General features: G+C 39.7%; 1 protein-coding gene across 2 annotated transcripts; it reads left to right on the top strand.

Annotated features, from left to right (window-relative positions):
• The first annotated feature begins 23,848 nt into the window (after positions 1–23,848).
• ZMAT3 (zinc finger matrin-type 3) lies at positions 23,849–51,607 on the top strand. 2 transcript variants are annotated; one of them, XM_080798594.1, is made up of 6 exons: positions 23,849–24,036; positions 27,513–27,841; positions 43,152–43,271; positions 44,478–44,644; positions 44,762–44,862; positions 48,376–51,607. In XM_080798594.1, exons 2-6 carry the CDS (start codon positions 27,572–27,574, stop codon positions 48,585–48,587), a joined length of 870 nt encoding a protein of 289 aa, XP_080654720.1. In that variant the 5' UTR covers positions 23,849–24,036; positions 27,513–27,571; the 3' UTR covers positions 48,588–51,607. The 2 variants fall into 2 exon arrangements, with proteins under 2 accessions (XP_080654720.1, XP_080654721.1); XM_080798595.1 differs by having other exon boundaries at positions 23,942–24,036; positions 48,379–51,607.
• Positions 51,608–72,089: the final 20,482 nt, after the last annotated feature.

Raw genomic sequence — 72,089 nt, 5'->3', positions numbered from 1 at the left:
AACTACAGAGGTATAAACTCTGGTGTTGTGATTGGAAACTAGCAAGTAACTGAATGTGAAATCTGAGAACCTACTATATATCAGTTAATTAGTAAACAGGGAGTATTCAAAGACCAAAACACTGTTCTTGCCTGTAAAAGAGCATCAGATTAAATCCTCATGTGCTGTTTGAGGATTATAAAATCAGCATGAAGTACTGCCATTGCCCTTTGTAATAATCAAAGTATGTGTTAGTGTTTGTTGAGTGAAGGAATAAATAAAGGGTAAATCTTAAAGCATGTTTAGGATCAGGTAGAAGCTATACTTGTCTTTTTCAAATATTATCATTATTTCTTTATTCATTCTAGTGCTTCAATATTTATGTGATACCCAAATGTTTTATTTGGTCCTTCTAATTATTTGCTGCCACCTAGTGTAATAAAATTGATGTTGTCATTTTTTCCATTTTTATTGCAAAATAATTGACATACATCATTGTCTTAGTCTAAGGCATACAGCAAGATAGTTTGATTTACATGTATTGGAAATGATTATCATTGGTTCAGCTAACATCTATCTTCCCATATAGATGCAATAAAAAGAAAAGAAAAAAAGGGAAAACACGTTCTCCTTTTGGTGAGAACTCTTAGGACTTGCTCTTCTAACGACTTTTCTATGTAACACGCATCGGTGTTAGCTGTGGTTATCATGTTGTATGTTACATCCCTGGTACTTATTTATCATCTAATCGTAAGTTTGTACCTTTTGACCACCTTCCTTCATTCCCTTGCCCCACTCTGCCTCTGGGAACCACAAGTCTGATTTTTTTCTATGAACTTTTTTTTTTTTAGATTCCACACATAAGTGAGATTATACAGTATTTGTCTTTCTCTGTATGATTTATTTCATTCAGAATGATTCCTTCAAGAAGTTCCACCTATGTTGTCCCCAATAGTAGGATTTCCTCATTATTTTTTATGGCTGCACAGTATTTCACTGTGCGTGTGTGTGTGCGTGTGTGTGTGTGTACAACTTCTTGATTAATCCATCAGTAGACACTTAGGTTATTTCCATGTCTTGGCTATTGTAAATAATATTGCTATGAACATGGGTGTCAGATATCTTTTTGCGTTAGTGTTTTTGTTTCCTTTGGGTATACTCTCAGAAGTGGAACTGCTGGCTTATATGGTAGTTCTATTTTTAATTTTTTGAGTATCCTCTATATTGTTTTCCATTGTGGCTGCACCAATTTACAATCCAACCAAGAGTGCACAAGGGCTCCCTTTTCTCTATATTCACGCCAACACTTGTTGTTTCTTGTCTTTTTGATGGTGGTCGTTCTAGCAGGTGTGTGGTGATATCTCATTGTGGTTTTAATTTGCATTTCTCTAGTAACCAGTGATGTTGCACATCTTTTCATGTACCTGTTGATCTTTTGTATATCTTGTTTGTAATGTTGTTTTTAATCAACATGATTCTCTGTTGGTTTTTGAGAAGTACTACCCTTCATAATTCATTTAAAAATTTAAGCCATAATTAAAATTTGAAAAAAAGCAGGAAAGTGTCATAAATGATGGTATTTAATACTGTGTAATGATTTTTCAGATTAGAGTCTATGTATTAAAGCAAAGTCAGTCGAAGAGCTCGATATAAAATTCAAGGGATGGTGGGTACAGAAAAACTAATATATTTAAAAATAAGAACACTCTAAAGTAGTATAATGGAATTTGATGCAATTTGGAGTAACCCTCTGTCCTGTGTTGCTGTCCCCTGTGTTCCCATACCTTGTCTGTTCGAAGTTTGTTAATATTTTCCTAATGATCATTTTTAATGTTTTTGTTTGTTTTTAGAGAGAGAGAGAGAGCATGAGCAAGGAGAGGCAGAGGGAGAAGGAGAGACAATCCCAAGCAGGCTTCACATTCAGTGCAGAGCCCAGGGCAGGGCTCAAACTCATGACTCTGAGATCATGACCTGAGCCGAAATCCAGAGTTGGATGCTGAACCAACTGAGCCCCCCAGGTGCCCGATCATTTTAATATTTAAAAATTAGGTAGATCGTGTAATTTTTTGATAATTGAAAAAAATCCTTAGTAAATTAAGGTCAGAAAATATAATTTAATTTATTCCCTGGCTGTAATTGTCATATACCTATTATACTGTCATTTTCTATTTCTCCCTCCATCCCCTCTCCTTTCTTTTTGCATTCTGTGCAAATGAAAATACGGTTTTGGTTTTTATCTCACTGTTAGAAAACTGTGGCTCTGAAGGAAATGTTGGCTGGATAAGTCTGCCATGACATCATTACTAGACTTTCAAGGCAAGTGTAAAATTAAGTTGTTTTTCAAGCCACCATTTGCTGTGATGGAAGAGACTCCGGAAGGAGGACTTCCTGCCTTCCAGGCTTAGGGCTCCTCAGAGTTTCCTGAGAGGTATTAAATTAGAAAGGGAATGCTTTATTTGAATATTTCATTTTCCTTCTTTTTCCCAATTCTCTCTTCAGTTGTATCATTAACATCATGGATTTCTACACAGGAGAAACTCTTAAGTCGATGCCAGGAGATCTGGAATTCTAATCCTGGCTCCTGTAGTGAGTGGTGGTAGCACATTAGTTAAGACACATAGGCCACTCTGGGCCCCACTTTCCTCTTGTAGAAATTCAAGCAATTAGTTTAGACTTTTTAGTATATGTGCTGCCGAAGCGAGCACTAGTTTAGACTTTTTTTGGGGGGGATCTTTTCCATCTTCAAGATGCAGTGATTTTTCTTTTTCTTTCTTTTTAAAAAGATTTTATTTACTTATTTATTTGACAGAGAGAAACCCAGCAAGAGAGGGAATGCAAGCCACCGGTGTGGGAGAGGGGGAAGCAGGCTTCCTGCTGAGCTCGTTGCGGGGCTCTATGGGCTTGAAGGGCTCAATCCCAGTACCCTGGGATCAGGACCTGAGCTGAAGGCAGACGCTTAATGACTGAGCCACCCAGGCACCCCAGGATGCAGTGATTTTTCTTACCATTTACTGAGCTTTATTTCTTTTCTGAATTTGAAAGGAACGCAAACCTCGATCAGAAAACAATTCCTGAAGAGGGAGGGATCAGCAGTGGAAGAGCTGTTGGAGAAAGTTAACTGGTTGCCGTTCTCTCTCAGGTCCATCTGCTAAAAGGGAGCAGAAGAGTATCAGAGATCATCTCACAATTTAAAAAGCCGGTTGGATGCCTGGGTGGCTCAGTGGGTTAATGCCTCTGCTTTTGGCTCAGGTCATGATCCCAGGGTCCTGGGATCGAGCCCCGCATCGGGCTCTCTGCTCAGCAAGAGGCCTGCTTCTCTTCCTCTCTCTCTCTGCCTGCCTCTCTGCCTACTTGTGATCTCTGTCAAATAAATAAATAAAATCTTAAAAAAAAAAAAAGCTGGTTGGATGAAGTCTGAACATGTGTTTCTGTTAGTAAAAGGTTACGATACGCAGTGTTGGGAAAGATGTGAGTTCACACTATGCAGTTTATCACAGAGAGCCCAACGCTCAGGTGAGATAAACTGGAACGGAAGGCACTGGACAGTCCTGGAGGCACGTTGAAACATTCAAAACACCACAGGAGACGCAGAATATCCGGACTCCTCACTGATAAGCTGCAGGCTGTAACCATGTACTTGCATTACTTGTGGAAACTGGAGCTCTTTTTTATGAAGTAATTACTGATTTTCTGGAGTAGTTTATGAAAATTGGACTTATTATCAACTCATAAGTAGGATATTAGACTTAATGAACACATTCTTCGGATTATCTGAGAACAGAAGGAATTTTACCTTTAAAAGTGAGACAATTTTACTTCATTTGGAGATTGCAGCGTGGAACCACTTGACCTTATTAAGAAAATAAAGAATTATGTGTCAGACTGAAAGTCTATCACCGTTAAGAACCTTTCTCAGGGGGCGCCTGGGTGGCTCAGTGGTTTAAGCCTCTGCCTTCAGCTCAGGTCATGATCTCAGGGTCCTGGGATCGAGCCCCGCATCGGGCTCTTTGCTCAGCGGGAGCCTGCTTCCCCCTCTCTCTGTCTGCCTCTCTGCCTAGCTCTGATTTCTCTCTGTCAAATAAATAAAAATCTATTTAAAAAAAAAAAAAAAAAAAAAAAAAAAAAAAAAAAAAGAACCTTTCTCAGGAGCTTATATTATGGAAAAGAAGATACAAGCTCTTCACTCTTTCTTTTCTGTTTTCTTCCTTCTGACTTCTATAATCTATCCAAAAACATTTATTTAGCACAAGTGGTTCCCCATTATTTCAAGGGTCCCTTTTAAAAAACATTAGAACAATTATAAGATGGGGGCACCTGGGTAGCTCATTTGGTTAAGTGTCTGCCTTTGGCTCAGGTCATGATCTCAGGGTCCTGGGACAGAGCCCGGAGTTGGGCTCTCTGCTCAGTGGGGAGTGTGTTTCTCCCTCTCCCTCTCAAATAAATAAATAAAATATTTTAAAAGACCTCTAAAACAAATATGGGATGTTCCTCTCATAGTAGTGATATTTTTGTGTCTAGTAATGAGAAGATGACACAATATGTAAAAACATGCCATGAATTAGACCACTTTAATGAAATTTGATTAATTGTGCCTTCCAATTAACCGGGTTAAGCTTCTGCCTTTCGCCCACTCTTCTCCCCGCTCATGCTCTCTCTCGATATCTCTGTCACTATCTCTGCTTCTCTCTCAAATAGATATAGTCTTTAAAAAAAAAGAAAGAACATAATCTCAACATAAACAAATTTATTTTTTCAAGGTTTTATTTAAATTTCTCCTAGTTAACCAACAGTGTAATATTAATTTCAGGTGTGGAACTTAATGATTTATCACTTATATACAACACACAGTGATCATCATGATTTTCCTTCTTAATCCCCATCACCTATTTAACCCATCCCCAACCCATGTACCCTCCAGTAACCATCGGTTTATTGTCTGTAGTTAAGAGTCTATTTTCTGGTTTGCTTTCTCTTTTTCCTTATGTTCATCTGTTTTGTTTCTTAAATTCCACATATAAGTGAAATAATATAGTATTTGTCTTTCTCTGGCTAATTTATTTGCTTAGCGTAGTGCTCTCTAGCTCAATCAACATCACTGTAAATGGCAAGATTTCATTCTTGCCATATACATATACATACACACCACCTCTTTTTTATCCATTCATCAGTCGATGGACATTTGGGCACTTTCCGTAATTTGGCTATTGTTGATAATGCTGTTATAAACATTGGGGTTATAAACATGTTAAAAACATGTGCCCCTTTGAATCAGTATTTTTGTATTTTTGAGGTAAATACCTAGTAGTGCAATTGCTGGATCGTAGTTCTATTTTTAACTTTTTGAGGAAACTCCATATTATTTTCCGAGTGACTGCACCAGTTTGCATTCCCACCAACAGTGTAAGAAGGTTCCCCTTTCCTCTGCATCCTTGCCAACACCTGTTGTTTCCTGTGTTGTTAATTTTAGCCCTTTTGACATGTGTAAGGTGATAGCTAGTTTTGAGTTGTATTTCCCTGATGATGAGTGATGTTGAGCATCTTTTCATGTATCTGTTGACCATCTGGATGTCTTCTTTGGAAAAATGTCTATTTATCAACAAATTTAAATTGAATAAACTCAATTTAATGAAAATGACTGCATTACCCTCATTTTTCTTGTTTTCTAGTGAACTGGTGAAAATATCTCTTATAGACTGGTTGTTTGGAATCATTATGCAAAGGATAAAAGTATAATCTTTGTTTAGGTAATTTATAATTTTGTGAATATTTTTATTTTTTTTCCCAGACCTTATGTTTAAATACTTTTAGAAAGACTCGGATAATAACTTTGTTGCTTCCATGTTGAAAAAAGCTTCAAGCTTGGGTCTAGCTGCAATGTTTATTTTTAGCCTTATTCTGTTAACTTACCCTGCTTATAGTTCTTCATTTTGTAAAAAAAAAAAAAAAAAAAAAAATACTTAGTCTAATTCCTAAATTTTAGAGGTGAGCCTCATATTTGAATTTAGGATTCCTAACAGCCAAAAGAAAAAGGGAAGCAGAGTGATAAACTATTATTGTATAACAGATTACCTCAAAACTTATCTGCTTAATTTTTTTTTTTTTTTAAATCTCTGGAATCCAGGAGTGGTATAGCTTGAGGGTTGGCTTGGGTTTTTCATGAGGCTGAAGTTAAGATGATAGATGGGGCTGCAATTGGTTGAAGGCTTGACTGGGGCTGCAGGATATTCTTCCAAGATAGCTCAACACATTGCTGTTGGCTGATATTGATGGTCTTAGTTGCTCAATGGCTGGTAGCAGAAGGCATTAATTCCTCACCGTGTCTCTCCACAGGGTTGCCTAGGTGCCATTACAGCATGGAACTGGATTTTCCAGAATGAGTGATTCAAGAAAGAAGTCAGGAGACATTACCTTTAATGACTTAATCTTGGAAATAACATACTATTACTTCTATGATACTCTCTTTGGTGACACAGACCAACTCTGTTACATTATGGATGCAGCTACATAAAAATGTATCAGGAGATGGGGAACATTGGGGTTAACTTGTTGGATGGTTCCACAATTATCAAATTAAAGGATTCAATGTTATTCATTTAAGAAACAAAGCAGTATTGTGAGAAAAAGGTGTCCCCCTCCCTGGACTGAGATATGAAAGAAATTTATTTCATGGAACGACATAAGGGGGATGTTGTGTGGAATTATAAAAGATGGTCTCAACAATCTAAAAGAATGCTAGTATGAGTTGCGTATGAATGTTTTTTATGTGTCCTCTTGTTGGGAACTGAATGATTGTGTCCTCTCAAAACGAATACGTTTGAAATTCTAACCCTCAATGTGATGATATTGAGATGGGGCTTTGAGGAACTAATTAGGTTTAGAGAAGATCATAGGGATGAGTTCCTCACAATGGGAATTGTGACCTCATAAGAAGAGACTAGAAAACTCTATCAGCCAAGTGAGGATACAGCAAGAAGATGGCTATCTGCCAGCTTGGAAAGGGGCTCGCACCACATACTGAGCCTGTTGGCATCTAAATAACTAGAAGAGTTAAACAAAACTAAAATTTAAAATCAGTTTCAGAATTCTTGTTGGCAGTGAAGCTGCCAAATAGAAGAAAATATGGTGAAGATTTGGTACTGTATATTTGTTCAAAATGTTTTGCTTCCAAAATTAGTACCCAAGCTGAAAAGATGGAACTTTTTGAACTATACCATCAAAAGACACACTCTGATATGGTTAAAACACGTAGTCAAACAAACATAACACTATCATGTTGAGGATAAGTCATTGATCTACTTTTCATTGATTTTTCTTTACTATTGTTTGTCATGAGAATACTTATGAAATCATCTTTGTTTGCCAAGGGCAAACAAAAATATTTTCAATAAGATTTGTGAATTTTAAGTGAACAGAGGAAAAACTGAAAAAAATGAATAAATGGGTATCACATATAAAGCTATAGGAGTGCTTATCTACTGAATTTATTAACTAATCCTGTATCTTTTACTGAGAACATGTCATCTGAAAAAATTTGCCTCTCTACTTAGCATGTTTAACAAGATGGCAGAAATGACAGGCTCTGAACATTTTTTATCGAAAACAATAGCATTGCTCCAATGAAAAATGATTTTTGAGGGTGTGTGAAGAAAGTTGATCTTAAGGATCATGACCCATTTGAGACTTCTAATTTACATATGATAAAAGCTATAGATTTACTTCTTCATTGAAAATGTCCTTTGACAATTAATCCCAAAGTTGTAAAAGGTGCTGACTCTGGATTGTCTTTCTTAAGTCCCTAGGGACACATTCTCATAGGAGGCCAGACGTTAGCCTGAATTTCTGCTTGCACCCTATTTTCTTTGTAGCTGCATTCTGAGTTTCTTCTTTTGATGATTTCCCTTCATAGCTTGGGATGTAGTAAAAACAAACAAACATACAAATAAACATCTTGTCAGGCTCTATCCACAGATTTACGGGATTCTAGGGTCTCCAAAATATCGTTACCTCAAGAAAGAAGAGAAAATCAACAAGAAATAAAAAACATGTTTGGTAGGAGCTGGCTTCAATCCAATTTTATAAAATCGATGTCTTCAGTGTCATAACATTTTGTCTATTTACCACAGGACATGCTGTTACTCATTTTTGCCCCTGGCAGTAATTAATATAAAACATTGTTTCTATATTCAGACAGACATATTATAACATAGGATACAAGAGTTCTGACAGCATTTTTCATCCTGCCACTCCCCACTGGGCTGATTTAGATGGTCAGCTCTTCATTGTTTCTTGAAGGCTTTCCTGTCCAGTCTGCTTCATTCCCTTTAATTTTTGTAGACATCAACCTCCAGTAAACCTCTTACCCTCCTAATATTACCTTGTGCCTACCTACTCAAGTACCCGAAGTAATGCAGTAAGAAACCAGCTGTGAAGCCTGGGGATTGGCTCATTCACCAACTGGCTGGCAATGACAGTCCCATTGTAGGTGGAATATGAGGCAAAGAGAATGTATATTCAAGTTGGCAGCCAAATTGCTAACATTTCCACCAGTGTGATTTGGGAAAATGTTCTTGTGGAGGTGAGAACCTTCAATGGTGCAATAATTCAGGCTTTTGAAAAGTGCCTGGTGTTGGGTGGACATGTGTACTAAAACTAGCCAGCTGTTATTAAGTTGCACTGATGTCCCAACAACAGAGGGATAACGGAATGTTGAGGGCATTTAACAAACAATTGAAAACTAGGTGTGAAGGTCATAGGGCCTCTTTGATAACCCCTAAAGGCCTTTATTTCCTGAACTGAGAGAGCAGAGATTTCTGAAAACCATACTGGGGATTTAACATTTTGAGTCACCAAGCTACAAAGACAATTGCGTACTCAGCTAAGACAGGCCTGCTATGCTAAGGTTGGGGCTGTGGTTGGGAAGCTTAGGACTCTGACACATGGGATTGGGACATTTGTGTAGATAACCCCAAAGATTTTGAATCCCAGATTCCTCTGAACCCTCAGAGCCTGCGTCACCCTCCCTTTTAAAAGCTAGCACTTCCATCTCCTATTCTCATGGCCTCTCCTCTGCAAAGCAGCAGAGGCTCTCTCGAGATGTGCCCTTGCTTACTCTCCTGGCTTTCAGGCCAATAACTAAGATTAAATCACAGTATAGCCAATCCAGTGACATACTAGACTTGACCAAAAAGGGGAAGAAAAACCATACCACAAAAGAGCTATGAGAATTGGTCAACATGTACTGGCAGGACCCAGGGAAAGTTCTTGAACAAAATGGCTAAAATTTAAGACTGGATGTGGAAGAGGTTATTGACTTGGGACCACTGTCTTGGAACATGAGATTTAACATCATGACAAGGACCCCAGAGCATGATGTAAAGTCATTGCTAGAGTGACTGTAAGAAGCTTGAAGAAGACAAGGGCCCATGCTGAATGAAATAGAAATGCCTGAAATACCGTGGCTAATGGTGGAGGAAGAGATTAAAAGACTTGGAGATGGAGCTTGCCAAAATGCTCATATTATATGCTGTCAGAAAACCCACCATGGAATTAAGGTCCAAGATCCAGAGTACATACTATTTACGAAGGCCATCCTGAATGCACAAGTGAGAGGGACATCACTAATTAGGTCAGTGGTGGTTCTACTTTACAGTCTATGATTAACATAGGAGAGGCTCTCCTAATGGTAGGAGAGGCTGGTAGCAATGGGGATAATTGGATCTTAAAGCTATAGAGCTCAGGGAGTAATGCTTATATGCCAAAAGCCGGGGAGTTCCAATTATTGTACTGTCCAGAGAGGTTGAATGGCAGCCGTCTTGCTCAGTTTGGGTTATTATACCAAATACCATATATTGACTGGCTTAAACAACAGAAATTTGTTTCTCACAGTTCTGGAGGCTAGAAATCAGCAATCAGTTCAGTATGGGTGGTGGTTTCTGGTGAGGCCCTCTTTTTGGTTTGTAGGCAGTCTTTACTTTTTCCTTTTTTTAAAATATTTTATTTATTTATTTGACAGACAGAGATCACAAGTAGGCAGAGAGGCAGGCAGAGAGAGAGAGGAGGAAGCAGGCTCCCTGCTGAGCAGAGACCCCCCCCGATGTGGGGCTCGATCCCAGGACCCTGGGATCACGACCGGAGCCGAAGGCAGAGGCTTTAACCCACTGAGCCACCCAGGCGCCCCGGTAGACAGTCTTTTTCTTGCTGTAGCCTTACATGGTAGAGAGAGGAATCTCTGGTGTTTTCTTCTTATAAGAACATTAATCCCATTATGGGGGCTTTCTCTCATGACTTCATCTAAACCTAATTACCTCTCAAAAGCTCTACCAAATACCATCTTATTGGGTTTTAAGGCTTTCAACACATAGCTTTTGGGGGGACACAAACATTCAATTCATGGCAGCAGGCTTGAGCTACAGAAAATTGAGGAGATGGTTAATAGAAGGGTATCTCTAGGGACAAATGTAGTATTTTGTGAGATTGAAACATCATCTTGCTTGATGCTGAATCTTGCTTGATGCATATGATTTAGAGACCTCCATAGGACACTGTGTTCTCAATTGGAAATACACATGGGCCCAGGATCCAAGGGATTGAGATAGGACTAAGCCTCACCTATCATTATTCATAATGATCCACTGGAGGACATAGTGCTTCCTATCCCTGAAATACCCCTGCAACTGTGGGATAGAGGTCCTGGTCCCTAAAGGAGATGCACTATCCAGGGGACACAGCTATAAGCTCATTGAACTACAAGATATGGCTAATTCCTGGGCACTTTAGATGTTGCTTAATTAGGAATCTGCAGATGAGAAGAGGAGTCACCATCTTGACATGGGTAATGATCTCAAACCAGTAGGACACTGTTATATAATGGGGAACAATATGGGAAGAACAATGTGGAACTCAAGTGATCAATTTGGGTACTTCTTGGTTATCCCTTGCCCAATTGGAGCTGTGGCTGGGGAAGTACAGCAACCATAGCCTGAAAAGTGAGTGGTTACCTGGGGCTCAGACCCCTCTGGAGTGAAGGTGTAGTTCACACCTAAAGGTAAGCCATCAAGACCTGCAGGGATGACAGTTGAGAGTGAGGGAGAATAGCAGAGATTAGAGGATGAGGACAAGTTGCAGTCTGGAGATCACCTACAAGAATGGGGCTGTCATTTCCTCCTTCTGATTTTCTCCATTAGCAAGAGAGGAGACGTTACTTCCTATATGAGTGAAATAGTGGATCTATTTGGTGCAAGAGAGGGATTGTGGCAGCCTTGGAGTTGGGCTACTCAGATCTCCCTTTAAGAAAGAACTTGCCATTGGACTGTGAGGTGTGCCGTTAGCTGACAGCCTCCACTATAGCAACTATGGAATCTACTCCAGCATTTGAGACAATGCCACACTCTTTAGCCTATGACTAAGTGTATGGGGGTACTGGTTAGATTTTTGTCCTGCCTAATTCTGTTGAGCAATCTCTGCCTTCAACTTTCTCATTGGGTTGGATGATGAGACTTATTAGATCTGCATTGTTATACGAGAATGTAACATCTTTTGCTGTTGTTCCATAGTTCTAGGACATTCTGTTCAGATTTTTGTTTTTCTCCCCGCAGTCTTTTTTCTCTTTGCTTTTTAGTTTTGGAGGTTTCAGCTGAGATAGCCTCAAGCTCAGACATTCTTTTCTTTGGTATGTCCAGTTTCCCAATAAACACATAATGGCATTCTTCATTTCTGTTACAGTGTTTTGACCCATTATATCCCTTAGCACATTACTCATAGTTGTTTTAAATTCCCAGTCTGATAATTCGAATATCCTGTCATATCTGAGTCTGGTTCTGATGCTTGCTCTTTCTCTCCAAATTATGTTTTTTTGCCTTTTAGTATGCCTTGTAATTTTTTTGTCTTAATATCCAATCATGATATCCTGGGTGGAGTGAACTGCTATAAGTAGGCCTTTAATGATGTGGTGGTAGGTTCAGGTTGCAGGGGAAGTATTTTATAGCCCTCTGAGTAGGTCTTAGTCTTTTAGTGAGCCTGTGCCTCTGGACTGTGAACTTCACACATGCTTCTTAGTCACCCCCACTTCCTTACAAGGACCAAGTTGGCTCGAGTGGGCTGGAGTTGGGTTCTTCTCTTCTCCCAGGTCAGTGAGGCTTTGTTAAGACCCTCACAGCTTAGTCTCTGGTTAAATAGTATCTCCTGAGTGCAGATCTTATTAAGAAGAGAATGCTCTTGCATATTTCTTTTCTTTCTTTTTTTTTTTCAAGATTTGATTTATTTATTTGACAGACAGAGGTCACAAGTAGGCAGAGAGGCAGGCAGAGAGAGGGAGAAGCAGGCTCCCACTGAGCAGAGAGCCCGGTGCGGGGCTTGATCCCAGGACCCTGGGACCACGACCTGAGCTGGAGGCAGAGGCTTAACCCACTGAGCCATCCAGCGCCCTAGCTCTTGCATATTTCAAAAATAGTTCCTTCTACCTCCTGGCTGCTAGAAGTGCGAGAAGATTTTTCTCTGATACTCACTTTGAGAACCTGGCAGAACTCCAGGAACTAAAACTAACAAAAGTGTGACCCTCCCCCCACCCATTAACTATGTACTGAAGTTTTTAACTCTCAGAATGGTCTGTAGTGAACTTCCAGTAATTTGTCAATTACAATTCAGTTTTTCCTCCAGCCACTAGCTCCCAAGGAGGTTTCTGATTATGGGTTTTTTCTTCACTAAGTTGTGATTCTCTATATTCTCTTGTTGGCCTCTCTAATTATAGGGACAGCGATTTACCTTCGACCTCATTTATCTTCAACTCTGAGGAGAGTTGTTGATTTTTCAGTTTATCAGTTTTTAACTTCTTGTTAGGGTGAAGTGATGACTTCCCAGCTTCTTACATGCCAGACAGAACGTGTTAATTTTTAAAATCATTAACAGATCTTGCATTTTTAATCAATTGCTTTTCCTGCGTCTATTGAAAGGATCACAGATTTCCTCCTTTAGTCTGCTAACATGCTTAATTACATAATTGGTTTTCTAAAGTTAAGGTAATATATATTTGGAATCAGTCCAATGTGGCAGACCATTTTTTTTTTAATTTTTAATTTTTAAAGTGATCTCTACACCCAACGTGGGGCTCGAACTCACGATATTAAGGTCAAGAGTCACTTGCTCTGCCAACTGAGCCAGCCAGGCACCCCCAAGCCATTTTTCACACAGTTCATAACATGATCATAAAAGTAAGAATCATATCGTGTTACTCTCTGTTCAAAAGAATTCAACCTTCTCATTGCACTTAGCATAAAACTCAAATTCTTTCTCTGGCTTCCATGATCTGGTCTTGCCTCTTTTTCCAACATTATCTTCTATCACTCCCCTTTTAATTCATATTGAACTTTTTTCTTTTTCTCCACCACACAATACTAATTCCTGCCTCAGGAACATCTAATGTTTTTCTTTTAAATCTTCGGGTGAAAGACTTCTTCTGCTTATTCAGCCTTCTGTTCAAGTATTACCTTCTTAGAAATACCTTCCCTACTGACCCTTCTCTCAGGTCTCTTCTGTTATGCATTCTCTGTCACTTTTTTTTTTTTTTTTAAGATTTTCATTTATTTGACAGAGAGAGAGAGACACAGTGAGAGAGGGAATACAAGCAGGGGGAGTAGGAGAGGGAGAAGCAGGCTCCTCATTGAGTGGGGAGCCTGATACAGGATTCAATCCCAGTACCCCAGGATCATGACCTGAGCTGAAGGCAGATGCTTAACGACTGAGCCATCTAGGCGCCCCACTAGTCACTTTTTTTAAGGACAAATTTTCTTCATAGCACTATGGCCCTTTGATATTACTTTATCCATGTCTTTATTTTACATTTATTATTTATCTTCTTAATTAGGAAATAAGTGCCAGGAACTCTGGGATCTTGTTTGCCTTCTCTGCTGTATCCCCAACTTTGATTGATATTTGTTGAATGAATACATGAATGAGGTGACAGATCCCGTAAAGTAATAGCAACCTTCTTGGAAGCTAGTCAGGAGGGTCTTTTCTACGCATACCTTCTCAGCTAAACCTTCAACCATGGATATATTTTTATTACTTGTGGTGATTGTAAAGCAAAGGGAGGGTGGGGTTGTCCTGCTCAAAAATAAAAACAAATTTGACAATATAGGCCAGGGACAGGTGATAACAAACCACAAATAGTTCTGTCAACTTTGAGTGTATTCTCCTTTCAAAAGTGACTTGTGGGCCACACTGACCAATGTTAAAGAACGCTAGCCTTGGAATGGAGCACTGGGACCTCATCAGGTGTGCCTGCCATTCTTCAATTGCTTGGAAAATACTAACCGAAGATGGTGCCATCTGAGAGATTTTTTTCCCCCCAAAAGTTAACAGTTAAACTGGAAGGAATTATACATTTTTATCACATATATGTATAGGCTCATAAAATTTCATATTTGGATATGAGCTCAGATCTCTAATCCGAAGCACTTATTATGCAAATAAGGAAGACGATGAATCAAATGATTCACCCACAGTCACTTAGAAAACTAGTGTCACAACTAGGACAAGCACTGAGGTTTCTTCCAATTCTTTCCTTTGGCACTAAGGTTTTTCACTATAGTCATCACAAATTGACTCAATGAATTAGCTGGTACTTCACTAGCAATACACTTTTCTTTGAGCCCCTGCCCTTCAGACCAGTGATGATGGATTAAAGGGTAGACAAGAAAATTCTGTTTCAAGGGTTTTAAAATTTGGACCAGAAAGATAGAGCCTAGATTCAGTTTTCTCTGATGGTGGAAACCTTAAGCTGTAATGTTTGGGAACTATTGGCATCCAAGTCTCCTACCGGTGAGAAACAAGACTGCAGTGCAACAGTGTGAATCGCATTTGCACTAGGAGACAAACAGATCCTTGAGAGAGATTCCCAGCAGCATCTGGGTTCCAGGAGTCCCGCTGCCTTTCACATAGTTGGGCTACAAGGAAATCCCCAATATCCTTCCATTCCTTCTGCCCAAATCACTTTTAGTTGTTTTCTGTCATTGCCACCAAGAAGTATACATATTGAACAGCTATAAATTTTACAGCAATATTCTAAGTTCCCAAGAAGAGGCAAATCAAAGAGAAGCCCCTGTCATGTGTCACATGCTGGACATACATTATCTTTTTATCCTGACAATACTGTGAAGCAGGTCTTATTTTCCTTCATATTTCGTACTAATGAACTGAGGTTCAGAAAGAATCTATGCTAGGTTAGAAGGCTGCTGAGTAACTGCATTAGAATTTGAATTTAGATGATCAAATTCCAAAGCCTGTGCTCCTTCCAATGAGTCAGATTGTCTTAAATTCTGTGCAATATGCTTTGCTATTCAATGTGTGATATAGAGACTACCAGTGTTGGCGTCACCTGGGAAATTTTTGGAAATGCAGAATCTCAGTCCTTATCTCAGACCTACAGAAACTTATCTGCATTTGAACAAGATCTTCATGTGACTTGTGTGCATATTTAGAGTTTGAGGAGCTCTGATTGAGTGGAAACCTCTTTGGGGTCCAAGAGATCTAGGTTGAACAACCTTGAACTAGAACCCACGGTTTCAGAATCATTTTCCTCATCTATAAAATGGATAAATGAATACCTACCTCACTGCAGTTGTTGTAAGAATCATAAAGCCACCAGTACAGGGCCTGACATGGTAGGCTCTTATTTCCCATAGGCTCTTCCTTTCCAATATTAAATACATTTATCATTCTTGCCATTTTGGATATCATCGATAAGCATATACACAAAATGGTATGGATAGGAATATGTGGATGCACAATGATTTTTCCCAAACAGAATAGTGGCTGCAAGGGTGAAGGGTCAGGAAAAAGTATGGTTTGGTTTTTTCATAACTGGTGTACAAAATTGAGATCACATTAGTAATGTCAGTGACAAAGAAACAGATGGAGACTAACTGGTCTGAATAAGAAAGGCATTTTAATTAATTAATTCATTAAAAGATTTTATTTATTTATTTGACAGAGAGAGAGAGAGAGAGAGAGAAAGCACACACACAAGAGGGCACAACCAGGGGGAGCAGCAGGCAGAGGGAGAGGTAGAAGCAGACTCCCCGCTGAGCAGGGAGCCTGATGCAGGATTCGATTCCAGGATCCTGGGATCATGACCTGAGCTGAACGCAGATGCTTAAGCAGGTGTCCCTAGAGAGGTATTTTTATTTTTATTTTTTTTTAATTCATTTTTTCTTTTTTTTCATAGTAGCAATGTTAATATTCAAAGCTAGACACACAAAAGTAACCAACAGTAAAACAGAAAATACACTGCATTTCATTTGAACAATGGAATGCTCAAGAATAATAAAGGTGATCTACAGCATGGGGGAAATCTTTTATTTTTAATTTATTTTTATTTTTTAAAAATTTTTATTAACATATCATGTATTTTTTGCCCCAGGGGTACAGGTCTATGAATCATCAGGCTTACACATTTCATAGCACTCACCATAGCACATACCCTCCCCAGTGTCCATAACCCAGCCACCCTATCCCCCCTCACCCCCCAGCAACCCTCAGTTCATTTTGTGAGATTAAGAGTCTCTTATGGTTTGTCTTCCTCCCGATCCCATCTTGTTTCATTTTTTCCCTCCCTACCCCCACAACCCCCTGCCCTGCCTCTGAAATTCCTCATATCAGAGAGATCATATGATAACTGTCTTTCTCTGATTGGCTTATTTTGCTCAGCATAATACCCTCTAGTTCCATCCACGTCATTGCAAATGGCAAGATTTCATTTCTTTTGATGGCTGCATAGTATTCCATTGTATATATATACACCACATCTTCTTTGTCCATCTCTTTGTTGATGGACATCTAGGTTCTTTCCATAGTTTGGCTATCGTGGACATTGCTGCTGTAAACATTTGGGTGCATGTGCCCCTTTGGATCACTACATTTGTATCTTTAGGGTAAATACTCAGTAATGTGATTGCTGGGTCATAGGGTAGCTCTATTTTCAACATTTTGTTTTTAAAGATTTTATTTATTTATTTGACAGAGAGAGATCACAGTAGAAAGAGAGGCAGGCAGAGAGAGAGAGAGGGAAGCAGGCTCCCCGCTGAGCAGAGAGCCGGACGCGGGACTCGTTCCCAGGACCCTGAGATCATGACCTGAGCCGAAGGCAGTGGCTTAACCCACTGAGCCACCCAGGTGCCCTATTTTCAACATTTTGAGGAAACTTCATGCTGTTTTCCAGAGTGGCTGCACCAGCTTGCATTCCCACCAACAGTGTAGGAAGTATTTTTATTTTTATTTTTTTATTTTATTTTATTTTATTTTATTTTTTTGGAAGTATTTTTAAAACAAAAGTTAACTCTAGTATTTTTAAGAATCGACATGGTAAGTTTTGTAGATTGTGAAAGGAGAAGGATATTAGGCCAGGGAAGAAATATGGAGTTTTTAGAAAAGTAGTCATTATTTCTGTTGCTTGTAGACCTTAAGAACTAAATTTGATAATCTTAAAATTCACAGGATACAGAAAAGAAATATGATTGCCATGATATTTAAAGTATTCATTTTTCTGTCTTGTATATTGATAAATCTGCCCACAAGGCAGGATGTTCAACTCCAGTGATAGCACAAGCAGATAATAAAGTTACTTAAATACTCGAGTATAATGCAAGGCTTTGGTAATTTTTCCACATGCCAGCAATAATTATTTAAAAGAAAATAGACTTAGGGGTGCCTGGGTGGCTCAGTTGATTAAGCAACTGCTGTCAGTCCAGGTCATGATCCCAGGGTCCTGGGATCGAGCCCCATGTCAGGCTCCTTACTCAGCAGGGAGCCTGCTTCTCCCTGTCCCTCTGCCTGCCACTCTGCCTGCTTATGCTCTCTTTCTCTCTGTCGAATAAATAAATGAAATAAAAAAAAAGAGAAAATAGATTTCATTCAGTAAAATAAAATGTATATTTTACTTATTTCAATAATTGTAATAATACATAAAATAATGTACCTATGATAAAAAAAATCACAAGATCTTAGTGAAGGGCATACAAGCCTTGAATCATTGTGGAATGGCTAGGAAGAGAATGATGTAAAATTTTAACTTCTCCTTAAATTAATTATTAACTAATTAATTAATAGTTTGATGCAATTTGGATTAAAATCCCAATGGTTTTTGTTTTTTTTTAATTTGACAATGTGATTCTAACACTAGTCAGGAAGTATAAACAGCAAAGAATAGGCAAGAAAACACCACCAAAAAAGAGGGTGCGTGTGTCTGTGTGTGTGTGTGTGTGTATATATATATATAAAAAACATATATAAATATATATTTACATATTAAATTTTACAGATTACCTTTACATATATATATTTTTACAAAATTCTTAAAAGGGAGCAGGCCTATATTGGTTATCTTTGCTTAACAAATTAACCAATTTAACAATTTAAAACAGCATTCATTATATCACATGGTGTGATTATTAATTTTATGTGTCGACTTGGCTGGATCATGAGATGTCTACCTATCTGGTTAAAACATTATCCGTTAAGCATCTGCCTTGGACTCAGGGCATGATCCCAGGGTCCTGGGATGGAGCGCCATATTGTGCTTCCTGCTCAGCAGGGAGTCTGCTTCTCCCTTTCCCTTTGCCTAATGCTTAACCTCTGTGTGTTCTCTTTCTGTGTGTCAAATAAATAAATAAAATCTTAAAAAACAAAACAAAACATTATTTCAGGGTATCTCGAGGGTGTTTCTGGAAGATATTATCATTCGAGTCAGTAGACTGAGTAAAGTGAATTGCCCCAACCCCCGAAATGTGGGCGGGCATTATCCAATCTATTGAGGACTGAATATAACAAAAAGATGGGGGAAGAAGAATTTGCTTTCTCTCTTCCTGACTGCTTGAGCTGAGTATCAGTCTTCTCTTGCCCTTGGTGCTCCTGGTTCTATAGAGATTTCTTCCTCCTGGAGGGAAATGTCAATCTGCAGGTTAAAGACTTTAAAAATATCCCTCCCCCCTCCTTTCCCCATCCCTGTTTTGCTGTGTAATTTAATCTTGAAGAAATCAGGTCATTTGTCTTATGTCTGGATTTTGTTGAGTGCATCCCATAATGCTTAAATTGCATTATGAGATGAGAGATGAGAGATGAGAGATGTTTCTCTGCCCTCTGTTACACCCTGCTAGTTTGTTACTCAATCTATAGGTTTGATCAGGAGCTGAAGGATGGGTGGGTTAAGATACCTTTTCAACTTCAGGCTTTAAAGCTCATTCTTTTCTTTTCTTAATGTTATGTTCACCAGGCTCCTGGGTTACTTTCTGAGATCTCCTGGCTCCTTCCTCTCTTCAATTCTGGATCGTCTCTTTCCTCTTTCTCTAATCTACACGATTTGCATTTTCCCAGCACTTTCTCTTCAGTTTGGGAATGGAGTTAGGGTTAGTTAGCTCTGAGAGCTGATGGGCCTCAAAGAGCTCCATTCCCTTCAAAACTCAAACGTACCCATTCCATGCATCTGCTCCTGGACTGGGCGGGGCTCCTTTCAGTTTCAGCTGCTGTGCTCAGATTGGCCCACTGAGCTTTCCAGTGAGTCCCTGTTGGCTAGTTTGGTATTCTCAGTCTTTCCCATGTCCCTGCTGTTTCTCTCTGCTGTCTCTTGCTGAAACCACACAGCTCTGTAGCTCTTGGTGGTTTGTCCTATCATCACTTGTATTTGGGGCTGTGCAGATACTTTCAGGTAGTCGTTGTCTACAGAGTTTTGGGTTTGCTATTTGTCTAGTTTTTTACTCAGGGAAATTTAGGGAGGTTAAAATTTCATGTCGGGGCTATCACCATTTTCCTACTATTTTTTCACACTTAATATTTAAGTAAAAAATATTAAGATGTGGGGGGTAGGGGGTTGGGTGAGCCTGGTGGTCGGGATTAAGGAGGGCACATGTTGCATGGAGCACTGGGTGTGGTGCATAAACAATGAATCTTGGAACACTGAAAAAAAATATATATAAAAAATGTTAAAATGCTATTAAAATGCCTGAGAGATTATTTTGCTTGATTTTTGTTGTACTTCTTTGATTAGAAAGGAAGGATTGTGTTGAAAAGCAGTAGTTAGTGTGAGAGACAAATAATTTTGGAGACTTTCTCTACAATTTAAAGAATAAAGGTGATCTGGAAGATATACTGTGTCATGGCCTGGGCATGACAGTAAAGGATGCAGTTTCAAAGAATGATGGAAATTTACATTCCAAAGAGGATCTGATCTGACAAATTGCATTGGTGCATGGAAAAGAATGAGTATTTCCCCATTTTTTTCTGATTTTGGGAATAGCATAAAGACTCCTGGCTTAGATTTCCCAGAGGCTCAAGCCATGACACCAGAAGTGTGTTGGAACCATCTCCTTGGTAAATAAACTCATGCAAAATATAGATTTTCTCAGTATGGGATCTAACATAACGAAAAGTGATTATCCTTATTTCAATATGGGTGTTTCCTTCTGATAAATTCAGAGAGTTTCCCACATAATAGTTACACCAAGGAGACAATGTTCCTATGAAGTGTAACTGTAAGGCACTATAATCCCTGTTATAGAGGGGAGGAAACAGAGGTATCTCATTCATTCATTCATCCATTTACCTAATCAACCATGGTGATACAAATATACTAGTTATGTTAAATCAGGTCATAAAACTCAAGAGTGCAAAATATTTTTAAAAAATAATTGAAATTAGACACAGTGTTAAAATCTAATTCTTCCTAAGGCAAGAAAATTTAATTTGGCCAATTCCACATGCACTTCTGTTACCCAAAAATTTCTCCTGACCCCAAATCATTTCTGGTTAAAATGTAATCTCTTTACAATCATCTGACTCCCCCTTGTTTTTCTCAGGGTAGCCACTAAATTCTTTGGGGTGGGCTGTGGAGGCAGGTGGCAAGGGTAGATACCTGGTTCTCAGATGCAAACACCCTTGGCTTTACCTCAGAAACTGATGTCCACCTTTCTATTGATTTTGGATCACTGATCTATGCACTTAGCCCTGTCCTTCTTTGTTTTGACCTCTAAGCCATTCCATCCTTTATAGTCCTCTCTTAGCCCCTTTGAATGGTCTTTAATGCCATAGATACTACAGAACAGGTGTTGGGGCATTTCTCTGGCGCTCCATACCCAAATACTTCATGCTAACATGCGGCTCTCTGTTGGCTTATCAAAGAGAAACACCAGGACCTTGGTGTTTTTTCAGATTTCTGCCCTAGCAATAGAACTCAGATCTCCTTTGTCTTCCAATCTGAGAAATATATCTGGGGGTTCTCTTATTTCTAACTCCATAGTTTCTTCTAAGGTAATCTTGACTATGAGTGGGAGGTATAAATCCCTTCTTGATTATACCAAAACCTCTAGGATGAGGAAAATGGTTCCCCTGTGCTTGTGGCAGTTTGCATTATTGTTTATAATTAACCACCACCCACCACTGGTCTGTAAGATTAGAACCCATGCTCATTGGTATGTGATTTACCTATGGAAGCTGTAAACTTCTTCTCCACTGACTTGGAATTTGACTATATGAAAAATTTTGGCCAATAGGATTTGAGTAGACATGTCATGACATGCTGAAGCAGCAGCTTTAAGAGACCTCATGTGTTTCTGCCATCTCTCAGGTTTTTCCCACATGTCATGAGAATTGCCAAGCCCCATATAGGGAATGCTTCTTCAGCCTGGGGCCTGGAACAAGAAGACCTAGGGAGCTGATCCACAGCATGTTATTAATACAAGCAAGAAATAAACCTTTGTGGCAATTAGCCATTGGGATTTGAGAGTTGTTTGCTTTTACAGCGAAGCTGATTTATACATTGTGGTCTAATTTCTTTTTTCCTTTCAGCTCCTAAAGAGCTATTCCAAACCCAAACCTTTGATTTATAAGACTATTGCCACACCATGAGCTTCAAATATCTGTTAAACAAACATCTGAGACTTGCTTCTTCTTTCTCCCTGAGGCAGGGAAGGAAATGCCCTAGCTGTTTGGGAAGAGTATAACACCAGGGATAGAGGACATGGAAATATATGTTTGTGTACAAAGCTGGAGGGTGACAGTTAATATGTCAGATTTTTATCCTGACATACAGAACTGAATTAAAGAATGAAATATACAATTTGAAAATTCCCAAGATATGTATCCTTTCTGTGCTTAAGGAATTTGTAGGGCAGAACAGTGATTTCTTTAAGTAACTATAATACGGAGCAATAAATATTAAGTGTGTCATCAAAGTGTGCAGAGAAGTGCTATGCAGTGCATTGAAGACGAGGGCTTGAAGGGTAGGTAGGATTTAGAAATACAGGGATGGGGAGAAAAAGCACTTGGCATTTGAGATGCAGATAAAAGGTAAGTTACAAAGGCAGGAAAGTGAGTGTCATGGATGGGACCTATCCATAAGTAAGCAAGTAAATATGAGTGACTCTGTTTTGTTCATTATTAGGAGACTGATAGGATGGACAGGTTGGAAAGGCTAGCAGAGAACCAGCTGCAGTCCTAGCTAAAGAGTATAGACTGTGATGTGGCTAAAGACCATCCAAGAAAAGGGCTGGAAAGTGAATTTCAGCAGCATTTATTATTATAAAAGCAGTGTGTCCCTTTAAGGTTCTGACACACAAAGTATATATACATAAACAGTTGAGAGAATCAATTCAGAAAAATTCTGTTTTCTACCTAGGTGTGATCAATTACTCTCCCCAAATGGCCTGTGTACACTAGCTGTGTGTGTATGATTGCTAAACAATCATTGTATTTATGAAGTCATTTCTGGAAAACAGTCAGTCTGGTTTGTTGGTGGTGGTCCTGGATGGCCTGTTTTCCATCAAAGAAACAAACTTAATTTCCTGCAGTAGTTGTCTACTGCTCGGGCACATTTCTGTACGTAGATCTCCTTGACATTTTAATTAATGATTAAAAAACAAGCACATGGCCATGTGAATATACTTAATGGCATTGAACTGTACACCTAAAATGGTGAAATAGTAAATTTATGTATATTTTGCCACCATCCCCGCAGCAAATCTTCCTATGGAATAGTTGACAAATTAATAGAAGTTTAGAGCCAGAAATTCCTCAGTTCATATCTCAATGTCAACCCTACAGGTGTCGAGGTTGACTAGGAGAAATGTGACATTCTAGCACCAGCCAATCTCCTGATCTTTTCTGTCTTGCAGATAACGATCTAGGGGTCATGAGAAAAGTCTTCTCTATCTGTTGTCCACAGTAGTGCAGGAGTGTGTGTGTGTGTGTGTGTGTGTGTGTGTGTACGCGCGCGCGCACACGCACTCTTGTGTGATTGGAGACCACTTAACCGCTAGTCACTCTCTTCTTCATCTTGGGGAGAGGTGCCCTTTAAAGGTTCTGTCACAGCACTTTAAAGGATCCTGGACAATTTGGCAGGACCTTAGGTGGCAACCAGCGGACTGAGGGCGCGGCTGGAGTGAAAAAGGTTTGGATCTCAATGACAGGAGATGAAAAGTTGCAAAAGCTCCGTCTAAGCGTTTACTCTGGATCAACTTTCCAGGGTGTACGTGTAAACAGCTAGCTCTTAAGACCTGTTCGCTGTGTGGTGCACCCACCTTCTGCCTCGTGGTTCTTTCCCATCCCCGCCCCAGCGTCCCTGTGCTCGCGGTGCCCGCACCTGTCTGGCGCGCACTCGGCCTGTGAACTCGGCCTGTGAGGGATGCTGGAGCAGCCGTGCGGCCCCCGCCGCCGCCACTGTTGCTGCTGCCGCTGCCTCTGCCGCCGTCGCCGTCGCCGCCGCCGCCGCCGCTGCTGCCGGGCCTGCCCTGCCTGGCACATGCGCAGTGGTGACGCCGGGCCGGCGCCTTCAGTCTCCTCCTTCGCCGCCTCCCGGTTCCGCAGTCACTTCCTGCAGCTGTTTCCCTGTGGGTCCGGCTGGACTGACTTTTGACAGTCAGCCTTCAGCTGCGGCGGGGGCTTGGCCGGGGCCAGCCGGGAAAGTTGCGCGGAGGGAGACAGAGTTGAGTCAGGCCGAGCCGAGCGCGCGGGGCAGACGGCGGCGGGCGCCCCGGGTGGACGCGGCGCCCAGACTCCTGGCGCGGCCGGAGGGTTCCGGTAAGTGAGGGCGATCGCGAGTCTCGGGGCATTTAGGACAAGCCCGGGATCGAAGGCGACTAGCGGTTCCTATCGGGTGCGGGCTTTCCACCTGCCCTCCACGTGACAGGCTTGCGCTGCTTTTATTTATCTGTTTGTTTTTGAGCTTTTCACGTGTACCATTCGGATCGTCTAGCGGTGCTGCTGCCTTGGCCCTCGCGTTCCCCCCGCCCGGTGGGAGACGGGGGATTCCATCTTTCGTGATGGCATCCTTACGGGATTGAGGTGCGTGTGTGCCTGTGTGTGTGTGTGCGCGCGCTTGTGTGGATGCAGGCACATATTAGGAATGTAAGGTATATGTGGGCGATGCTGAAGTGTCTGTAGCTTAGACTCAAATGTGTAAACGATTCCCCTGGATAGGAACCGTCGTAGCTGAGACTGGAAAACATTCGCCAGTTCACCAAGGCCGTTTCTTCCCCAGATCCCTGCGTTCTTTTCAGTCTTCTTACAGGACATACCTTGCTTCAGCTGATTATTTTTCTATTTTTCTCTCTCTCATTCCTTCCCCATGCGTTCTGATGACCTCTGAATAATGCTCACCGTTTTCGCCTCGTTTCCAGAATTCCCAGTTACTGTACAGACTTCCCTAGTTTGCTGAGGTGTCAGTAACCTGTTCCTTTACACTGTTGTCTTTCCTCTGTAGATTTCTCCAAATGAGAAAGTGGTTGTCTTTAATACAGTATGTGAAGAGTAGGCCCCAGTCCAATCGTGAAAACTATGCTATGACCATCCGTTTTCTTTAAACAGGGTACACTATGAAGCTTTGACTTTCTTTATTATTTCCTCAAAACCCCTTACAAACCAGGACCTTAACCACCATAAAGCCTTCATTTATGTCACTTCAAGCATCAAATTGAATGGTTTTTAAGATCTGAGGAATATTTTATTTACATCAGCCATCGAGTTAGTTTCTTTTCATCTACTGCAGTAGTTGAACGGATCTGAGTCGCCTTTGCTTTGAGTATCTCTCTATTCCACCATCCATGCTTTCTCTAAAGGCTTGGTTTTATTTCTTTTAGATTTATGCCAGTTTTTGTTTGCTAGCATAGTGAACTGATGTAGTTGTCATGCACAGAGCCTTTTGGGGAGTTATATTATCATTTCGATTGTTGAATATTACAGGAAATAATTTTGGAATATCTAGCTATTTTTTAAAAATTATAAAGGTGAAATGTGATAATGGGTATGTCTGTACTTGGCAAGAGTTTTTTTTTAGGAATACAGGGGATTTTATCACTTCTGGAGGGGGTCTCTTGTACCTCTGGGCTTTGAGACTGTCCTTTGTTTTGATGGAAACCTGTAGGCAACATTGGGGGAGATGCGTGCTGGAATTTCCTCAAGTGGGAGTGAGCTTTCATAAAACAAGTCCAGACATGTCTAGGCAATCGGTAGTATTTGATTTTGTTTATATTGTTGATTTCCTTTATCCCGATATTTCAACACCCTCCTCCATTTTCCATTCTGAACTGGCAGCTTGTCTGTGGCAGTTCGATATCAGTATGTCTCTGTACAGGTGGTTTGTGTAGTCTTTTAATATTGTGAATTATTATAATTAGGTAGTTAACTTTTTGAATCCATGGTTTTTGTTTCCTTAGTTTTCCTTTTTAAAATGTCCATGCCTTTCTTTGCATGATTTAATTGAGACGAATAATAAGATTACAGAGAATCTTTTTAAAGGTCCTAAATCTGTATTGCTTTTCTTTATGTTCCCAGAGATATGGACAGCATACTTCTGATTAAGAATAAAAAATATTGTTCTTTTAAGTATTATGAATGAGAAGTACTATTGAATATTATGACTAATTTTTGTACTTTGTCTTTAACTACATTATTTTCCCATTGCGCTGATACCTCTGCTGCTCCCAGACCTGACTTTATTTAGTATAAAAGTTGTTACTTGATTGCAATTTCCATGTGTATACTTATTAAATGTGGTAAAAGAGACTTTTAACTTTTTAAAATTTTGGTTAATTTTAGTAAATGTATTATTGTCAGAAAATATACACATTTCTCTTGCAGATGGAAAATTTCAGTCATTTAAAATAGTCATATTTTATTCACCAAGGAAAGAGGTTTTAATAGTACTGAGAGAGTGGAAGGAATTGTGTATTTTGGAATAGGGATTTTAATTTGAGTTAATTAGAATCATGGAAACTCAGAACATGTACTGTGGTTCATTTTGAGATACTCAGGGCTAGAAAGCACCATCTGGGTGGGAGGCAGGAGAAATCATGTATAAAATCAAAGAGGTATTGGAACATATTGGATCTTTTCTGAGCAAAACAGAATAATCAGTTACTTAATAAAAAGAGAAAAGGAAATTGCTGAAAGACTGAGGAACTAGAATTAAATGGGGGCTTCTGACAGTGTGAACCATTACCCCAGAGGACATTTACTTGATACATTGTTTTATGCAGGTAATTTATGGCTAGAGGGAGAGAAGATATTCTGATTTTATAGGGGACTCATGAATGTAGTTTAAGGCCATCTGAGGTGGGGTCCTAAGCTCAACGGCCTACAGGGAGCAGTTAAGTAACACAAATACAGATAGTATGCTAAGCGGGAAGGAGATGGCCTGGAGAAGACAGACCTGGCTACTGGGGACAGTGCCTCTCCATCCTAACTAATTGTCCATGTAGGACCATGTGTCAGATGTTGCCAGATCATCCTTTTATCAGGAGAAGCCATGAATCTCTTGATTTTAAAATGTTGATGACTAATTCAATTTAAAAAGTGAAAGCAAAACACAACATTATATGTTCCAAACAGAGCACATCTGAGGCTGCCTGCGGCCTCTGCTATGAAGAATCATTCATTGGCTTACCTATTTAAATATTACTGGTTGATGGGAAGGAACTCTTTTATTTATTTATTTTTTACACAGCAACTGAGTTCCTTGATATTTTAGCTGGCTCTGGGTTCTGAGACACGGAAGTCTTTATTTTGCTGTTTTTGATTCCTCTAGATGGAAAGACCAGTTTGGATGAAAAGAAGACATTTGCTGAGGTTCTTTGCCAGTGGTGTTTTTGTCTGTGCATAGTAATCATCGAGAGTAGTTAAGTGTCAGTGTGCCTGAGGGAAGGGGTCTGGACTAGGTGACCTTTGATGTCCATTTCAGCTGTGTGACTTTTAGATTTAATTAGCCATGGATGCAATGCTATTAATGTCCGTCGGCCAGAGGGACAGCAGTTGGAGCTGGGCCAAGCAAAATAAAGCGAAATCTATAAGGCTGTTCTCCGTGGAAGAGCATAGTGTCAGGGTGGATTAACAGATAGGGGAGGTCTGCTAGATGAAGCAAAAAGAAATCCCAAAGGTGGTTTGGAGAAGTGGAGGAAGGGGTCAGATGGTGTGGTCATTTACATGTTGTATTGCTGAGGTCACATTGTTAAGTGGGCTTTTTTATTTTATTTTATTTTATTTTTTTTTGCTGTTGATAGAGATTTGAAGATTTGAGTTCTCATCGCCCATCGGATTATGCCCAAGACTTTCCAACCCAATGATCCTCTTGCAACACGCTGGCTTTCCTCTGCCTAAGCGGCCCTCATCCTCTCCTCCTATGTCAGTGGCCGCCCGATCTGCAGGAACTTTGCAGCTTCCGCCACAGAAGCCTTTTGGGCAGGAGGCTTCCTTGCCTCTGGCAGGGGAAGTAGAGTTACCGAAGGGAGGGGAGCAAGACTCTGCCCTGGAGGAGCTATGTAAGCCCCTGTACTGCAAACTCTGCAATGTCACCTTGAACTCTGCGCAGCAAGCCCAGGCTCATTATCAGGTAAGGGAGAAAAGAAGGCCAGGCATTTGGTGAGAGAACCTCTTAGGGCTTTGCCCATTTCAGAGTCTTTTCTCCAGATATGACCAGTTGTGCCTGGAATAATCACGATGGCTTAGTGAGCGACTAGACATTAGTTTGTTTGATTACAAGCATTATGTTCCCTACATTAAAAGAACACATCACTTTTCACAGAATGAGATGTCAACCTAACTGTGTGGCTTTTGATATCTTGCTAGTCATTGCATGCTAATGTATATCATCTATGCTTGTGTACAAACCTGTGATCCTAAGGTGAATAGTTTTTGAGACATGATGTACCAAACTCAATTCAGACTGTTTAGGAGAATTAGCCTGATGAATATTGTCTTCCAGCTAATACAGTTTACATCGGTTCGAGGTAATCTATGAATGTTATGCTTTTTCTCTTTGACCTCTGACTCTTCTCACATAACCTGTCACTGCTAAAGAAAACAGAGGTATTTTTCTGTGGCTGGAATAAAATGACATTGGAATATTGAACCTTACCCTTCATAGGAAACATACTCTGAACTGATGATTGTTTCTGAGATTTAAAGCTCTCACCTCCATGTAGAGTGTCTAGTGGAAAGGACAATTTTAAAGGGGTTATTACCTAAGAACAAAGAGAAAGCTAACCTTTGTCTGGAAAGAGAGAGTGCAGTATTTCTTTTTATTCTAGATTGCTATCCGTATACAATTATATAATTTCCTTTTTTTGGAGAAAGGAGACCCGAGAAGCAATTGAGGCCAAATGCCACTGAATGAAAGGATGCCTTCTGGGTCAGCACTGATTTGACTCTTTACTCTCTGCATGAATAGCTGCAATCATAAGACATGCGGTAGAGAGATGACTTAGACAGGTATTTCTTCTATCGCGACGCTCTGTCTGTAACATAAAGTTGTTATTTACTCTAGGTGAAAATCTTTTTCTGTTTTGTTTGGATCCTAAAGACTGATGATTGTGTCACTTTGTGATTATACGTCAGAAATATTTTGAGGGTGTATTGTTTTCCCGGGGATTGAGGGGAAGACATAATGTGTCGCTTCCCTGGAGTTGCCTTTGTTTGGGTTTGTTTTGCCCTCAGGTGTAGCGCATTGAGTTAATTATATCTCAGATCCTGGCATTTGTCCTCAGTGGTGCATAAAGGCATCTTCTGGTTTTATTTTTACATTCCCCCCGCTCCTTCAACCTCACTCTCATTCCCTCTATGTATCACTCTCCAAACCATAGTGGTTTGATATGGGTCTTCCTTTGCCTATTTTGCCATTTGAGGGGAGTCTATTAGGATGCTGCTTCTCAAACCCAAGACACAGTGCTAGCTTTCCTCTTCATTTGTTCCTGTGACATACTCAGTGTTATAGCCTAAGACTCCCTTTGAAAAAAATCAAGCTTGAGATCTAAAGTTTTGGTTTTTAGCTGTATAAAGCCCCTTGTAAGTCATTAACTTGAGAGGAAACCCACCTTTGTGCCCTTTAAAGAAGAGTTGTTTACTTTTATGAGGTAAAACTCTTGGGCAATATGTGATTTTAATATATGTGTATGGGTTATATCTGTATCTCCTGCCTTTTTTTCCTCCTCATATCACTTTGTGTCTCCATAGACAGTGATGGATGCTTCTGGTTATGCATAGAGAGGATTCAGTTTGAGCAGGGTCATTGGATTATAAAGCTTAAACTATATAAGAAACAGGATCTGCATTTGTTTTTTTTTCCCTTTGATTCCGTGTTTTCATGCGTGTGTGTGTGTGTGTGTGTCTCAGTAATCAGATTTTTAAGTGGAAAAGTTGGAGGAGAAAGGCAGCCTGTCATAGTGGATAATGTAAGCAGCCAAAAGCTAGGGTAAAGATAAAGAAGAAGATAGTTGGTATTAAGAAAGTAGAACCTGATGGAAAATTAAAAGTTCCAGTTTTTTTCCCCAAGAGTTTGTTTCTAAGAGCTTAGAAGCAAAGATTTGAATGAAGTCAATGTTATTCTTAAAGACGGAGGGTTTTTGTTTTTGTTTTAAGATTTTATTTATTTATTTGACAGAGAGAAATCAGAAGTAGGCAGAGAGGCAGGCAAAGAGAGAGGGGGAAGCAGGCTTCTGCTGAGTGGAGAGCCCGATGTGGGCCTCGATCTCAGGACCCTGAGATCATGACCTGAGCCAAAGACAGAGGCTTAAACCACTGAGCCACCCAGGCACCCCTGTTTTTGTTTTTTTCTTTACAGAGAAACAGGCCAAAGGAGTTAGTATATGAAAATATGGAGCAATTTCATTAGGATAGTATGAAAAAAAGTTAACTTTAGAAGTAAAACCTAGATTTCAGCAAGAATGATATAGTCAAGATGACAGAGTGTGGATCAAAGAGTAGATCAGAATAATAAACAATTAGAGCATGAACATTACTTAGAGGTGGGGGAAACCACTATAGAGGGGAAACATAGAAATATCTACCTGAGGGATGTGTCAAAGTCTCCGTACATGGTACAGAAATAGGCGGTGATTTGAAAAGGCTACTGAAGACAAGGGTAGGACCAGTGAGTAAGGCTTACCAAGAACCAGGATTAGGTAGATTGGCAATGATTCTAAGTAGACTAATACAACAAAGTGGTAGACGAGATGATGGAAAGTTTTATTTTTGAAAACCTGCTTTATCATTTTTAATATAGAGTGATACCAAGACTGCAAATTCACTATTTCAGTTATGTGTGAGATAAAAGGGGTCAGTGGTAGACTGTTTATAAGCTGGATACACATTTGTGTAAAGTAATAAATCACTGTGATTACATTTCTCCAAACAGTTGAGTCAGTTGGTGCCATTGTTGAAATTGCAAAGTTTCAAATTGCGCATGTGTTATAATCAGCCTTCAGTCTGGTGTGAGTGGTGTTACACCAGAGTGTAACTGTATCATATTCCAGAAATCCAGGACATACAATGGAAGCTGCTTGATAAACACTTCCTTTAAGCTCACTCTGACATCCCACTGTTCCTGAGTTGGGTCTGCCTTAGCAATGAAGCATGTGTATCTGTGATCACCACAGATTTAGTTTTATTCCCAGGACTTGTCACCCAGTCAGTCTGCTTCAGAATACCCTGCATTGTTGTTTTATTTTTAATGATATTGCATATTTTTACAGTCTCAAATTTATGGATTTAGTTATATCTTAAAATAAAAGCTTTGAAAGAAAAAAACGTGCCTTCATTTTATTAAAATCTGTCTGCAGGCTTCAGGTTACTTAGGGCAAGCCTGGCATGGAGTAACACAACACTGTGTTAGCAGCATACATGCCCAGAGGAAGAACTACTTTGGGTGGAAGATTGTTAACAGAAATAAAACAAACAAAAAAAATGGATAAATTTTGCTAGGGCATCCACAGTGTAAAATAATGTCAACCCATGTACCTGCTAATTTGCATGTCTGTTTGAAAAATAACTACTCAGATACTCAAAGTACATTTCTAAAGTTTGTCATAAAAATAGGTTTCTGTTTGTAATATTTAGCAGCCAAATAGTAATGTGCCATATTAATTAGATTAATTTGAAAGTGAGACAGAATGCAGGTTAAAAAAAAGTAGTTCTAGAGTTATGAGAATGCAGTTGATGTTATCCCAAAATTTAGAATACTGATTTTAGCACTTATATTTTAACATTGGTCACTCAGGTTTGGATGGCATGATTAGCAACTCTAATCTCAGCTAATTTTATGTTTTCAAAATTCTCCCACCTGGTTGTTTTCCAAATGAACTTGCAATGGACTGAGAATAGTCAAATGCACTTCATTAGGGGACAGAAGTTTTCCTTGATACTGCTGAAAGTTGTGTCTTACCAGCTCTCTGCCTTCCCATCCCAGTACCGCTACCTCATTTCTTCTTCCAAAGAGTACATATCTCTTCTTCTGACAGGCTGATTCCTCACCATAGCTCTGGTTTTCATCACCTGTCATCACTTCTTTACCCCGATCAAATTAAAAACCTGCTCAAGTTTTTCTTTGTAAACAAAAATAGCAACAACAGCCTTTTCTTTGCTTTTAATCCCTCTGGTTGGCAACTTTTCTCCTCTCCTTAGAGTTCTGACAGGTATAATTATCCTCTCCTGGTCTTCTTCATGTCCCATCTGTTCCCCAGCCCACCCCTGCATTCTGGTTTCATTCCAATATTCTACTGAAAGGGGCCTCCATGGTCACTTGTGACCTTACCGGGCAAATCTAGCTTTTTCTCACTTGACCTTTTGTAACATTTGCCTTTGGTAGCAGTTCCTCAAAACATTTAACGAAATTTTAACTTAAAACAACGCCTGGGGAGCAAAGGGCATATATGTGCTCCCTTCTGCCTCCATCCCCACCTTTTCTTTTCCATTCTCTCTTCCACTTCTCATCTTGCCTTGGCTATAGTTTTGCTTTGACACTGTTAAGGTTGATGGGATTTTTGTTTATTCAATAATAAATTAAGTTTACCATGCTCTATTTGTAGGTTGATTCTAATTGTTGGAAATTGACATTCAGCATTTGCATTGCTATAACTAGGGAAATATTCTTCTTTTTTTTTTAAGGTTTTAAAAATTTATTTATTTGACAGAAATCACAAGTAGGCAGAGAGGCAGGCAGAGAGAGAGGAAGGGAAGCAGGCTCCCTGCTGAGCAGAGAACCCGATGCGGGGCTCGATCCCAGGATCCTGGGATCATGACCTGAGCTGAAGGCAGAGGCCTTAACCCACTGAGCCACCCAGGCGCCCCGGGAAAAATTATTCTTTGAAGAGCTGTTTTCTTCTCTGTGTTTCCAAAGTCACGATTCCATGCTACTCAAGAGGAATGTTCAAATGGATGACCCTTTCTTGAGTGCCACCAGTTACTCAAAATCATGTCCTTTTTAGTTTGTGTCATATGTGGGTTGTAACTTAGAAATAAGCTTTAGTTTTTCTTGAGTTTCTGAAACTTTAAAAACAGGGAGAAGAATCTTATGCATTTGTTAAGAACAACTACTAGCTTCTTAATCATTCTTTTAATTGCTTACAATCCTTTTCATTAATCTTCATTAAACCCACTGATTTCCTGTTCTAATTTGGACTAGTTGTTTCATAACTGGATCTTGACTTTATTGTGTAGCTTATTGTATATCCTAGAGTTTTTATTTGCTTTTCTTCTTTTTCCTTCTTTCTCTCCCATAATGTATCTTTATCATAACCCCATTCCCTCTCCAAACTCTCATACTTTCCATTGTGGAATTCCTGCTTTATCCTAGATCCCCCCCATCTTCCTGTTCCATATGCAGCTGATTGCTCCCCGGGCTTGCTACACAGCTGTCAAATTTGGATTTTTCTTCATTGCCCTCTGGCATGGGCTACAATTTTCTAAATATGCATGCTTTCTATTTTTCAATCTTGTTTTGTTGGAGTACATTTTCACATTATTTGAAGGAAGAAAGAATAAATATAAATGTATATTACAATAGATCTCTGTCTTTAAAGTATAGTGAGAGAGTAATAAGACATAAATTTTTTTCTGAGCTCTTGTGTGTCTAAAAATGTGTGTATTATGGCTTTATAGGTAATCATTCATTTTCTGGTTGAAAGTTACTTTTCCTAAGAATGTTAAAGGCTGTACTTAATTGTGTGTACATGTGTGTGTTCGTATTTATTTATTTATTTATTTATTTTTAATCTAGTATTTCTGAAGAGAAATCTTACTCTGATTCTTACTCTTTTGTGGGTGACCTACTTTAATTTTGGGCTTTTTTCCTCCTGGAAGCTCTTAGGCTCTCTTTTTGATCCTTGATATCTGAAATTTTACAATGATGGATGTGTTTAGTTGTGCATCTTTTTTTCATTTGTCTTGGTCAGCACTAGAAGTTCTTTTCCGTTTACATATTCCTGTTTCTATTGAGCTCCGGGGAATTTTCTTTGATACTGTTTCCTTGATAATATTCTTCTCTATCTCTTTTCCTGGTAATTCTATTAGCACTAGCCTGGACTAGCTGGATTGATTCTTTATATTGCTTATCTCTCCTTTCTTTTATCTTTACTTTATTCCTTCTTTTATACCATAAGAGGTATTCTTGAATTCTAAACCTATATTGAATTTTTTAAAATTTTGACATTTACGTCCTTAATTTTTAAGGGCCTTTTGATTTCTTTCTTTCTTTCTTTCTTTCTTTTTTTTTTTAAAGATTTTATTTATTTATTTGAGAGAGAGCATGAAAGGGGAGAAGGGCAGAGGGAGAAGCAGACTCCCCGTGGAGCTGGGAGCCTGATGTGGGACTCAATCCTGGGACTCCCGGGTCATGACCTGAGCTGAAGGCAGTTGCTTAACCAACCGAGCCACCCGGGCACCCAGGGGCCTTTTGATTTCTTATTGTTCCCTTTACTAGCATCTGTTTTTATAGGCTATTAGTTAAGAACATGAAATCATGGACTTTGGGGTCAGACTAGTCTTCAAATTGTAGTCTTATAACTTACTAGATGTGTATCACTGGAAGACATATTTCCTAACTTCTCTGTGTCTCATGAAGAAGAATTTGTTGATGATACTAATGATACTGCACCTTAATGTGTATAAGATGTTTAGAACAGTTCCTGGTATCTGAGATGGTGTTTAATACTGTTGAGTTTTCTGAGGGTGCAGTGGAGCATGGTAGTATGGGCTCTGGAATGAGATTGTCCCCAGCTCTGCCATTTACTCGTGGCTTTGGGCAAGTTTTATTTTATTTTATTAACTTTTCTGTTTGAATAACATTTAACTTACAAACCAGTTCCAAAAGCAGTACAAAAAATTCCTGCATGTACCTCATCCAGATTCCCCAAATGTTAATATTTACATAACTGTCCTACAATTATACAAATCAGAAAATTAACTCTGATAACAATAATATCTAATATACAGACTACATTTCACCAATTATCTAATGGTGTCTTTTTTTTTTTTTCTGGTTCCACGGTCTGATCCAGGATGAAATTTTGCATGTGGTTGTTTTATCTCCTTTAATTTAGACAGGTTTAGTTTTTCTTTGCTTTTTACAGTCTTGCAGTTTTTGAAGAGTTGTTTTGTAGAATATCCCAATTTGAGTTTGATTGATGTTTTCTCATGACTGCATTCAGGTTATGTGGCTTTGGGGGCAAGAATATCACAGAAGTGATGTTGTGTCTTTCCCAGTGCATCATATTAGGAAAGATGTGAATATTTTGTATCACTGGTACTATTACTTTGGTCACTGTTTAAGATGGTATCTGCCAGGCTTCTTCTTTGTAAAGTTACTGTTTTTCTTCTTGTGTTTAATAAGTATCATGTGGGGAGATACTTTGAGACTCTGAATATTTTATTTCTTACGGTGTTTTCATTCATTAATTTTAGCATTCGTTGATGATTCTTCCCTATAGCGATTATACTATGGTGTTTGCCAAGTGGTGGTTTTCTGTTTTAATTATTCTTTTTACATGTATTGGTTGTAATCTTATTTTAAAGAAGAAATTTCTGCTTTCTTAATTAATTCATTCAATCACCATGGATTATGGATTCTTATTTATTCTGGGATGTAATCTCTTACTATCACTATGTATCCTGATGTTTATTTTTCTAGATTTGACCAGTGTGCGCCCTTTCAGGTTGGTGGTTGTGTCCTTTTGACATGACCCTGTAATATTTGTCGTACTTCCTTAATTCCTGAATACAAAAGATTCCAGGATTTTCTTGTATTTTCCCCATGCCGGCCATTTCTTCAAGGAGCCAGGTTTTTTTTATTGGAAAAGGGTATTTAGAAACCAAAATCTGAGTGCAGGGTGTGCTTTTCACTACTGGGATGTTATTGTTTCTAGATATTCTCAGTGACAGAGCTAGTAATATTTACCTATGTATATACATTTATATTTATCTACATACACGTAATGTTGAAAATTGAGTTCAGACTGATACTTCCAATTTCAGTACAACACAACAGTGTACATTCTAACCTTCCATCTTTTCTTAATTTTTCACTCCTTTCTTCAATGGGGAAAAACCTAGGCTTTCATTAACCACAAAACACACACACACACACACACACACACACACACACACACACTTTCTCTTTCTCTCTCAGTATATATAGTTTGGAGTTTGATAAGCTAGATCCCCACGAAAAACAAACCTACTAACCAGGGGATAGCATTTGTGAATTGTTCTTTTTGTCTTTAGGATGACATATTGTCAAAATACTGTTTTACAAAGTTACTTAGGTTACAGAGTTGCTACCTGCTAAGGTTCTTGTTTTGTAAAGTTTTTCTTCACTATTTTTCTTCTTGTGTTTAATAAGTATCATGGAGAAGTTACTTAAAGACCATGTGAATAGTTTTTTTTCCTCCCCTCCCCATTCAGTATGGTTATGTTATTCATTTTTCTATATAGTTAGATTTGTTTGCTTCTGTTTATATTTCATTTTTGATCCTTCCCTATCCTTGTTGACTTTGATTCCTTTTCTAAGTTTATGAAATGTTAATATAGTTATAAAAGTCAGAACAATACAAAAATGTATTTGTAGAAAAGTGTCACACTTTACCATTGCTTGTAGTCCTCATACGTTTTTATTTTTTACTTTTATTTTTTGAAAGAGAGAGAGAGTGAGTGACTGGGAGTGGGGAGGAGTAGAGGGAGAGAGAATCTTAAGCAGGCTCTATGTTCGGTGCAGAGCCTGATGAGGGGTTCAATCTCATGTCACGATCTCAGTGTCAGATAGTTAACAACTGAGCCACCCAGGGATCCCTTTACACATTTTTAAATGATTTTACTACCCTGTTCAATTATTTAATGTGTTATTATCTGGGTTTGTCAGTTTTTAATGATATCCCAGCTAAATTGTGTATTGCAGAATCAATGAACTTATTCTACCTTCTTCCTTTTTCTGTCTCTCTCTCTCTCTCTCTCTTTTTTTTTTAAAGATTTTATTTATTTATTTGACAGAGAAAGATCACAAGTAGGCAGAGAAGCAGGCAGAGGGGGAGGGAGAGGCAGGCCACCCACTAAGCAGAGAGCCTGATGCGGGGCTTGATCCCAGGACCCTGAGATCATGACCTGAGCCGAAGGCAAGAGGCTTAACCCACTAGGCCACCGAGGCACCCCTTTTTCTGTCTCCTTTTTGTTACATTATTTCCATTGTGTCATAACGTGTAATATTTGAACATTAATCTTTCACCCTCATCTCCACCTTTAATTCAGTCTTCGATCTACAATTATATCCATGAAAATACTCACCATCAGCCTTTTTGCTGAAGTTTTCCAGTCATTTCTTGGTTGAACGAAGCTCCAAAAGATTCCTCAAGCAGGACTTAGGAGTATTGAATTGCTAGGGTTATGTATTTTTAAAATGCTTTTCTATAGTCTTGTCTCTTGATACAGGGATAGTTGCCTGTACATCAAGCCTTAGTTCACACTTTTGTTAAGTTTAAGAAAAAATACTTCTCAACTATGCCTTGTCTTACATATTATGGATGAATTCTAATTCTTACGCATTTGTAAGTTATTTGATCCTTTTGCCTGGAGAGCTTGAAATGTCATACCTTTTAAAAGATATACTTTAGATCTGATTGTTTTAGATTAATTTTCCCAGATACTTGGTGTGCCTTTTCAGTATGTGGATTCAGGTCTTTACTTACCTTTGGACAGTTTTCTTGGATTACAGTTTCAAATATTAGTTCTGTTTTCTTGTTTTGTTTTTGTCTTCAGGACTCTGGTTTGACATAAAGTATTTCTTCTTTATCTGTTTCCCATTTCCATTGCTTCCTCTCTGACCCTTTAAAATTTTCCTTCATATTGTTTTATTTTTGTGAGAATGAGCGATTGCTCACTGGGATTTGATGTTTTTCCCTTTTTTACTTACGGTGATTTTGAAGTCTGGGCGTTCTGTGGCTTCTGGTTCTGTGAAGGGCATGGCTTCTCTGTATTTTATTTGTTTTTCTTACTATTCTGTATTGTTTATAGAGGGCAGATGGGGACACACAAATCCAGGCACCTGTTGCTGAGCTAGCTGGAAACTCTTGGGCAAGTTTTTAACTATCCGAGTTTAGTTTCCTCATATGTAAAGTGGAGATAATAACACCTACATGAAAGAGATTTCATGAATATTTATTTAGAACACTGCCTGTCATATAAGTGCTCAAAAATTGTTAGTTGCCATTATTATCGTATGTTATAGATGTAATATTGGCTTGAAAACTGTGAATACTGCCTTGGAAATAAAATACTTGATACTCTCTAAAGTTGACTCTTCCTGCAGTAATGTGTACCTGATCTTCTGCTTTTTCAGGGACATGCTTTAGTGTCTACACCATCTGTTATTTGGTCATGCAGATGAGCCTAAGTAAAACCCATCTTTAAGACCAATCTTCCATTGACCGTTTCCCCTTTCTAACTCTGAACCCTATCTCTCTGCTTCCTGTCATAGAACTCTTCTGAATAGTTGCCTATACTGGTTCTTTCTACTTTTTCACATCTCCCATTGTCTCCCCAAGCCACTCTGGGTGACATTTTAACCCCTACTGAAATGAAATCTACTGAAATGGTTCTAACAAAGTTACTCTTGACCTCTCATTTTTAAATCCCAGCATTACTTCTCTGTCCTGATGTTACTAACCCCTCAGTAACATTTGACCTGGTGAACAACTCCTTTTTTTTTTGTTGTTAGTTTTAAATTATTATAAAATACTTCAGACATAAAAAGTACAAAATAATATAATGAACATGTATATTGCCATCTAGCTGAAAGAGTGAAAACTATCCATTCAGCTGAAGCCCCCAAGCATCTCTTCCCAATTGTATCCTCTCCAGTACTCCCAGATGTAGCTACTATACTGAATTGATATTTATTGCTCCATTACTTCTTTTGTACTTTTGCTACATATGTGTTTTTTTATGTACTATGTAGTGGTTTTCATGTTTTTAACTCCCATATTAAAAAAATTATTCTCACATATCTTCTTTTGAAACTTGTTCTTTTCATTCAGCATTTTGTTAGGAGAATCATTCATGTTGCCATGCATGGCCCTGGAATGTTTATTTTCACTACTGTATAGTGTTCCCTTATATGAGTAGACTATAATTTATGCATTATCCTATAGATGGACACTTCAGTTATTTTTTGTTTTTTGTTTTTTTTAAAGATTTATTTGTTTATTTTTAGAGACAGTGTTTGAGCAGGAGGAGAGCCAGAGGGAGAGCCAGAGGGAGAGGGAGAAAGAGAGAGAGGGAAGCAGACTCCCTACAGAGCATGGAGCCCGATGCAAGGCTTGATCCCATGACCCTGAGATCATGATCTGAGCTGAAATCAAGAGTTGGACTCCTATGTATACAATGAATATTATGCAGCCATCAGAAAGGATGAACACACTTTTGTATCAACATGGACGGGGCTGGAGATTATGCTGAGTGAAATAAGTCAAGCAGAGAAAGTCAGTTATCATACGGTTTCACTTGCTTATGGAGCATAAGGAATAATGTGGAGGACATTAGGAGAAGGAAAGGAAAAGTGAATTGGGGTAAACCAGAGGGGGAGACGAAGCATGAGATAATGTGGACTATGAGAAACAAACAGGATTTTGGAGACGCGGGGGTGGGGGGGGATGGGTGAGCCTGGTGGTGGGTATTAAGGAGGGCACATATTGCATGGAGCACTGGGTGTGGTGCATAAACAATGAATCTTGGAACACTGAAAAAAATTAAAAAAGAAACTGTAAACAAAGGCTTTTCTTTATCTTTAATGTAAGCTGCCTATGAAACAAGATTCTGTGTTTTTATCAGATCTATGATTACTTAAGGAACCGAGTCTTTGCTATTAAAAGAGCCAAGTGTTTACCATCGTGTGACTTTTCGTATATGTTAAATTTCATGGGAAGCATTGTGAAATAAGAAGTGATACTAAATTTTCTTTAGAGTATATTTGTATGAAATTCCTAAACCTGATGTGCCCTGGTATCATGGTGTCAGTTATCATTTGAAAATGTCTCTCAAGGAAATAACCAAATTCTCTCGTCAATTGCTGAAATATAGTCTCATCAGATCCTAAAAAAAACCATGAAACAGCTCACCTACTGTGGAAATTTCTTTTCCTTATAATGTTCCTGCTTTTCCTTATAGTTTTACCAATGAAGTGTATATATTAAATACTTCCAGGGCATCGGGGTGGCGCAGTTCGTTGAGCAACTGCCTTTGGCTCAGGTCATGATCCCGGACTTCTAGGATCGAATCCCGCATTGGGCTCCCAGCTCCTTGGGGAGTCTGCTTCTCTCTCTGACCTTCTCCTCTCTCATGCTCTCTCTCACTCATTCTCTCTCAAATAAATAAATCAAATCTTTAAAAAAAAATTTCTAAATACTTCAGGTCATTTTGCCAGTGTTTTTATAATCTTATGTAAAATAAATAACCAGTAAGTTAAAAAAAAAAATAAATAAAGAGTTGGACTCCTAACTGACTGAGATGCCCCGACACTTCAATTATTTTTCCTTTTCATTATAACTAACTAATAGTTCTCCTATGAACATTCTTACAGATATCTCCTTGTATGTGAGTTTCTGGTGATACCTAGAAGTATAGTTTCTGGGTCATAATATATCTAACTAGATTATTTTTTTAATATTTTATTTATTTATTTGACACAGAGATCACAAGTAGGCAGAGAGGCAGGCAGACAGAGAGAGAGAGGAGGAAGCAGGCTCCCCGCCGAGCAGAGAGCCCGACTCAGGACTCGATCCCAGGACCCTGAGACCATGACCTGAGCCGAAGGCAGAGGCCCAACCCAGTGAGCCACCCAGGTGCCCCTAGATTGTTCTTTTGAAACACCTTATTCTAGGCTTCCATAATACTCCCCACTTATCTGGTTTTCACTTTGATAGGCCAAACATTCTCAGTCTCATTTTCTGGATCTTCATTCTCTATATTATATTATCTTAGGGCTTTGTCCTTAGTTGTCTTCTCTCTACCCAGCTCCAGCTTTGATTTACTCTGATTTATCCCCCATGCTAATCCCAGGTTGATTTTTATCAAATGCAATCCAATCATATAACTACTTTGCTTAAAGTCCTTCAGAGGCTCCTGTCTGCCTATAAAGTCCAAGATCTGTTTCACCATTAAGCTCCCTAAGTATCTCAACTCCTACTCTTCTCCAGAGGATCCAGAAGATCATCTCTCCTTGTGGCTTTTTAACATTACATGCTGGGCTTTTGATCATAGTATTTTTTCTGTTCACAGTTTTCTTTCCCCTTACTCCTTACCTGCCTGGTAAACTTTTGCTCATTTTAAAAGATGACTTGATTTTCTCCTTTTCAGGGACGCCTTCTCCAACACATTTAGGCAGAAGTAAGAAATTCCTTCTTTCTGTTCTCCTGGCAGTTTATTCATTATCTCTTTTGTAATACTTGATTCATTTATTCAACAAATTTTACTGTATGCTAGAAACTGTTGTAGACATCAGGAATAGAAGAGTAAACAAGACAGGTCCTTATTTTTAGGAGTCTATATTCCAGAGAGTGCAGAAGAGAAACAAACAAGTAAACAGACAATATCATTTTAGATTGTTCTAAGTGGCAGTAGGATAAACCTGACTGTGTGATGGAGAGCATGTTGTGCAGAGGGTGGGAGGATGCGGGACACTTCAGATTTAGAGAGATGCCATTTGAGTTAAGATCTGAAAGGAAAAAAGGAGCCAACCAAGCAGAGATCCACAAGAAGAACCTTCTAGGCAAAAGGAACAGCAAGTACAAAGGACCTGGAGCTAGAATGAGTTTTATTTATCATAGTTCTGGAGGCCTAAAGTCTGACATCAGAGCAATAGCATGGTTGGGTTCCAGTGAGGTCCTCTTCCACACGGTAGATGGCCAACTTCTCCTTGGATCCTCGCATGGCAGAATGAGAGAGGGGGAGCTTTTGGGCTTCTTTTTACAAGGGCACTGATTTCCCTCATGACCTAATCACCTCCTAAAGGCCCCACCTCCACATACATCACATTGGGGTTAGATGTCCACATATGAATTTTGGTGGGACATAGTCATTCAGTCCATAACAGAGGTGAAGACAGATAATTTGGGAGCTACTGACTTGTCAAGATTATATTTTAAAGCTATGAGACAGGGGAAAATAATATAGATGGAGAAGAGGGCCAAGGCTGGAGCTTTGGATGTTGCAGCATTGAGAGAATAAGTGGTGGGTAAGGAGGGCATCCTAGGAGACAACAGAAAGGAGTGTTCATGGTGTTGTGCTGGCCAGATTTAGAACATGGTGAAGCCACCGATTGTACCCCTGGATTTGACCACAGCAAGAGCACCTGTAGGACATTCCAGTGGTCAGAAGGTAGAACTCATCTCCTTACTTTAATTAACTGCTTACATATCTGTCTTCTCCTCTTGAGCGTGTGCTAGCCCTTTTTATTTCTAGGGCTTAGCATATAGTAGATGGTGAAAGACTGCCTAGTAGATGGTGAAAGACTGTTTGCTTACAGGTTTGAAGTTTACAGTGCAGTCTGAAGAATAACACATTGTTGCACCCTCATTTGGAATGCTTTCAGACCACTGGCCCTTCCCTCAAATTTCTGTCAGTTCAAGGAATATAATAATGTGAATAACTACTTAAACAAAACATGCTGGAGAGGTGAATGCATCTTAACAGTGGTTCACAGTGCCTCCTGAAGTCATCCTAAAGTAGTCAGAAGGTCTTGTTTTGGATTCAGAGGACCTGCTGAAGCTCTGGCTCCCTTACCTAGCCCAGCTGAAGGAAGATGCCAGCGCAAGTCCTCCACACTCTGTGGATCGCAGCTCCTCCTCAGCTGTCATATGTGGATAATATTAACAAATTCCTCTTACAGGAATTTTGTCAGCAGCAAATGAGCTAATGCACACGAGAGCCCTTTGCAAGTAAAAAGATACTCTGTAAGTGCTATTTTTGTAAAAAGAATTGGATTATCCATTTCATTACTGACATAAAATAGATTAGATCACAGTGTAATAAAATTTGTATTTAGGCAGTGGCATATGAATGGCAAGTTGGGGGAGGAAGTAGATCACTGGAAAATGTGATACTTTTCCAGAAATATATAGGAAATTAATTTCTTTTGGGTTTGTTCTCTTATCTTTCCCAGATAAATCTTTCACTTCTGTTAGAACTGAAGTGTAGACTCTTTTACTTTAAGATCTAGTGGGCTCTTTGCCCCGGTGTTGCATATATCTGCAAGAATAAAATGTAGTTCATATTGCTTGGGTTTTTTATTTTTTCCCATTTTTTCTATTATTATTATTTTTTAAATGAATACATGAACTCTAGTTGACACTTTTTTTTCTTGGTGACTACTCATTTCACTTTGGTTCTAGGGTAAAAATCATGGTAAGAAACTCCGAAATTACTATGCAGCCAACAGCTGTCCTCCTCCTGCCAGAATGAGCAATGTGGTGGAACCTGTGGCTACTCCAGCTGTTCCCATCCCTCCGCAGGTGAGACACATATATCAGGGTGGGAGTTGTCCTCTGCACACATGCTCATGGATGAAGTTTGTCATCCAGAGGCCCGTCAAGGTACAGTTGGGCAAATACTCCTGGAAGGTTCTACTTGGCACTTTTAACTCCTCGAACTGTAGTGCAGTGTTTAAAGCATGCCAACATCCATGACCCTGAGATTTCTCATTGGCTTTGGTTGTGATGCATGAAATGAAGAAAGAAATATTGTTACACATGCCTTTCTCTTAGCATGTCTTAGAATTCTGGGTTAAATGACCCTGAGTGTCTAGGCTCTGCCCTGAATGAAAAGAGAGGTTTTCAGTATTTATTTCTTTATTGTAGTTAATCCCATTTACTTTATAATTTGCCTTCCAGCAAGGTCAGTTTTTTGAGATTGCCCCTTTCTTCACACTATGGAGAGAGCCTGTATAAACTTTTTCTGGACTTTAATATAATGACACACACTTGAGATGCACGTTCCTTTCACTGGTAGATAAAGCAGATGTTTTGGGCAAGATAATGCTGTACTTTAATAGCCTCTGAAATATGGATTGTATTCCTTAATCTGTTTTTGTCCACAGAACAATACATGGTCATAAATAATAATAACTCTAATCAAGTATTTACTATGCCAGGCACTCTGCTAAGCACTTTTCTTACATTACTTCGTTCAGGGCTGGGACTAGGGTGAGGTGAGGGATGCACTTGACTGAGGCACAAATTTGAGAGGGAGACAAAACAGTAATGAAGAGAAATATTTTAATGTACTACTTTAAAATTCCAAATTAATCCGAAAAAATCAGCGGTAAACAAAATGTCAAAAACTTAAAGCTGGGTAAGTATTACTAATTTTCCTTTTGCCTCAGGCTGCAGTATAGCTTGGCATGGCACTGTGACTGGTCCTGTCTTTATTTAAAATTTTGATATTTTGTTTATGATGATTTCTTATATTAGGTTTGATTTGTATAAATGTTCCATTAACATATTATTTTATCTTGATTATTGAGTTTTTTGATGCACCCTTAAATTTCATGCCCATGGAAAATGCTTGCTTTGCCTTAATCTCCTCTCCTTATAAAGCTGAGTGCTTGTGGTCATACCATAACCTTTGGTTATCTTTCAACTCTTAGGAACTTTGAGGGGAAGGAGGGCAGAAGCTCCACATTTTTTTTTTAACTTTGTCTCTTGTGTCTTTGATGTCAGATGGGCTCCTTTAAGCCTGGAGGCAGAGTGATCCTGGCCACGGAGAATGATTACTGTAAGCTTTGTGATGCCTCCTTTAGTTCTCCGGCTGTGGCTCAGGCTCACTATCAAGGGAAGAATCACGCCAAGAGGCTGCGGCTGGCGGAAGCTCAGAGTAACTCATTCTCGTAGGTATTGCCATTTTCTCTCAGGCCAAAGTGTTGTGTAAGACTGTCTTTAGAGAAAAAGAGTTGAAAGGGATCCTTGTTTAGAAGTCTCACACTTTTCAAATTTGTTTTCTCCAGGGAGTCCTCAGAGGCCGGTCAGCGGCGGACCCGGAAAGAAGGGAATGAGTATAAGATGATGCCTAATAGGAGGAATATGTATACAGTACAGAATAATTCAGGTACCTTGGCTACATTCTGGAAGTGGTCTTCTTTATTTTTATTTCCTTTAGTGATAATAGCCCTGAGAATATGGGGTTAGCCAATTGTTCCATTTGTCTAGTGGCTTTTCAATCTGGTGTTTATTTCAGGTATTTATTTATTTATTTATTTTCTGTGTAGTTTATTATTTATTTTGATTTTAAATTATAGTTTATGTTTTAAGGCCTCCCCCCCCCAAGACTTTATTTTTATTTATTTATTTGACAGACAGAGATCACAAGTAGGCAGAGAGGCAGGCAGAGAGAGAGAGAGGAAGGGAAGCAGGCTCCCTGCTGGGCAGAGATCCCGATGCTGGGCTTGATCCCGATTCGGGGCTTGATCCCGATTCGGGGCTTGATCCCAGGACCCTGGGATCATGACCTGAGCCGAAGGCAGAGGCTTTAACCCACTGAGCCACCCAGGCACCCCTGTTTTAAGGTCTTTGATCATAGTCCCTTTACACTGCTTCTGGTGTTTGCCAGCCAAGAAATGTAAAATGCATTATAAAAATGGGCTGTTTGGTTCAAAGTTGTGTCCTGTTAAATCTCCATCTGTTGGGGAAAATAAAAAAGATTGAGCAATGGCTTTAAACTTGGGGGAGTTTTTACAAAATACACGTCTGAACCATGACTTAGAGATTTTTAGTCAGTAAATTCGGAATGGGACCCAGACATATGTGTGTTTTAGAAATGGTTCCTCAGTGATTCTCATATACACCTTCAGTTCAGAACTGCTGCATTATAGGAATGTTTTCTGCATTTTCTGATTATCTCCAGGAGGGAGAGTTGGACTGAATAGTCCTTTATCCTCCCCCTGTTACAGCTTCCAATGCACACATATACCAGGAGAGGTAACTCATGGGAACAGTAGGTCAAATGAAAAACAAAAACGTTCTTTGGAAAGGCAAGATAAACATAGAAAAAGGGACATAGAGAAAGCATAATGTAATATGATTAATAAAAGTTGAAACATACATCAGTGATTATAGTAAGTACAAATTTACTGAAGTCCCAGTTAAAAGACAAAGATTATAAGATTGGACTAAAAAATTCAGCTGAGAGTCACCTGGGTGGCTTAGTTGATCACCTGGGTGGCTTAGTTGATTAAGTGTCTGCCTTAGGCTCAGATCATGATCCCAGGGTTCATGGGATGGAGTCCCACATTAGGCTCATTGCTCAGCAGGGAGTCTGCTACTCCCTCTGTCTCTGCTCCCCACTGCTTATGCTCTCTCTTTCTCTGTCAAATAAATAAATAAAATCTTTAAGAAAAAAAAGTTCAGCTGAGGTGTAATGAGCACTGGGTGTTACATAAGACTGACGATTCACTGAACTCTACCTCTGAAACTAATAATACTCTATATGTTAATTGAATTTAAACTAAAAAAATTTAAGATAGAAAATAAGAAAAAATAATAAAATAAAAATAATAAAAAATAAAGAGAAAATAAATAAAAAATTCAGCTGAACTGAAGGAAGCTGAAATAACTGCATTAATATTAAGTAAAATAAACCTTAGGACAGAGGGCAGTTTGGACTGTTTTCTGGGCAGAGTACAATTAAATGAGGAATCAATAACAAAAAATATATTTAAAAAACCCTACAAAATTTCCATTTGTTTGGAAATTTTTAAACACTTCTAAATAACTGGATCAAAGAAGAAATCATACTGGAAATTAAAAATTCTTTTTTAAAAAGATTTTATGTATTTGAGAGTGATCGAGAGAGAGCATTGTGCATGAGTAGTGGGAGAGGGGCAGAGAGAGATGAAGAGGCAGACTCCCTGCTGAGCAGGAAGCCTGAGGCTCTGTGGGACTTGGTCTGGAGTCCCTGGGATCTTGACTTGAGCCTGAGCCAAAGGCAGATTCTTATTCTTAACCAACTGAGCCACCCAGGTACCTGGAAATTTAAAATTCTTAAAATCAAACAGTAATAAAAATATATTAAATTTTGTAGGATACAGTGAAAGTAATATTTTGAGAAAAGTCTTAAATATTTATTATAGTAGAAAAGAAAGCAGAAAACTAATAAGCAATGGTCCAACTTAAGAATTCAGTTGTATAATTGGGTATTTACCCAAAGAAAACAAAAACACTGTTTTGAAAAGATATATGCACTCCTGTGTTCACTTCAGTTATTTACAATAGTCAAGATATGGAAGCAACCCAAGGATCCCTTGATAGATGAATGGATAAAGATGTGGTGTGTGCGCACGTGTACACACACACACACACACACTATGGAATATTATTCAGTCGTAAAAATGAATGAGATCTTGCTATTTGCAACAACATGGATGGACCTAGAGGGTATTGTGCTAAGTAAATACAGAGAACCCTAGGCAAGAGGCAGGTGGCTTTGGCAAAATAGTGAAGGGTAATGGGAGATACAGGTTTCCAGTTATGGAGTGAATAAGTCAGGGGATAAAAGATACAGCATAGGGAATATAGTTGGTGGAACTATAATAGTGTTGCATGGTGACAGTTGGACTACATTTGTGGTGAGCATAGCATAATGTATAGAGTTGTGCAGTCCCTATGTCATATACCAGAAACTAATGTAACAGTGTGTGTCAGCTATGCTTCAATAAAAACAAACAAGCAATACCCCCAAACCTAAAATACATTAGTTATAATTTGATTTGCCTATAAATATGTCACATTGAATATTTTGAATGCTGAAGGAGAATTTATTCAGGTAATTATAGATTAGCTTTTTTTTTTTTTTTAGTGCAATAGGCCAGTAAATTCAGTTTAACATAGTTAAAAAAAAGAAGTCAGCTATGTAAAAAGAAAAAAAAATTACCGATAATTCCTCCAACATTTTTGTATATGTTAATATGTCATTCCCATCTCTCTATATATTCTTTGAAATAGAAATGTGATTATATTTTGTGATATTCTTGTTTCACTTAATAGCATATTATAATCACATTTTCATGTAACCAAAGAAAATCAAAGAGTTTTTATTACTTACAGTGACTGCATGGTTTTCTGTTGCATTCATTACCATGATTTTTCAAATCATCTATTTGTTCTTCTTTTCCCATATCCTCCCATAAAAACTTGTATGCAAACTGATGAAATAATGTCCTTGTTGATAAATCTCCATACAAAAATTCTCAGTGTTTTCTTAGGATAATACTTAGAAGTAGAATTTTTGGATTAAAAAGTTAGTATAATGATAAAACTTTTCATATAATGTTTGGAAGTTAAACAATTTTTAAAATTTTATTTACTTTTTAGACACATTGTCATTTGGAGCTGGGGTTTGGCTCTACAGTAACCTTTCTGACAGTAGTTGGAGGAATCATTTCGCTTCTTAGATTGAACGTGTATAAAATTGTAATTAAAAAAATCTATTAATTTTGCATTCATTTAAAGCTCAAAGTGAATTTTATAATTTGAGATTAGCATGACATATTATATTGATAACCAGACTGTCATCATTTATGTAGTGAATATTTTGAAGTGAATCCATTTTAATCTCTTGCTTTAGCAGGTCCTTACTTCAATCCCCGCTCTCGGCAGAGAATTCCACGTGATCTGGCCATGTGTGTTACCCCAAGTGGCCAGTTTTACTGCTCCATGTGTAATGTTGGGGCTGGTGAGGAGATGGAGTTCCGGCAGCATTTAGAGAGCAAGCAACATAAAAGCAAGGTGTCTGAACAGCGGTACAGAAATGAGATGGAGAATCTGGGATATGTATAGTGGTTGTTGTATTCAGATAGAGCAGCTTTTCCTGCCTGTTGTTTGCCTTCTGTCAACATGCCCTGCTTTTGTGGTCCTTTTGATCTGAGTATATTCCTCTGCTTAATGTTAATACGTGTAACCTGCAGTGGTACCATGAGCTATCAAGACTGGGGAAGGAAAAGAATGTGCTTCTTAGGTCATGATGCGTTTTCAGGTCAGTTGTGTTGAGCTGCGTAGAGCATGTGACCTACCTACCCCACGAGAAATAACTTTTTATCTTGACCAAGTTCTGGTCAACTAGTAGCCTGATCACTTAGAGCTTTAACTATTTAAAAATTTCACCTTCTTTTGCAGTTTTAGTTTTACGTACTGTTAAGTAAAGAATTTTATTGAGTTCTTACTTCAGATAGTGGTAAAAACAGGTAAGCAGAGATTCTGGTTTCCCAAGGTTTCTTTGGAACCACCTCAACACAATGTCTTGCCAGTAGGATATATGAATATAAACCGGATTAGAGTCTTTCCCAGGACATGTTTTCCCCTTGTCTTCCCATTATTGATTGAATATAGATTTTCTTGGATTTATACACTTCCAGTGTGCTTGTAGACTTCCCAACTATGAAATTTCATTTCCACTTGTGGATTTTACACATTTAAATGCCATCTTCTTCCTTCCTTCCCCCTTCCCCCACCCCACCCCACCCCAGTTGACTTAGCTTGTTTAATGAGCTCATTTTCATGTCCCAGCTATTTTGTGGGCTTTCCAAGCCCCCTGTTCCAATATTCAATGCGTTTGAGATAGATATGCTATTTTTTAAAAAAATATTTTTCAGATGGTTTTGAGAAATGTAAAGATGTGTTTGCTTTTTCAATTTAGAGTTATTCACTGATAATAACCTACTTATATGACAATCTCGATTGTTAAGTTCAGATCTCTTGATATTTGTTTTGGGAGACTTTTTCGATAAACAGATCCTTATGGTTTACTTATGTTCTTTCCTGTCTTACCAGTTGGTTGGCTACCCTGAAAAATACTACTACCTTATTATTTTATAGATAGAGAGGATTAAAAAAAAAAGTTAACCAAATTTTAGTTTCATAATATCCAGTAGTAAAATACATGAACTTTGGTTCTTTGTAATTCAGCTTCCTTAAAGGTTGTGGAAATACATTATGGATTACTTTGGTATCTGATCATTTTAACAGTATTATTATTTGGTTTTGGTTTTTAAAATAAGAAGCTCTAGTGTATGGCTAGATAAACTAATGGAGTACTCTATGAACTTTAATTAGTTGTATTTTATCTATTTACTGTATTTACATGGATAAGACTGGTGCTCATCCATACTTTTTTTTGAAAGGCCACATTCACCAGGAAGTTTATAATGAGCAGTATCTTTGCACTATGGTCAATTCACATTTGATTGCTTTAATTAGTAATTAAAAATAAAACTACTATTTTTCCTTGAGAATTCTATAGGCAAAGAGATGGGGAGAAGGAAATTGCAATCATCATTCCTTGCCTTTAATCCTTATGAACAATTTTTGAGCAATGTAGATCTGTATTTAAAATTCAGTTTTGGGATAACCACTGGTACAATTATCAACTTGTTCTTCTGTTGAAGTGGTGGTTTTTTGAAAAATAGAATTGCTTAGTACATTTTTTTCCCTCCCAGAAACAGGAGAATGAAATAACATTATTGAGATTCTATCTAGACCTGTGACTCTGAGTATAATAATCCTTTTATACAATTGATTAGTTTAGGCCAATTTAGAACTTATTTTATTGGTCAGTAGGTTACTCATTTTGCTGCTAAGTATAATTTTGGGGTAGAATTTAATATTACAGTGCTGGCCACTTAGTTCTTTAATTATTTAAAAAACTTATTTTCCTCCCTTTCTCTGTATGTCTGTGTACATATAGACATACATACATATATGTATGTGTATATAAGTACATATATACACACATACATGTATATTTATGTGATACCATAGAGAAGATTTCATTGGATCCTTATTTCAGGTAATAGTAGAAGATCGTGGATAAGAATGTACAGTTTGTAAAAGTGGCATTTATCCACTTTCAGTTTTTCCTTTGCAAATAAAATTGAAGGATTTTCCCCACTCTCCCCACTTAATAATTTCATTACATATATACAAAAAGCAGTGGACTTAAAGGCCTTGATGTCTTTCCTGGCCTTGCATATTCAGGTTTCCAGTCTCCCAGTGCCCTTAATGGATGTTATGAATGCATAAACGCATTTTCTTTAAAGAAAAAAGTTAGATTTATAGTGTTATTTCTTACTTGCTCTATTTCTTTGCACTAAAGAAGAGCTATGTGTTTGTTTTATATGACACTTTAGATACCATATTGCCTACGATAACTCGGTTTGCTCCTTAATTTCCAAACTGTAGGAAGTTGATAACTTCCATGATCATTTATAGAGGTTACCTACACATCCAAAAAAAGAGAAAATCACAGATCTCTAAGACAGTGGATTGTTTTGGGGTTGTTACCTTGCAACATTCTCCTGTGCTCCATAGGTGAAGCAAAGGTGACAGAGGTTGTCAAAAAGGAAATACCTAAATAAATATATCTCTGCATGGTACAATTTCTCATCTTCATGCATTCCTACTAGACAGTGTTTTTTCCCTGTCGAAGAAGGCCGTTGTTACTACCACAGTCAGTGATACGTGATCTCTGTTGGTTTCCTTTTGTGAAGTCCAGTCCTGCTCTGTAATGTGCTCTAGAATCTGCACCCTGTGCTGCCCAAGAGTCATGTTAGTATCTTTGTATATGCTGTACACAAGGACGGACAGAGGCCTAAACAGCGGAAGACCTTTAGTTGAGTCAGTAGATTTCAGTAATCATCTGCAAGAAGAACTCATAGCATCAAAGTCTCTTTGTGAGTATCTTTCTGTAAGTTGTCATTCGAAGTCAATGTTAGAAGATAACCATTAGAAACTCTTCTTAAGATATCGAGGGCAAGAAGTTGTAAAGGAAAAATTCCATGTTCCAATTAAAAGATTGGACTGCCTATGCCTTTGGAGTGTTTTTTCCAAAAAGTTGAGCTACAAAACAAAGTGTGCCATGTAAATCCTTTTGGCTCCACACTGAACAGAAAATACTTTGTTGGTCTTGTCTTTGTATATCATGTACTACAACCTGTAAATATGTGCATGTTTTTTATTACATTTGTCTGCTTGTCTCTTATTGCACTGAATTCTGCAAGACGAATATTTTATACCATTCATTTAGAAAAAGTTCCTTCTCCAACTCTTCTTCATTATTTCCCCTCCTAATGAGTTGGTAAACTTAGAAAACCATTTAGGATTTTTTGAAACTCTGAGATTGAATGAAGAATCATGGCCGCCTGAGACCATCCTTATGTTCCTCTGACTTAACACAGCTGAAGGGAAGCATGAGATCTTCCTTCCACCTTATTTTACAGAATAGATATGCTTGTTTATAGCTGCTTGTCTACACTTTCAATGAGGGGAATGGGAAAATACATGTTTCATGTTTATAAATAAACATGAAACATATATTTGCTTTAATCTGCCTCTTTATCTAAAGAGGCATTCTAAGGATTAGCAGTGGGATTTATGATTCCTTCACTCCTGAATTGAGTGGGACCCTGAGCAATGACAGTTTGAGGACTGTCCAGTGACCTGTGTAATACAAGTCTTGCTTGTCAGGGGAGACATGTAACTTTTGGGCATGGTATCCTCTACAGAGAGGCCTAGAGATGGTGTATTTGGAACTTGTTTTGTTTCCTTAATATTGGAATGTAGACTGAAAGTGCTCTCTAAAGAACTTGGTGAGGCATATATAAGACAATAGAATTTCTTTAGAAATAGAAATATTTTGTCAATAGAGACAAAATTTTAATGTAGGCTTTTGAACAAATGCTTAAAAAATATTCCACCTTAACAACTTTTTTTTTTTTTTAAACCAGCCAAATTACTATTCAGGAGTTTCATACATAATAGTGTTTTGTTGTTGCTTTTGTTTTTGGGGGGTTTTTCTTTGTAGACCTCTATCATCATAGTTACTAGCAGTCTTTCTGAATGGACAAATAGCTGTGTAAATAGTTTCTCATATGACATTTCTACTGGTAGGTGTTTGACTTTTTCTTCCCAGTGTGAATGGGAGGGTCATTTGTAAACTCCCTTTCTGTGTAGCTACCAAAAAGTAAATACTGGCTTATGGTCCCATGTGACCCTGTCTCCATTAAGCCCAGAATATGAGTGCCTTTAGCAAGTTTTAGCATTTCACAGAGAGAAGAGATGATAGAATTATTGCCGTTAATCACAATTCATAAAACAGAAGCTTGAAATAGCGAAGGTCTGTGTGAATTCTGCATTCTGCATTTTATTTATTTATTTATTTTTGACTTAATGAGATTTCAATTTGATAATGAGTAAAACTGTTAACATTGTTGATAAGGAACCACACACCCTGAAAATAAATCCAGTTGTCCCAGGCTGACAGTAGTCATAGATTATTCTTCACCTTGATCTATGTTGCATTTACATTTAATGAATAGTTGTGTGGTGGATTGGGAAGGGCTTGATTTACACTGATATTTGGAAAAACTTTATTCCAGTGGTCTTTTCAAAACTTGTCTATTCTGTAGAGAGAAGAGAATTACTTACTTGAAAATGAGGTGTGTGAAGAAGAGACTGTCTTGTTCACAATATTTACCAATTGTGTTAGTTCATCTCTGTGTTAAAGAAAGGATCTTCAGAAATTGGGTTTGAGGCCTTAAGCAAAAATTCTCCCTTCAGTTAGTTACAATTCTAAATTGCCGCAGTCTTTAAAACACACTGCTAAATTAATTTTATTGTAGAAATAGTAAAATTTTCCTCAATATTTTATTATGAAAAATTTTAAACATACATTGAAGTTAAAACATTTTTACAGTATATCCACCAGTAAATGATACCATTAACACTTTACTAGGCTTGAATTACCACCTGTCTGTCCCTCTATCCATCCATCCATGGAGTTTTTAAAAAATAATATATTTCAGTATAAATTTCAGACCATATTCTCCCTTAAACACTTCAGCATAGGTGTTATTAACTAGAGTTTATTATCTGTTTGAATATTGCTATCTTTTAAAAAGCAGTGTATGAAGTTGATAACTGGAACCAAATAACATACATTGTTTTCTTTTGTGGACTTTAGCCTTCTGGTTTCTGTTTTTATATGTGCTTAGCGTGGAGGAAAACCACTCCTTTCCAACCTCAAGTCTCTGGTGTTGGTCATTTTAAACGCTTAGTTGTCACACCTTTTAAAGTTCCATAAGAATTTTTTCTTTATCCCTCTTCTATAATGTATTTTTGCTGAACTATGCAGCCTCTTTAAAATAACTGTAAATTACGGATTGGGATTTATTAAATCACTTTATACCTCATTTCATTCTATTGCTGCTTTTCTCCATGAAACCACATCTCTGTCATTACTTTCACCTGCTCTACCAGAACATAGAGAGGTGGAGAGAGTCAAACCCATAGATGATTAGCTGTTTTAGACAACTCGAGAAGAACAGATTTCACGGTTGCGAAAGTCAAAACCATTAACTTATCTGAAGCCTTTGAATTCCCTGAGTGTTGTCATTGCCCATGCTTCCTCTAGCCATAATTAGCAGGATCAAAAATGATTGTACTGTACAATGAGTTGTTGAAATTGTGAGCCTTAGTAACCATCTTTAGCTTTACTCTAGTACTGTTTAGAAAAAAAATTTTTTTTTGACATATGCCTTTATTTTTATGCCAATTTTTTGTGGGCAAAATCTGAAGAATTTAAGTGACTTGCTACAGGTCATGAAGATTCAATGGATAAGTCAGAATTGAAACTTTACTGTTTCTGATTCATATTCTTGTGCTTATGTGATAAGCATCATGGCTTCCAAGATAACTGAACATTCCTTTGGGGACCTTAAAATGAAAGTATGTATTTTTTACTAACTAAACTTTCGTTTTTAGGCATTTCACGATTCTTTGAATTTAAAGATTTTTTTTCATGGTCATGCTCCTCATTAAGCCCATGTAATTGCTAAAAACCTCACTTCACTGTTAATACCAACTAATAATGCAGGTTTTATCAGATTTCTTTTTGCATTTAAATAACCTTCATGATTACTCTTTCTAGTTAAGTGCTTAAGTGACCCCCTCACTAGTGAAAATAAATGTTCTATATCACTGATTCAATGTATATTCTCTACATGATATATTTTTTTAAGGAAAAGTAACCCCATATATCAGGATGAGTGATATCCTAGGGCAAAGCACATATAAAGTTTATTTCTACTCTGCAAATCTGGCATTTATGGGAACAAAACTCTTTTAGAGTGGCTGGTCATTGTTTTGCCTTCTTTTGGTACTTGAGCACCTTTCTGTGGTTTTGTAAATCAGTGTGTCATTTTGTAAGAATTCATGTTGATTCTGTATTAATTGGTGTTCACCTTGTGGTATCCTCGGCTGACTGTAATAATTTAATTTAGGTATGGTGTGTCTGCTTTGAGATGCCTTACTAGAGCATGTCAGATTCTGCTCTGAAGCATTCCATGTATCTGCTAGGGCAATGAGTCGCCTCTCTTGGATATATGCTCTAGATCCAGAAGCAAAACTGATTTTGCTTTCACTGTTAAGGTTGCATTTTAGTGTAGTTATTGTTTTAAATTAGAGAATAAAATCACTTAAAAAAAAAGGGAGACTCTAGAACCCTTCATTTAATGGCATGGCAAATTTTTAAAACTGCTTTTGCTATTTCACTAGAAAAATATCTAGTAAAGGATATAGCTAAAAACCGCCAGCCAGAACTATATGAAATTGGGGTTGTTTCCTAAAATCTTTTCTAAATGTCATACAGGGGTTTAACATCTGTGTGTATTGTTGGGGCTAAGTGTCAGTCACCCACTTTGGAAATCTGTTTGCATTCTGGGGCGATAAAATGGCAAAAGTGTCATGGGATTAAAACCAATCAACTGTGAATTATGAGATTGAAATTGCTTTTTTTTGGTTTTATTTTCTTCAGAATATTGAAAATAGAAACCCAAAAGTTATTTAAAATTTACACTGCTTATGTTGATGGCTCATTTTGGCTGTGTATCCTCACTTATGTACTGATTTCTGATAAAAGCTTGACATTATTGTAACAGGTATTTTGTGTTCAATTTAATAAAACAGTTTCTGAGTCTTGTCTGCACATTGTTTGGTTCTGAGTTGGAGATCCTGGGGGAAAAAGATACACTTTCTGTAATGATGTGTTATTTTCAGTGCCCACGGTCAGTGGCTGTAGGTTCGCTGTCATCAGTCTGCACATGATCTGCCATGGACTTCTTGAATTTGTGCAGAGTATTGTCAACTCCTGGGCTTGCAGTAGACTTGACCAAACTGCTCACACTACTTCTTCCCTACATCACTGGAGTTAGCCTGAGACCGGAGCAGTTTCTATATTTTATGGGTACATTTAAAATTTATCTTCCTGGGACGCCTGGGTGGCTCAGTTGGTTGAGTGGCTGCCTTCGGCTCAGGTCATGATCCCAGCGTCCTGGGATCGAGTCCCACATCGGGCTCCTTGCTCGGCGGGGAGCCTGCTTCTCCCCCTGCCTCTGCCTGCCTGTGCTCGTGCTCTCTTTCTCTCCCTCTCTCTAACAAATAAATAAATAAAATCTTTAAAAAAAATACAAAAAAAAATTTATCTTCCTTTCAAATTCTGAGAAGCTTTGGCTTTAGCAGGACCATAATCACTGCTTCTGAAAATAAACGCATATGAAAAGGCATCTACCCATTCATCTTTTTGGTGTTTCACATATAAAAATACTCTTAAATTAGCTTATATGTACAATATATTACTGGGTTATGGCCATTTAAGAACTCTGGTTTACTCAGTGCAATGTGCTTTTGAATTTAAATGCTCATTTTAAAAAGTAGATTATAGGCCTGGAAGGTGCTGTTTTGGTTTGTTTAATCAGGGTGCGAGACACATACACTTATTGTCGTGGAAAAAATTCTTATCTGCACAAAAAAAGTTTCTGAAGGAAGTGAGTAGATCACATTGAATCTGTCTGTGTGTTGTAAAAATACTCAAGGCAGCACGTTTTATTAAATCATCTTTAAGATATTTTTAGCTTTAAAGAAAGCTATGATAATAGGCATCAAAAAATAGAATCATAAACCACTAAGCTTTTCAACTTTTCTTTCCTCAGGCATTTCTGAAGCTTATTTGTTGGAAATCTATTCAAGATCAATTGCTGGGTGTTACCCTTTAAAACTACCTGTATGTGAAGGACTAGCAATGAAATTTCCCAGTCTGTTATAAATTAATATAAGATTGTAAAAAGATTAGAAGTGGATACTTTTGTGATGAGTTTTAAGATACGTACCATCTGAGTTGAGACTTAACCCACCAAGTTTTATACCTTCTTATGGGATATTCATGAACTGTTGAAATTCGGGAACTTACAAAAAGATGAAGACAGGCAGCAATTGTGCACTTTAAAAGAATTATTTAGTAGGGATGTGATTATGAATCTTGCCCCCACCCCCCATCACCTAAAAATGCACTCCATGGTGTAGATGCGTATGTGTACCTATGTGTCAGAGAAAGAGAGATGAAGATAGGTGGACAGAGAGAGAAATGTGTGAGGAGGAAGTGTGTGGAAGTATGTTGTATGTGTGTTGTAATGAAGTATGTCCGAAGGAACAGATGTATGTTTGCCACTGGACGAAATCGGCTTCATTGTAGGAGTCTGTAACATCCGCTTGGCACTTTGGATGTCTTTAAGTATGTAATTAGAGCTTCAAATATGCTTTGGCTGAAGGCCATCCCTCCAGACAGGAACAAGATGTCTTTCATACTAGCTTTAATTTTTAATCTTTGCTAATGCCAGAGGCTCTTCTCTCCCTGTTTTTCAGAAATCGCTTACTGGGTTATGGACTTTGACCAAAGGTATCTAGTGCCACCATGTGGACTCTTTAAATCTTACAGTTAGCAATTCGAATGTGGTTGGTACCATACCTTAGAAGCAGGATCCTTGGCTAAAAACCACCTAGTGGAGGAGAGGAGATTTTAATCCATAAAGCAAGGGCAGAAATCTTGTCTTAAGGATAACAAGGAGTGTATTCTTTTACACCTTTGCCTACTAAAGTAGGCTGAATGGGGAAAGTGATGGAATGGGAATCAGAATACATACATATACATATACATATACATATACATATACTTATATGTGTGTATGTGTATGTTTTTTTGGTGATTTTAAAAAATGTCTATTTTGCTTTAAAAGAATCCATTATCCATGCACTTTGGGGTATGTGAACAGCAAACATGGAAACCAAATAGGAATAATTGTCAACGAAAACCTCAAATTGGAAGCAAAGGACTAGAAAAATCTCTTATCAAAGGAAATTCTTAAAAATAAAAATTATGTAAGAATGGCAAATATTACCATATATGTGGAAATGATGCTGACGATATAAAAACTAAACTACAAAATGCAAAATATAAAAAGTTTTCCCAAACATAATTGATTTTGGGGAAAGCATGTTTTCTGCTTCAATAAGTTGGCAATACAGAAGTAGACATATTTTTAAGTCTTTCATTAAATATTTTGAACATTTACAGAAAGTGTGCACTAGGATAACAGGCCAGTTCTGTCAACTGTGTGCTCCTGGGCATGCCACTTAACTGTTCCGAATTGTGGTGTTAAGTGTGTATTCCAGTTATTTCTTTTCATCCTTCTTAGCAGTATGGATGACTTAGAGAATTGTTCTTCTTTAAAGACTGGTTGAGTTTTTTTGAATAGTTAGGTCCTGAGCTCACCTCTGACCTCATGCTCCCATGTTTTCCTCCCCAGAAGTAATGGCAGTTACCAGTTTCTTAGGTATTTTCCAGAGATACTCTATGCAGTATGAAGGATGGCATTGCATACACTAATACTTCTGGTGACCAGTGTGCCTGGGCAAGTATTCCATACCAGCACATGTGGACCTTATTTTTGACTATATGGTATTCCCCCATATGATTTCCAAAATATCTTTTACTGGTCCTTCTTTGATTGGTCTTCCTTGATTTTTTTTTTTTTAAACTGAAAGCTTTAAAAAATTGTGGTGAAATGTACACAATATAAAATTTACCATTTTAACCATTTTCAAGTCTGCAGTTCAGTGGCATGAAGTACATTCACACTGCTGGGCATTGTCACCACCAACCATTTCCAAGCCTTTTTTCACCTTCTCACACTGAAACCCCATAATCCACTAAACAATAGCACCCATTTCTCCCTCTCTCCAGTCCCATGGTAACCACCATTCTACTGTCTGTATGAGTTTACTACTCCAGGTACCTCATACAAGTGGGAGTGTACAGTATTTGTCATCTTATTGACTGGTTTATTTTATTTAGCCTAATACCTCCAAGGTTCATATGGTAGCATATGTGAAAATTTTCTTCCTTTTAAGGCTGAGTAATATTCAAGTGTATGTACATAACCACATTTTGTTTATTCATTCATCTCTCAATGTACATTTGGGCTGCCTCACCTTTTGGCTATTGTGAATAATGTTGCTTTGAATACAGGTATACATAAATTAAAAACTTTTTAAAAGTTAGAAATTATTTCAAAGATGCAAAGTATAGAAGATAATGAAACAGACATACAGGTGCTCACCACCAAGCTCCCCAGCACCATCAGATCCTAGCATTTTGCTATATGCTGTTATTTTTGGAAGAAATAAAACATGGTTTCACCTGAAACCCACTGTGTACCTCTCCCCACTTCTAATCTTTTTTTTTAGTGCAGATTAGCAGTATTTTTTGAAAAAATATTTTATTTATTTATTTGACAGAGAGAGAGATCACAAGTAGGCAGAGAGGCAGGCAGAGAGAGGAGGAAGCAGGCTCCCTGCTGAGCAAAGAGCCTGATTCGGGGCTGGATCCCAGGACTCTGAGATCATGACCTGAGCCGAAGGCAGAGGCTTTAACCCACTGAGCCACCAGGCACCCCCCACTTCTAATCTTTCTCCCTCCCCAGATAAACCACAGTCTTGAATCTGGTTTTATTATTTTCATGTGTAATATTAATACCATATGTATCCATAAACAATACATAGTGTTGTTTATGCTTTCATAACTAGTGTAAATGACATCATAATGTGCAAATGCCTTTGTACTTTTCTCTCAACATTTTGAGATTTATCTATGAAGATACATGTAGTCATAATTTATCCATTTTAAATGCTATAGAGTGTTCATTTGTCTGCATATACCACGATTCATCCTCCTGTTGATGGACATTTTAGGTGGCTTTCAGTATTTCCTTATTACAAGCACTACTGCCATCAGTGTTTTTTACATATCTCCTTAGGCATCTGTGTGAAAGGCTCTAGAAACCAGATCTTAGCTATATCACCTTGGAACTCTTTGGAAAGACACCATCCCAGGCCCCACGCCAGACCTACTGAACTACACCTTATCTTAAGTAAGGCCTTCCTTTATGAAAAGTCCTTTATGAAAGCCTAAATCCTTTAGGCGTATTGAAGTTTGAGCAGTTGGTCTCAAACATAGTAGCACATTAGAATCATCTGGGAAGTTAAAAAAAAAAAAAAAGCAGCAAAAACAACCTTATGCTTGGGTCATATCCCCAGAAGTTCTGACTTAATTGCTCTAGGGTGTGCCCAGGTCTCCAGGGATTTTTAAAAACTCCTTAGATGATTCTAATATGTAGCCACGATTTAGACTTGGACCAGTACAACTGTGACTGCATTTTATGTGTCACTTGGCTTTTGCTGGGATGCTACTCCAGAAAGAGTTTTGCCCATAATGGACAATGGCTGGCAGGTAGAGACCATAATGGAACGTCTAATCCAGGAAATAATCAAAACACTTCATCCTATTTTAAGTACTTTTTAAGTATTTTAATTTGTTTTTAATCAAAAGAGTTTAATTTTACTTAACAAATACTTGGAAGGTACTAACTATGTATCAGATAATCTCCTGGAAAGCACTTTAATATTACTAATCTTATTATGTGTTGAAAAATTTCCTTTCTACTTAAGAAAACCTTGAAATTTTGCATGGGATAGTGCAGTTTATCAGAAAGTCCAAAGAACCTGTTAGGAAGGAGGAAGAATGCGGCGCAGGATGGTGAACCCCTCTGCTTTGTGCCCTGAGTGGTCCTGTGGCACCCGGGACCCGGGACTCGACCTCCAGACTGGGATACCTGCGGAGGGAAGCCGCCCTCCACTCACCAGAAAGGGCATGATCAGGGAGAGGGCAGAGCTACTGCCTCCCGAAGGAAGAGAACTTAGCCCTTTGTCGTGTAGTGGCGTGAGCTTTTCTCCCCAACAGTATGTCATTGTAGTCCAAACTGGGAAAATTCCTGGGGAGGCTTGGGGCTAATTATTCATTTATTCCATCACTCTGCATTTTTGTGAATAAGTTTTACAATCGAGCTCTCAAGTCACTACTGGATTTCAAAGTATATTTATATGGCCTGAAGGAACTTTCTCAGAGACAGGAAATTCTCTTTTGCAAAGAGATATTCAATCACATAAGGAAACATACATATATTTTTGCTGTCTAATATTCAACACTTTTGTAAAGGGGAAATACTCCTTAAACTCCCCATTTTCCCAATCCCACTTTTTCCTTCCTAGAGGTAATTGGTATTATTAGCATAATGCTTATCCTTCCAAACCTTTTTCTGTGTATTTCTAAATACGTTATTTTACACTTTATGAAGAAGAATTTCTATGTCTTCTACTTGTAATATTTATTTTAGTGCATCTTATTCAACTTTATACAGTAATAATGCTGGCCAAGATGGACAGAAATCCAAATTTTTATGTTAAGTCTCCAAATGATGTTATGGCAAGATTTTATTTGGAAATATGCCCCTTCTTCACATGTTTGGCTTTTGTTCTTTGGCCCATCAGCCCATAAATCCCAAAGTGGCAACCACCTGCGATAGGGCAGTTAGAAGGGAGGGTACAGATCTGTCCTGAAATATGGCACAAGCCCCAGTTTTCCTGGTAGTGACTTCGCAAAGTGCTTGAGCCCAGAGATGAAATCCCGTTTTGCCTGCCAGCTACCAAGCGATAAAATGGTGATCACATGTAAAGAGATATGAAACTGTTCCTTCCCTTCCTTTGTCCGCTAAGAGGGACTTGGCAGGAGGGTATGTTGATGGAATTCTCAGCAGCATCAGGCAACAGCTGTTCTGGCAGTGCCCATTTGCAGAACACAATGACTACTTCCTATCGCCCCTGGTGGAAACACAAACCCATTGGCTGGGTGCTATCCTGTCAGCAAGCAGAGAGAATTCCTGTGGAACTAAATTCATCAATCCTCCTGCAGAGCAGGAGGAAGGGAGCAGAGGAAGAACAGTCTCATGCTCAGGACATAAAAATTGGCTGCTGGTGAAGTGAGCCTCTGGCCCTAGAGAACAGGGAGTTTGGAAGCAATAATAGAGGCATATCTCTTGTCCCCAGGAAAGCCTTGGCCCTACAGTTTTGTCCACCCAAAACAGGACATATCTTTTTTTTTTAACTGATTAACATATAATGTATTATTTGCCCCAGGGGTACAGGACTGTGAGTCATCAGTTGTACACACTTCAGAGCACTCACCATAGCACACACCCTCCCCAATGTCCATAATCCAGCTACCCTATCCCTCCCACCCACACCCCCAGCAACCCCCAGTTTGTTTCCTGAGATTAAGAGTCTCTTATGGTTTGTCTCCCTCCCAATCCCATCTTGTTTCATTTCCCTCCCCTAATCCCCCACAAGCCCCCACCCCTCTCAAATTCCTCATATCAGAGAGATCATATGATAATCCTCTTTCTCTGATTAACTTATTTCACTTAACATAATACCTTCTAGTTCCATCCACGTCTTTGCAAATGGCATGATTTCGTTTTTTTGATGACAGGATAGTAATCCATTTTATATATATACCACATCTTTTTTTAAAAAAATTTATTTATTTATTTTAATAAACATATAATATATTTTTATCCCCAGGGGTACAGGTCTATGAATCGCCAGGTTTATACCTTTCACAGCACTCGTCATAGCCCATACCCTCCCCAATGTCCATATCCCCAATATACCACATCTTTTTTACCCATTCATCTCTTGATGGACATCTAGGTTCTTTCCATAGTTTGGCTATTGTGGACATTGCTGCTATAAACATTTGGGTGCACGTGCCCCTTCAGATCACTGTATGTGTATCTTTAGGGTAAATACCCAGTAGTGTCATTGCTGGGTCCTACATAGTGTAGCTCTATTTTCAACTTTTTGAGGAGCTTCCATACTGTTTTCCAGAGTGGCTGCACCAGCGTGCATTCCCAGCAACAGTGTAGGAGGGTTTCCCTTTCTCTGCATCCACACCAACATCTGTCATTTCTTGACTTGTTAATTTTAGCCATTCTGACTGGTGTGAGGTGGTATTTCACTGTGGTTTTGATTTGTATTTCCCTGATGCTGAGTGATATTGAACACTTTTTCATGCACCTGTTGGCCATTTAGATGCCTTCTTTGAAGAAATGTCTGTTTATGTCTTCTGCCCATATCTTGATTGGATTATGTTCTTTGGGTGTTGAGTTTGATAAGTTCTTCATAGATTTTGGATACTAGCCCTTTATCTGATATGTCATTTGCAAATATCTTCTCCCATTCTGTCAGTTGTCTTTTGGTTTTGTTGACTGTTTCCTTTGCTGTGCAAAAGCTTTTGATCTTGATGAAGTCCCAATAGTTCATTTTTGCCCTTGCTTCCCCTGCCTTTGGGGATGTTTCTAGGAAGAAGTTGCTGCGGCTGAGGTCGAAGAGGTTGTTGCCTGTGTTCTCCTCAAGGATTTGATGGATTCCTATCTCACATTGAAGTCTTTCATCTATTTGGAATCTATTTTTGTGTGTGGTGTAAGGAAACAGTCCAGTTTCATTCTTCTGCATGTGAAGTCCAATTTTCCCAACACTGTTTGTTGAAGAGAATGTCTTTTTTCCATTGGACATTCTTTCCTGTTTTGTTGAAGATTAATTGACCATAAAATTAAGGGTCCATTTCTTCTCTGTTCCATTGATCTATGTGTATTTGTGCCAGTACGATTACAGTCTTGATGAGTACAGCTTTGTAATAGATATTGAAGTCTGGAATTGTGATGCCACCAACTTTGGTTTTCTTTTTCAACATTCCTCTGAATATTCAGTGTCTTTTCTGGTTCCATAAAAATTTTAGCATTATTTGTTCCATTTCTTTGAAAAACATTGATGGTATTTTGATAGGGATTGCTTTAAATGTGTAGATTGCTTTAGGTAGCATAGACATTTTCACAATTTTTGTTCTTCCAATCCATGAGCATGGTATGTTTCTCCATTTCTTTTTGTCTTCCTCCATTTCATCTGCTCTGATCTTTATTATTTCTCTTCTCCTGCTGGATCTAGACTTTCTTTGCTGTTCTTTTTCCAGCTCATGAGAATTGGTTGGCATTGTGCAGCCATTCTGGCCACACTCATGCCTGCTAGTTAGAGGGCTTTCTCGCTAGGTGCCTGTGGCGGCCATCTGGGAACTCAGGCTGGGGACAGGGGCCTCTCATGAGGGCCCCAGCTGAGGGGAGCTTTCCCAGGGACAGAGTTGAGGAAGGGGCTCAGGCTGAGCGCTAGGCTCCATGTCAGTGGCCTGGTGGGGTGGCAAAGTTATGGGTGGCTATGGAGAGGCATGCAGGTTTCTCCCACCCTGAGGGTTTTGCGCAGCTCCAGATGGCACAGATTCCTCCTGGGTGGAAGGCGGAGTCCTAGCGTGTGGCTCTGGTTCCCCAACATGGAGGGCTTTGGGACCAGGACTCTTGGGATGCAAGCCTGGAAATGCAACCTAGTGTTCATGGTAGGGCCTTGGGGCATGGCAGGCCCGATCTGCCAGTGCTGAGGCGGGATCCCCAGGGTCTGAGTTGAGGACAGGGGTCACGCTGTGCATCCGGCTATGGGTTCGTGTCCAAGGGAGGCCACCGTGTTTGGGGGATGGCCTCAGGGAGGCATGCAGGTTTCTCCCGGTCTGAGGGTTCTGTGCAGCTCCAAATGACACAGTTTCCATCTGGGTGGCAGGCGGACTCCTGGGCTGTGGCTCTGGGGTCTTCAGTCTGGAGGGCTTGGGGGACAGGCCCCTGGGGACTGAAGCCTGAAAACCAAGCTAACAGTAGGGTTAGGGCCCAGGGGCAAGGCAGGCCTGATCTACCACCACTGAGTCTGGCACTGCTGGGGGCTGTTTAGAGGGAGGGTTTGACCCCATGTACGCCTGGCTTTAAGAGTACTTTCTCACAGGGTTCGGGCCGCCACCACTCGGAACCTTAAGCCAAGCACAGGCGGTTCTCCTGAAGGCCTGTGCAGCCAGAAGGGAGTTCACCGGGGGTTTCTGGCCTATTCTCACAAGTCTTCGCCCAAATTGACATCAAATTGGGCAGAAAGCTCGTGAGAATTGGCCGGCATTGTGTGGCCCTTTAGGCCACACTCATGCCTGCTATTTAGAGCACTTTCTCGCTAGGTGAGTATGGCAGCCATCTGCGAACTCGGGCTGGGGACACATGGCTCCCTTGAGGACCCCAGCTGTGGGGAAATTTCTGGGTGCAGGATTGAAGAGGGGCTCAGGCTGTGCACCAGGCTCTGTGTTGGTGACCTGGTGGGGCGGCAAAGGTGGGGGTGGCCTCAGATGGCATGCACTTTTCTCCTGCCCTGGGGGTTTTGTACAGCTCTAAACGGCACGGTGTCTTCCTTGGTGGTAGGCAGAGCCCTAGGGTGTGGCTTCGGGGTCCCCAATCTGGAGGGCTTGGAGGCCAGGCTTCTTGGGATGCATCCTGGAAACGCAACCCAGTGTTCATGTTAGGGTTTTTGGGCATGACAGGTCCAATTGCCGGAGCTAAGGTGGGATCCCTGAGGGTCTGGGTTGAGGACAGGGGTCCCACGGTGTGTCCAGCTCTGGGGTTGTGGACAGGGGTGGCCGCCGAATTTGGGGGTGGCCTCAGGGAGGCATGCAGGTTTCTCCCAGACTGAGGTTTCTGCACAGTTCCAAATGGCACAGTTTCCTTCTGGGTGGCAGGCAGACTCCTGGGGTGTGGCTCCGGTGTCCCCAATCTGGAGGGCTTGGGTGAACAGGCCCCTGGGGACGGAAGCCTGAAAACCCAACCTAGGATTTGGGTTAGGGCCTAAGGTTACGGTTTCCTCCTGGATGGCAGGCTGTGTCATGGGCTGTGATTCAGGGATCCCTCATCTGGAGGCTTGGGGGCCAGGTCTCTGGGGCTGGAAGTCTGAAAACCCAACGAAGAATAGGGTTAGGGCCTCGGGGCTTGGCAGGCCTATGTGGCAGCACATAGGCGGCTTCCCCTCGGGGCTGAGTGTAGGACGGGTGCCAGGCAGCACTTCACCCTTTGGGTTGTGGCCATGGTGTCTGCCGAATGTGGTTTGGACCTCAGGGATATGCAGGTTTCTCCCTGTCTGAGGGGTCAGCTCAGCTCTAAACGGAACAGGTTCCATCTCGGTGGTAGGCTGACTCTTGGGGTGTGGCTCCGGGTTCCCCAACCTGGAGGGCTTGAGGAATAGGCCCCAGGGACTGAAGCCTGTAAACCCAACCTAGGTTTACGGTTAGGGCCTAGGGGTTTGGCAGGACCAATCTATGAGCGTTGAGGCGGGCAGCTGAGGGGTTGAGTACACGGAGTGGTTTGCCGCCTGTGCACCTGGATTTTAGAGCACTTTTTCGCAGGGTTCAGGCCGTGACCACACGCCACCATGGGCCAGGCCAAGGTGGCTCCCCTGATGGCCCGCGCCGCCGGAAGCAAGTTCTCCTGGAGTTTCTGGCCAATTCTCATGAGATTTCTGCCTAAATCGGTATTGATTTTGGCAGAAAGCTCATGAGAATTGGCCGGTATTGTGAGGTGACATGGGCCATGCTTGAGCCCGCTGTCTAGAGTGATTTCTCGCTAGGTGCGTGTTGTGACCATCTGGGACACGGGCCGGGCCCACGTGGCTTTCCTGAGGTTCCCCGATCAGGGAGATTTCCAGGGGCAGAGTTGAGGGAGTGTTTCAGGCTGAGTGTCAGTGTCTGTGTTTGTGGCTCAATGGGGCACCGATGGTGGGGGTGCCCTCAGGGTTGCATGCAGGATTTTCCCTCTCTGAGGGTTTTGTCCAGCTCCAAATGGCACTATTTCCTCCTGGGTGGCAGTCAGAATCCTGGGATGTGGCTCATGGGTCTCTCATCTGGAGAGTTTGGGGAACAGGTCTCTGGGGACAGAAGCCTGAAATCCCTACCTAGGGATTAGTGTTAGGGCCTAGGGGCATGGCAGGCCCCATTTGCTGGCCCTAAGGTGGGATCCCTGGGAGACTGAGTTGAAGACGACAGTCAGGTGGTGCGTCAGGATCCGGATTGGTGGCCAGAGGGGCCACCGAAGTTGGCGTTGGCCTCAGGGATGCATGCAGCTTTCTCCTCATCTGAGGTTTCAGCCCAGCTCCAAATGGCATGGTTTCCATCTGGGAGACCTGCGGACTCTTGGGGTGTGGCTCCAGGCTCACCAACCTGGAGGGCTTGGGAATAGTCTCCTGGAGACAGAAGCTTGAACACCCAACCTAGGATTATGGTTAGGGCCTATGGGAATGGCAGTTCTGATTTGCCAGCGCTGAGGCGGACAGGCTAGGGGGCTGAGTAGAGGGAGGTTTTGGCCGCTTGTGTGCCTTGCTTTTAGAATGCTTTCCTGCAGGGTTCAGGCTGCGAATACTCGTGACCATGGCCCAAGCCCAGGCGGCTCCCCTGAATTCTTGCACTGCTGGAAACCAGTTTGCCTAGGGTTTCCAGCCAAGTTTCACGATATCGATTTGGGCAGAAAGCTCGTGAGAATTTGCCAGTATCATGTGGCAATTTGTGCCGTGCTCGTGCCCCCTGTTTAGAGTGCTTTCTTGCAACCCATCCAGGAACATGGGACAGGCCCATGCAGCTTCACTGAGGCCCCCCACTGAGGGGAGCTTTCTTGAAGGCAGTGTTGAGCGAGGGGATGAGGCTGAGTGTCAGGCTCTGTGTTTGTGAACCTGTGTGGAGCTGAAGGTGGGGGTGACCTCAGGAGGGCATGCGGGATTCTCCCACTCTGAGGGTTTTGCGCAGCTCCAAAGGGCACGGTTTCCTCCTGGATCGCAGGTGGAGTTCTGGGGTGTGGCTCAGGAGACCCTCATCTGGAGGGCTTGAGGGCCAGGTCTCTGGGGACAGAAGCCTGAATACCCAACCTAGTGTTAGGGTTAGGGCCTAGGGGTGTGGCAGGCCTGATGTGCCAGTGCTGAGCCGGGACTGCCGGTGGACTGAGTTGAGGACGGGCATCAGGTGGTGCATCAGGTTGTGGGTTTGTGGCCATTGGGCTGCTGAAGGTGGGGTTGGGCTCAGGGAGGCATGCAGGTTTCTCCTAGTCTGTGGTTCAGCCCAGCTCCAAACGGCACAGTTTCCATAAGGGTGGCAGGCGGACTCTTGGAGTGTGGGGATGGAAGCCTCCAAAACCCAATCTAGGGGGGCGCCTGGGTGGCTCAGTGGGTTAAGCCGCTGCCTTCGGCTCAGGTCATGATCTCAGGGTCCTGGGATCGAGTCCCATATCGGGCTCTCTGCTCAGCAGGAAGCCTGCTTCCCTCCCTCTCTCTCTTTGCCTGCCTCTCTGCTTACTTGTGATCTCTCTCTGTCAAATAAATAAAATAAATCTTAAAAACAAAAAAAAAAAAAAAAAAAAAAAAAAAAAAAAAAACCCAATCTAGGGTTAGGGTTAGGGCCAGGGCCTATGGGAATGGCAGTTCTGATCTGCCAGCGCTAAGGCACGCAGCCCAGGAGGCAGAGTAGAGGGAGGTATTGGCCGCGCATTCCGCTGACTTTCAGCTTGCTTTCTCACAGGGTTCGTGTCACCACCACTTGCGACCATGAGCCAGGCCTGGGTTGGTTCTCTGAAGGCCCAGACTGCCAGAAGCCAGTTCACCCAGGGTTTCTGGCCAATTCTCATTACCTGCCTGCCCAAATTGATATTGATTTTGGCAGAAAGCTCATGAAATTGGCCGACGTTGTGTGGTGATTCGGAACGCACTTGCATCCGTTCTCTAGAGTGCTTTCTAACTAGGTTCCTGTTGCGACCATCTGGAATGTGGGCAGGGACCACCCAGCTCCGCTGAGGGCCCCTGTTGGGGGGAACTTTCCAGAGCAGAGTTGAGGGAGGGGGTCAGACTGAGTGTCAGTCTCTGTGTTTGTGGTCCAGAGGGGCGCCAAAGGTGGGGGTGGTCTGAGGGGGGCATGCAGGAATGTCCTGCTCTGAACATTTTTCTCAGCTCCAAAGGGCATGGTTTCCTCCTGGGTGGCAGGCGGAGTCCTGCGGTGTAGCTCAAGGGTCCTTCATCTGGGGGGCTTGGGGGCCAGATCTCTGAGGTCTGAAACCTGAAAACCCAACCTAGGGTTAGGGTTAGGGTTAGGGCCTAGGGGCATGGCAGGCCAGATCTGCCAGCACTGAGGCAGGATCCCAAGGGGCTGAGTGGAGGACAGTGTTCAGGTGGCCCTGAAGGCCCTGCGAAGGTGAGGGGGCCTTAGGGAGGCATGCAGGTTTCTACCAGTCTGAGGGTTGAGTCCAGTTCCAAACGGCACAGTTTCCATTTGGGTGGTAGGCTGACTCTTGTGGTGTGGCTCCAGGGTCCCCAATCTGGAGGGCTGTGGGAATAGGCCCCTGGGGACAAAAGCCTAAAAACCCAATCTAGGTTATAGTTAGGGCTAGGGGCATGGCAGAACCGATCTGCCAGTGCTGAGGTGTGCAACCCAGGGGGTTGAGTAGCGGGAGTGTTGGCCACGTGTGCACCTGGCTTTTAGAGTGCTATCTTGCAAGGTTTGGGCCACAACCATTTGCGATAATGGTCAAGGCCCGGGCGGTTCCCGTGATGGCCCGTGTCACCGTTAGCAATTTCACTTTCACTGTTAGCAATTTCAACAGAGAGTGTTATAATTTTTGCTTCAACCTTCAAACATAATTTAGAAAATGGAAGAGCAGAAGGAGTCTATCATATTTACCTATATTTTTGGTTATTGTGTTTTTTCTTTTCTCCCGATGTTCCAACATTCTAATTTTTATCTTTTCCTTTTTGTTTCGAGAACTTCCTTTGGTTGTTCATTTAAGGTAGGTCTGCTGGTGACACATTTTCTTAGTTTTCTTTCACCTGGGAATGACCTGATTTTCTTTTCCTTCCTACAGGTAATCTTTGCTGGGTATAAGATTTGGGGTTGACAGTTCTTTCTTTCAGTATTTGTTATGTAATTTCCTCTGGTCTCTAAGGTTTCTGATGAAAAATACACTGTCATTCAAAGTGTTCGCTCCTATATATAACATGCATTTTTTCTCTTACTGCTTTCAAAAAAAAATTTTTTTTTTCCCAGAACTTTGACATGATGTGTCTTGGTGTGGATTTCTTTGGGTTTTCCTCTTTAGGATTTTAATGTTTCTTGACTCAGTAGGTTTGTCTTTTGCCAAATTCGGGAAGTTTTCAGCCATTTCCACTTTAAGTCCTTTTGCAGCCCATTTTCTTTCTACTCTTTTTTATAATTCTGATGATATAAATATTTCAGTTCTTTTTATAGACCCACATGTCCCCGAGGCTATGTTCATTTCTTAAAAAAATATTTAATTTTGGTTGTTCAGATTTGATAATTTCTATTGCTATTTTTTCTATTTCACGGATTCTTTCCTCTGTCACTTTCGTTCTCCAGGGCAGTGGTGAAGATCATATCTCATCTGTAGGACTCCTCTGACACCACACCAGTGGGGAGGTAGGGAAAGTCTAGTCTCCCATAGGATCTCTCCTGAAACAGCAGGAGGGGAGGCTCATTATTGGCTGAGGAGATGAAATTCAAGGTTCTTATTTGATCTTCTTGGATACAACTTTGGCAGGGGTATTGGGGGTCTGGTGAGGGTGGAATCCAGGGCTTCCTACTCAGCCTTTGTTGACATAAGTAGGGTGGGGACCACCTTGTTTTACTGTGGTGTTGGATGGAGTAGAGCAATGATGGTCTAAATGTTTTCTATCTTGCTTGGTTCCCCCTTTCCTAGTCTTTTGGAAGACATCAGGCTTTAAAAAAAAATCTGCATTTGTTGGTGTTTACTTGGCACCTGGTTTGTTAGCTGCAAGACTGAGATAAATGGAAAATACTGAGAACTCATGACAATATTATTCCTTGGGTCTTGGGATCCCTAGCCATTCTGCTTTCTTTTCTCCACCTTTCTGATCATTCTTATGGTTGTTTTGCATAAAACATTCAGAGCTTTTAGTTATACTGAGCAGGAGGAATAGGGAAAAGTACACCTACTCCATCTTCCAAGAAAGAGAAGTTCAGAGCTTTGTAAATAAATCTCCACAAAAAAAAAAAAAAAAGTGAACTATGTACTATAGCTTCTATTTCTACTTAACATTTTATTATAGAGATTCTCTTTGGGCTATAATGCCTGAAAAATGCCACTTTTAATTGTTGTATAATATAACATTAGTTTGATGGGTCTCAAATTATTAAACTAATCTCTTATTTTTAAAAATATGTAGGCTATTTTCAATTTTTTATTCATTTAGGTAACATTAAGTAAACATTTTTTTTTCATAATAAGTGCCTGATTTTCTAACTATATTCTTAGTATATATTTCTGGAAGGTGAGTTGCTAGAAGAGAGGGTATGAAACATTAAAAGGTCCTCAATACACATTTGTTTCCAGATCAGTTGTACTGATTTGACTTCTAAGAGCAGTATTCCCTTAAGAGAGAATGCCTGACTTACTATACTCTGAAATTAAATACTATCAGTTAAAAACTTTGCTGATTTAAAGGGGGAAAAAAGATGATTTTAAATAGGATTTCTTTGATTAATAGTGAGGTTGAACATCACTACAATGCTAATTCAATAACTTTACCTGAAACATGGGCATGTAATACGTCACTGTATTTAGGAGATTTAAAGCTTGATAAATTATCAGGATACAATCTTATGGTATCATAATATATCATGATAATGTATCATCATGTAATATCACACAAATCTATATATATGATAAAATTACATAAAACCACAGAGAGAGAGAGAGAGAGAGAGAGAGAGAAACACATACAAATGAGTACATATAAAACAAGTGAAATAGGGGCGCCTGGGTGGCTCAGTGGGTTAAAGCCTCTGCCTTTGGCTCGGGTCATGGTCTCAGGGTCCTGGGATCAAGCCCCACATTGGGCTCTCTGCTCAGCAGGGAGCCTGCTTCCCCCCCCCCTCTCTCTGCCTACATGTGATCTCTCTGTCAAATAAATAATAAAAACAAACAAACAAACAAACAAACAAAAAACCACAAGTGAAATAATACACTTGTTGTGATGAGTACAGCATAATGTATGGAAGTGTTGAATCACTATATTGTATACCTGAAACTTGTATTACATGTATGTTAACTAATTGGAATTTGAATAAGAACTTGAAAAAAAAAACCAGGTTTG

The sequence above is a fragment of the Martes martes genome (genome assembly GCF_963455335.1).
Source record: "Martes martes genome assembly, chromosome: 1".
NCBI classification, from domain to species: domain Eukaryota; kingdom Metazoa; phylum Chordata; class Mammalia; order Carnivora; family Mustelidae; genus Martes; species Martes martes.
Note: the sequence above shows the minus strand (reverse complement) of the source record. Positions and strands in the feature narration are given on the sequence as shown.

Coding starts and splice junctions, on each gene's coding strand:
- ZMAT3 (XM_080798594.1), top strand. CDS start 27,572: ATGATCCTCTTGCAACACGCTGGCTTTCCTCTGCCTAAGCGGCCCTCA. Junction 27,842..43,151: donor AAGCCCAGGCTCATTATCAG/GTAAGGGAGAAA, acceptor CTTTGGTTCTAG/GGTAAAAATCATGGTAAGAA. Junction 44,645..44,761: donor GCTCAGAGTAACTCATTCTC/GTAGGTATTGCC, acceptor TGTTTTCTCCAG/GGAGTCCTCAGAGGCCGGTC.